The sequence below is a fragment of the Vicia villosa genome, unplaced genomic scaffold (genome assembly GCF_029867415.1).
Source record: "Vicia villosa cultivar HV-30 ecotype Madison, WI unplaced genomic scaffold, Vvil1.0 ctg.003395F_1_1, whole genome shotgun sequence".
In the NCBI taxonomy this organism is placed as follows: Eukaryota; Viridiplantae; Streptophyta; class Magnoliopsida; order Fabales; family Fabaceae; genus Vicia; species Vicia villosa.
In genome coordinates, this window is record NW_026706196.1 from 136,892 (window position 1) to 208,980 (window position 72,089).

Here is a 72,089-nt window from a genome sequence, read left to right on the forward strand (position 1 = left end):
AATTTGTAAAATTGTATAATTCTTAATCAATTTCTTAAAATAAATTTATATTTAGCGATACTATTGATAAGAAATAAGTAATATAGTTTAAATTTTAAATGTATTCTTAAAAAAAGAGCTTAACATATTTCTAGGCTGAGGTAGTAACATATTTGGTCCGCATGATTATTGATTCAAAAACCTTTATAATTAAAACAATTTATATTATAAAAATTAAATATTAATACAATTTATTTTAAATTTTAGTGGGATAAGATTTATTTATTGTTTTAAATATTAATAACATTATTGAATACATAAAATAAGACTTATTAATGATATATTGTATTTTAATTTTTGTGTTGAAACAAAGTAATAATAGCCGTTAGAAACTTACATACACAATTATGAGTATTAGAATTTAAAATTTTGTGATGACATTTAATTTAACAATATTGACTTATTGAGGTAAGATTTATAAACTATATAAATTTTTTTATTAAACGTTTGAAAACAAAAAGAAATTCAAACACAAAATCTTGGTAAGAAAACTCATTTTTAATTAAAAAAAAAAAAAGAACACTTACAAAGTGAAGTTAGATCATAGTTATATTTACAACCTTTAATTCAAACACGCTGAATAAAATTTAAATTTTTTAAAATGTTTGGTGTTGAAAAACAGATGTGGAAATGGCCAAAAGAATAAAATATTTTCGTAGACGTACATAAGTGGTAGGTGAAAAATTGAAAAATGAATTGTGGAGCTACCATTGCCCCACTAAAAAATATACAAATGATTATAAACTACTTTTTCACAAAAGTAGTTGCATATGTGAACAAATATTTTTTTATTTTGTAGTGGTGAAATTCAACTGTTTAATATAAAAATCAAAAATGTAATATCTCAATCGATACAAAGTATTCGAATAGAATCACAATCATGCTATTATTCTCGTGGCATGTTATTGATCGTTTGAATGGTAAATTTAGAATATGAAAATAGGAAACGATTACAAATGTGAGTAATGGCTGTATATTTTAGGAGTACTTTTCTCTATATGTATAAAAATCAAAAGTGTAATCCAAGAATATGCTATCTGCTCTTATAAATCATAAGAAAGCATCAAATCTTGTAGCTACAATTCCATTGGCATAGTTTTTCAATACTTAAGGAATACAAATGGGGTTAAAAGTATTGAGCTTGATTAGTCACATACATTACATTGGACTAAAAAAGAAAATCTTTTTTAAAAGTAGACTTTAAAAGAAGAAAAAAATATGTTTTTAAGATTGTGATAAATCAAAAAAGCAGAAGAAAAAAACATGTTTTTAAGATTGTGATAAATAAATAAAAAATTGTTGACGGAAGACATCAGAGTCGCAGGAGTGGTTCTACGAGTTGTAGCCAATAGCGGCCCTAGAATCTGTGATGGTGGCAATTGACGGTATTGTCAGAGCCGCAATAGTGGTAGTCTAACATTCGGGGCGGTCTGGTGTTCGACGACAAGGGTCTCAGTAGCGGCACGAGTCGCGACAAACAGTTTGGGTATGATTTAGTCGGTTCACGTGAATCACACATGGTTGTTTCGGCTCACAAATATGTTTGTTAATGGTTGTATTTTTGTCTTGTTAAGGACTTGTTAGGTTTCAACATTTATAAATATGTATCTCTATCATTCTTATCTTTACGGCCTTAAGAACTTTAAAGATGAAGAAAGAGATAAAGGTTAGGAATCCTATTGAAAAATTTAAAGAGCCAATGGTAGAAATTCTTTGGAGTACTTGAAATTTGGAAAACACTTGAAAATATCTAAAGGGGTTGAGAAACACTTCTAAACACTTTGAACTTGTGTGATTCATATATAGAGAGTTGTAGAGATTAATAAACACTAGGTAGAAAATAAAGTTTCTTATTGAGAACTTGGATGACTATTTTGTTGTCACTCTTTTATAATCTCTTGTAACAACTTTTGAAAGTATAGTGAATCAGCGAATTTCTCTCTAGTCTCCCCTAAGAATATATCGATTTGATCGAACTGGATAAATTTTTTTTTGTTTTTTTATCTTTTTCTTCTGACTTGTTGTAAATCTGCCTTCAACAAGTTATGAGATTATTGAGTCGCTTGAGTCCATTTATTTTATTTGTTTTAATATTGTCTGCTATTTCAAAATTATTAGTGTATTTAAAAGCTATCAACACTTGGATAATGTTACCTTCGAGAGCGACTTCCAAAGTGTGACTCAAGCTATCCAGTCCAACCATGATGGTATTTCCGAGTTTAGTTACATTATTTCTTCTATTAAGTCTTTGTTGATCTCTTTTCCTAACTTTGAGGTAAAGTTTGTAAAACGCCAAGCGAATTTGGTTGCTCATACATTAGCTAAGGCGGCCGATTCTTGGACTAGGCGGAGTTTATTTTACACAAATCCTCCTTGTATTGAATTCTTGTTGATTAATGATATGAGTTAAGTTTCTATTTGTAAAAAAAACTATCAACAAATTCACTAAACTTGTTTGAGTTTTCATAACAGTTTAAGGAAATTAAAATCAGTTGAAATGTTTTTTCTTTGCAGCCATCCAATAAAGCTGAAACGATATAGAGAATATTAGTTTGATTCCTACTCATGATGATACGTATAAAATTATTTAATGATAAAAATTTTACTCCTTAAAGATAAATGCGCATGATGATACATATAAAATTATTTAATGGTGAATATTTCACTCATTTAAGATAAATGAGTAGGATGTCGAATGTAGGTAGGGATGTCAATTGCATCTGTTAATGGGGATCCCTGTGGGGAATATCTGTGCGGAGATCCGAAGTTGGGGATTTTTTTCCCCGTGGGGATGGGGATGGAGGGAAAAATTCCCCCGATAACACTTTGGGGCGGGGATTGGAAAAGTATCCTCCGTCCCTGTGGATTCCCCGACTCCGACGATATATTTTAATTTATATATTTTATATATTATATAGTTATATAATTTTACATGAAAAATATTAATGTATTAGAAAATGAAGAGTCATTAGAAGTTATAGATTTGTCACACATAATCAACCACTTGCGTTGGACGACATCGGTATTGTTGTAGTAAATTAGTGTAAGCACGGTAGCAAGTTACGTTACTATTTATTTATTTATTTTTACATAAAAATTATTAGCAACATCGAGTTCTTTTGCTTTTTTTTATTTATTATTGATGCAAGATGTATTTTTATTTTTTTTAAAAATAAAGATGTAAATATATGCGTTTTAAAAAATACGGAAAAAAAATAACAAAATACTAGTGTCATATTTTTGATCAAAAAGTGTAGAAATTTTTTTAAGATTCGATCTCCGTGGATATCCGTGGGGATCTGTGGGGATGGGGATGGAGGGAAATATTCCCCCGTGGCGGGGATTGGGGATGGGGATGGGGACTAAATTTGGGGGCGGGGCGGGGAGCGGAGAAGCATCCTCCGAACAATATCTGCCCCGTTGACATCCCTAAATGTAGGAACTCGTGTCTCTATAATCAAATATTCTTTTATAGCTATTAACTAAATTGACTTAATAAAACTTGAGTTTATATCTCTTGATGACACTTTTCAATAAATGAGAATGATTTATTTCCATTTTAACCGCTATATAAACCTTATTTACATTAGTTGTTTAGGGTTTAAGATTCTATCATAAGAAGACTAATCTTCAAATTTATGAAAATTTCTTCACCCACCTCCTAACCTTCTTGCCGACCCCTGGTGAATTTACCACAATATCCCTTGTTTCGGAAGTTCATTTCCGAAAAGGTACTTTTTTCTAAAAAAAGGTGTTTTCGGAAATGTATCTCCGAAAACGTGTTTTTTTTAATATAAAATATTGATTTCGGAGATGCATCTCCGAAATAAAGTTACTTTTCAGAAAATGATGTGTTTTCGGAAGTTCATCTCCGAACGCACCCCCCTTGGAGGAATTGGGAAATGAACTTCCGAAATTATGTCTGGACAGAAGAAAAATGAAAAACAACAATGATTCGCTTTATTTAATCGGGTGAAGATTACAACGATAATATTACATAAAATTAAAGTTACATATTGTTGAACACGGGTAGGTGGGGATGAGTCAACATTTTGATAACGTCGTCCGCCGATCTTTGAAGTTTCGCGTCCAACTCGATCGGGCCTTTCGAAGAAAATCGGTCGAACGTTGTCCACAAAACCGCTAAATCTTCGTCGTTCTTGATCTCAAAAGGTGTGAACTTAATGCCTCTGTTGTCGTTAAGCGATGGCGAGCAGTACTCGAGCTTGACAACCTTTCGATTCTCGGGATAGTGCAAAAGCGTGTTGAGCGACGGTATCAACTCCGCAAACGGCGTGTCGCGCGAGAAGCGAAATTGGAACGGCATCGGGTAGCCGGTTTCAAAGTACACGAATGCTAGGTGGGGGTAGGTTTGTGTCATTTGTGTTTTGTGGTGTGAAGAGGATGAAGAAGAGTGTGTAGTATTTATAGACTTATTGGAGCATTGATAGCCCAACAAACCTTATCCTGCCTCAGGGAACTTTTCGGAAATGAACTTCCGAAAATAGGAGGCAGAGATGTATATTTCGGAAGTTCATTTCCGAAATTATGCAGAAACAGACATAAATTTTGCATTTTGTTGATTGCTTAGTGTGTTGTGTAAATTGAACAAATGGAAGGTACATTAAACATAAATTAGACAAAGATGACATAAAACATACTTATATTATATATGTATTGAATCAGTCCGATTTTACATGATAAACAACAATACATACAAAAATGGTCATTACAAACCAAAAACGATCCGGAACGAACTAAAATTCACCGAACCAATTGGTGGATCCTAAGTCCAAAATAGGCATGTTCTTCGACCGCTCTCTATTTTGCTCGCGCTCTTGGCTCATCATTTCTTCAAACTCCGCCATTCTTGAAACGAAAGGATCCGGCCAAGTCTCCGCCTCATTTGAACGATGTGCGGTCCATTGACAACAAGTAGCCGGTATAGGACACCCCGGTTTCAAAAACACTTGGACGAAGTGCCGCGATCGTAGATACCCGATGCATATGATCCGGCCCGACGAGTCCAATGGCGGTCGACTATGAAGTGGAAAGAAAGTCTCACTTAGTCCAAACCTCTTCGGAGTATGCATCCAAAATTTTCCTCCATGCCGCCATTATCCTATCAACCACAACACCGGCTTTGACAACTTTACCATTTTCATCCGGCCTATCTTTTGTCCCAACCGCGGGTTTCAACTTGCTTCTCACGTTACAAGTTAAGTGATACTGGCAAAGTAACGCGGTAGATGTCGGGAATACGGTATCGACCGCATTCATCAAAGTATTGTCCCGGTCGGTGACAATGACGTTTGGCATAACCTCTTGATCAACTAACAAAGACTTGCAAATTCCCAAGGCCCATGTAAAGTTGTCTTCTTTTTCACACTCCAAAAAAGCAAACCCGACCGAATAAGTCTTGTCCGTCGAGGTCACACCGACTATCTCTAGAAGAGGAAGCCTATATTTGTTTGTCTTGTACGTCGAATCCATGACTAGAACGGTTGGAAATGTGTTGAATAATTTGATACTTTCGGGATGAGTCCAAAAAATATCACGCACCGTAACTTTGTCTTCGGAAGTTCGGAAGCTTGAAACATAGTTGTTATCGCCTAATAGTTTCAAAAGTTGTTGCATTTTCGACCGAGGACCCATATTCAAAACTTTGAGATTGTGCCGTTCATTGTAAACTTGCTTGATATTTGAAACGCTATCCGGTTTCTTACGCTTCAAATCGGCAAGTATGTTGCAAGGCGCCACTTTGACTATCGTTAAGTCCGATATCACATTCCTCTCTTCGCGGGACAAACGACACGCCATTGGATGTCCGTGTAACTTGACATCCAAGACATGATTATGAATTCCACAAATTACGGTTAACCGCCACAAATCATCAACCCTCCGAGTAGCACGCAACTTAAAGGGACACCCGCACTTTCTCGACCTCGTGTCCTCGTGTTTTAGCACCCGGTTTGATTGTACATAACTCCCACCCCGTTCACAATTCAAAACAACGAAAGCTTTCCGCCTACTATTTCCGTTGTCCGACCTTAAAATAACAATTCCAAATCCATGTTTGCTAGCTTCCTTCTGAACCCAATCAATCAATTATTCGCGACTATCGAAGCTCCGATCATTTGTAAATTCTTGCCGAACATCAACCGCATTGATCATAGGATTAACGTCGATAACATGATCGTTATTAACGTTGACAACTACTGCGTCATTCTCTTGCACAACGTTGTCCGGATGCACCATACCTAACAAATGAAAAAATTATCAAAAGTTGGCCAAAACAGTTTTTTTTACTGCCAGGGCATATTTCGGAAGTTCATTTCCGAAATTTGTTAGGTAATATATTTCGGAAATGAACTTCCGAACCATATCAGTTTCAGCATAAATTTGTTCAATCAATGTAGTGAAATAGGGGATGAAATGAGTGATGTTTACCTGAAATTGTAGCTTTCTATGCTCCCTTTAACGTGATCAACGGTTTGAAACTTGATTTTAGGACGAAAAATGGATGGAGATTGATTGGGTTTTGGAGAGGGTTTGGAAAAATTTTGGAGAAAAATGATGAAATAGTGAAGGAGTGAAATTTGTATATGCAGAAATATTTTCGGAAATGAACTTCCGAAAATATTCACGGTTTTGAATTTTTTATGACTTCGGAGATGCATCTCCGAAAACACCAAAAAAGTGGTGTTTTCGGAGATGCATTTCCGAAGTAAAAAAAAAATTCAAAAAAAAAAAATAACTTCGGAAGTTCATTTCCGAAGCAGGGGTAGTTTTGGTTTTTCGCTGGGGGTGACCCCGTAGGGAGGTGGCTAAAGAAATTTTCAAATTTATCTACATCCCTACCATTTGAGTTGGCTTAATAGAACTTGAGTTTACATGTTTTAGGGACACTTTTCCATAAATAAAAGTGATTTATGTCTATCTTAACCATTCTATGAACCTTACATTAAAAAAGACTAATCTTCAAGTATGACGTTAGGTTATATTTGAAAGGGGAAAAGAAGTTACTTGTAGTTAAGTATAAGAGAAAATTGAGTATAAAGGCACTTAATTCCAACTTGTGAAAATATATTCCAATGATTTATTTCTTTGCTAAAAATACATCATATGTTGAAACTAGACACCAAAACCGACAAAACATGTACATAGGATTTCATAAAAATGGGTCCCAACTTTGAAATAAGAACATGATTAATTCCACTTTTAACAACTAATGTTACCACTTGGATCTCAATAGGGTTTGAAGAAGTAAAAATAATTTCATGGAAATGGTTAATAAGAACAATTCCAATATTTTTTCATTATTTAAAATGTTAAAATGTTGTCTTTCTTGTCTTAGATGTTATCACTTCATAGAGAAGTCTTCTTGTGGAAACAAGTTGGCATTTTCTTTTAGGGTATTTCCTCAAATTTTCTATTGCACCACTTGTAAAGGCAATTTTAAATGAGCATAAGCTTCTTTTTATATCTAAGTATAAACATATAGTCAATGGTTTCTTATAAAAAAAATGAAACTATACCAAAAAAAAAGTCAATATTATTATTATTATTATTATTATTATTATTATTATTATTATTATTATTATTATTATTATATGAATGTTCGCAATGCAGTTTGCATCGGTTTTAAGATAAAATTCATCTGATTTAAACATAAATTTATTTGCAGTTCGGTTTAATTTTAAATCACTAGTTAAAAATCCAACCTGCCCTACAATTTGATTTAGATTAATTTTTAGATATTCAAATGACAAATTATAATAATTAATTTATTAATATTATAAAAATACTGTATTTTGAAATAATATATAACATATTAAAAAATAAAATTATAAAATTAAAATAAATTATCATATTAAAAATAAATAAAATAATAAAAATAAATAAATAAATTAAACTAATAAATATAATAATAAAATAAATTAAATATCTATAACAATATATAAAAGGAATATATGATTTTAGACTGACCTATTTTCATTCCATTACTCTTAATAACTGCCTATTTCTACTTTATTTATTCTTCAATTTATTATTTTTTTAAAATTATAATAATTTATCTTACAAATAAAAATAAATATGTATAAAAATAGATGCATTTAAAATCTTAACCAAAGTCTATCCTATTGAACAGTTTTCATTAAAAAAATCCTTACACAGAAATATAATCTCTTTTTTACTATTTTCTCAATTTTTTGTATGTTAATTTATAAGTTTTATTTTAACACAACTAGATTCTTAAACATTTTTGAACTACTAATTAATAATTATACAGAAATATCAGATTTTGGGACGCATATTCGAACATACAACATCTCACTTTGCAGGACAAATATTCGAATATGCAACATCTCACTTTGCAGGACATGTTGTGCCATCTTATTCATTTCAGCCACTAAACTTTAAAATAAAAAAAAAACATGAATAAAAAATAAATGTATTTAGTCAAACACACTTTTAATAATTAAGACTAAGTATGAATTATGATGTGTCCATTACTTTTTGTTTCAAAGTGAGTACCCTCCATCTAATCATTATCAAAAATTTATTTTCAAAATTTATTAAAGATCAAACATATTGATTATTTCATAAATCTTAAAAAAAGAATTATTTAGCTTTAAATCTATCTTGACCTGTAGTAGTTTTATAGATAACAACAATAAAAAGTAAAATTTTGGAATCAGACTGCAAAAAAGGAAAATGCAAAAATCTGCAAAAGTTAAAAAGCCAATTCATACATCTTCTTCCTTTATGTTAGGATCCAAAAGTTTGAGAGTTCAGATGAAAAAGCAAAATTACAGATAAATTTACATGACACACTTCCCTAGACAGAACACATAACCTCACTTCACTCTCTCATTTACCATCAAAAGTTCAAATCATCCTCCTTTTGTTAATTTCACTTCAAATCAGAAAAGTTACAAAAAAAAAAAAAAAGCACTTACATAGTAAAAAGGACTAGTTAGAGTAAAACTGCTTTTTCCTTAGTTTCACAGTAAGATTATGTGTTAACCTCAGTTACTGCAAGAGAAGAAGATTCTTCACAAGACTGCAACAACAATTGAGTATAGTGAAACTCAATTTGTAGCCTATGATGAAGTGGAGTTGTTGATATTAATCCTTTCTTAACATCTGCTTGTAGTTCTCTAATAGGGATAGCTGCTAAGAAACTTTTTATGTATTCTTTGCATGCTTCTTTCCCTCGGCATACAACCTCGTCTTCGTCTTGTTCGTTTTTCGGTGATTCTTCTGTCTCTTCAACAGACTCCGACGACTCTTTGCTGTCGATTTGCTGAATCTGCCTGTCGTTGTTCTCTAATACATCTGCGACAGTTTGTTGGTCGACGGTTGTGGTTGCGTTTTCGTCTGATGGATGAGGGACGTCCGGCATTTTGTATATTGCGGTGTTTCTGTCGAATTTCAAGATATATGCTTGATTGCAGCCTTCGTAGAGCCTCTCGCCGAGAGTGTCGATGATGAAGTAAGCATCGGCTTCGACTTTAAGGATGAAGAAATGGTCGTTCCAGCTGATGATAAAAATTCGGGGTTCTGCGTTAGTGGCGGAGTCGTGATCGGTGTTACTTATCTCGTCCCAGATGTTATCGAAAGACATGGCTCCGTGTAGAAAGTCGAACCTTCCCTCGTCCATTCCTTCTGGTTGAAAGAAACCGATAAAAGACTTTTCAGGAACCACGGAAAGGGGGCGGATTTTGGCTTGGACGACTGTTTCGAGATCAAAATGCTTGTCGGGGAACCGTTCCCTATATGTTTGGTTTTCACATAAGTTTCTCCATTCTAATGAACCGTCTCGAATTAAGCTATCGAACTGGGACTTTATTGGCATGAGATCGCGGTTGTTTTGGAACCAATCGGCAATTACTGCAACCAGAGCTGTACAAGCACTCTCACCTGCTGCTCGTTCGCTTCGCTGGTCAATAGAAGCGAAGAAGACTTGTGTCTGAAGTTTCATGTGGCCGTCACGGCTCATAACTTCTTTTTGCTCCCAACTGCCAACCGCAAAATTGTCATCGCCAAATTCAGACACTGATGTTCGATTTGCGCCTGATTCGTCTTCGTTTTTCTGTGACTGGAATACAGTTTCAAACGTAAGTACTGATAAGCATAACAACAATGTGCAAATTCAATCATGAAAAACAATGAAAAGGAACAGGTTCTTACCCTATGTGAAATAGATTCATCAGAAGAACTAAGTTGCCGACGATCGAAATCAATGTCATCACCACCTTCTTCTCCGTACGCCTTCTTTAGCAATGGTTCTCCTTTAGTTTTAGGAGATCTGAAACTCAACTTTCTCTTCCTCCAAGGCAATAAGCTACGCCTTGAACTTTGCGCTACATAAGGCTCAGAGGACGAAACGGCCGACTCCTCTTTCGGCAAACTCCCAACGTCTGATTTGTGGTTGCTATAGTAAACCCAATCCTCATCATCACCCTTCACCCTCATGCTGGAATAAAACGACCCGCCAGCGTTTGCGAAGGCTAGTTTCCCGTAACTGAAAGACTTCCTCACAGTTGAATCCTCCTTTACCTCTTCCGAATGCGAATCCCCTTCCTCAAAATCATCAAGGGAGTCAGAGTCAAAAGGATAATTATACTCACCCTCCTCACTCCTGGCAGAGTAATTTCCCTCACTCCCTTCTTCCTCGCGGCTCGGTTTCCTTGATTTCCTCGTCGATACAAACTCGGTCAAAATCTTCACTTTCCTAAGACCAGCTTTAATGGTGGAAATCTCGTCTTTCTCCGACAAGCTAGCTTCTCCTGACTGAGACAAAGGTGATTGAACCGGCACTATTGACTTATGAACAAGCTCACTATTCTCTTGAGCCACTCTTAGCTCCACCAAGCTGATTGATATCTGCACATAATCAACAACATTTATGAAAAATTGATGACAAATACAAAAACAAACAACAAAAGAATATTCCATTGATTTAGTCTCTAAGATATATCACTATCATTAAAACTTTTTTTTACTAATCCAAAGGGACCAATCCCACGTTCCACTAGAAGGGGCCACTTAAAGTACGAGCAAAATTTATATGGATTGACCCAACACAGAGATTGTTAGTCCACTAGCAGAGGCTATTTAAAGTAAGAGCAAAATTCTATATGAACTGGCCCAAGATAGAGATTGTTAGCACATAGCGGGATTAGAACCTGAGACCTTAAAAAGAACCTAAGTCTTCACCATCAGGCCAATCACTCTCAAAACACAGGACAACTACTCTCAAAACTCAAGACTTCACCATCAGGCCAACCACTGAGGTCAACCGCTTTCAAAACTCAAGTCTTCGCCATAAGCCCAACCGCCTGGATTTTCACTCTATCATTAATCAAGTCTTCACCAACCGCCTCTAGGATTTCACTCTATCATTAATCAAGTCTCTAAATTTCATATACTTTAGGGGCTAAATTGGAAATAGAATTATACATCATAAATCATGACTAAATTAATGGTTTATCAAGTGTCAATTTCAAGTCACAAGAAAACCCATTCTTGTGCAAATTGGTGGCATAAAAAGATAAACAAAAGTAGGTCAAACCAAAATTGTAGATGAAAAGTTGTTGAGAACATACAGTGAGCGAAAGAGAAGGCTCAACAGAAGAACCACCAGGAAGTGTAAGCGGAATACTCAAATCAAAATCTTTCTGATCAACCACAGATGCAAACTCAGCTAGATTCAAAGAACCTGTTCCCACCACAGGAACCTTACTCTTTGACCTCTGATTCAAACCCTGCAACACAAAATCAATTCAAATCCAATTCATAAAAAAAAATCCAAAATTTATCACAAGTTAAAGATTCAATTTTTCATAGATTATAACGTTCTATGAATGAATAAAACAAAAGGGGTTAAAGAAAATACGTTGAAAACAGTGAAAGCGATCTCCCAAGGATGAAAGGCATTGTCTTTATTAGAAGAAAGACTAACGAAGCTATGAAACTCTTCATCCCACAAAACGACGCCGTTTTCATCTTCTTGAACACGGTTAGCCTGAGCCTCACCGGTGAAATTTCTCACAACGGCGTTCCTCCGAAGAGAGCTCAGAGCAAGTTTAGGACCCTTCCAACGAATTTCAACGGCGAATGTACTCTCCGGCGACAGATCGGTGCCGCGGAGAGTTCTGACGAGGAGTTTAACCTCGTACTTTTTCGAAACTGGAGGTGGCCATGGACGCCATTTCATCATCTTGACGACCATGTTAACGCGTTGTTGTGGTGGTGGTGGTTGAGAAAAGGGACAAGAAGAGGAAGAAGAAAAAGAAGAAGAAGAGAGGAAAGCGAGTTGGGAAGAGAAACAAAACAACTACGGATCTTACGAAAGGATTCGTGTGTGTCTTGTGTTTTTATACTAACGCCGTTTTATTGTAATTACCGTTTTCTCTTTCTTTTCTTTTTTGAATTTTCTTTATATAATATAATCTGCTTCGCTGTCATAAAAAAAAAAAAGAAATACAAACATTCATAAGTATTTGACCAAAAAAAGAAAAAAAACATTTATAATTTAAATAAATAAAGTTTAAATATGGGATTTGGATTTTGGATATATTTTTTGACATTTGGGATTTGGATGTCTGACTTTTATTTATTTATTTTTTAAAATTTATTTTCTCTCACATTTATTTCTATTTTAGATGTCATCTCTTATATTTTATCTCGTTTTAAAATATTTTTTTTGTCTAGAAGGTGAAAGATCCTTTATCCATAAATAAATTTAAAAAATATAATATAGTAGTCATTTATCATTATTTTTTTAAATATTAAAATTTAGATTTAATTATAATTTTGATCTTCTATGTAATTATAATAAGATTCATAAGTATTTGAACCAAAAAAATACATTAATAATTATAAAATAAATAAACAAATTTTAAATATGGGATTTGGTTTTTTTTTTTTTTACATTTGGGATTTAGATGTCTAATTTTTATTTTGTTTTCTTTCTTCTCACATTTTTTATTTTAAATGCCATCTCTCATATTTTATCTCAATTGTGTTTAAAAATATTTCTTTGTCTAGAAGGTAAAAGATCCTTATTCATAAATATGATGGAAAAAAAATTGTGTATGTAAAATAGTAGTTATTTTTTAATTAATTTTATTAAATATTTAAATTCAGATTTAATTATATTTTAGTTAACTTATTAAATTGATTTTTTATTTTAATTCAAATGATTTTTATTCTTTTACATTTTTTTAATTTAAAAATGATTGCATATTAATTTTTTGAATATTGTATTACTTGTAAACGTGACAAATGTGACAAATTATCATATTAAAATATTTGTAGAATTTGAAAGATAAAAAATATGAATATAAAAATGTAAAAGGAGATTAAAACTATTTAACTTTAAAATAGAGAGAATAGTTCAATTTTCTTTTTGCTAAATTACACTTTCAGTCTCTATTATGATATGCTCACGAAATTAGTGTTACTATTTTATTTTCAAATAATTTTAGTCTCTCTTTTTTATTTATGATAAAGAAAAACGTTGGTCTGAAAACTTTTTAATACATGGTAGTTAGTGGATGACATGTCTTGTGATAGTTGAATTATTGTGATTGTATTATCATTTTTTATTACTAGGATATTAAATAAATTAAATCAAAATTAATTAAAAATAACATAAATTTGATGTCTCATCTCCTCTTTAGAGTATTCATTTTGTTTCTTCGTTGACTTAGAAAATTTTAAAAAGCATTGTTTTTCCTTTCCTCTTCGTCGTGTATTCTTCAACCTCATTCTTCTATCCCTTTTATCCCTTCCTATATAACTTTGTATTCCACTCATACTCATTGTGAATGACTTTGAATCAGTGTCACTATCGAGTAATATATCTCATTATAGGAGGAGAAGGTTGCAATGTTATTGTGGGGTGGATTCTCCATTGGTGACTACGTGGACATTTGAGAATCTTAGTCGGAGGTTATATGGATGTGGGTTATACAAGGTACATGTTCAATTTATTTATTAAGTTTATATAGTATTTTCATCTTCTCCATCCACTACTACGGAAAAGCCATTTCAAAACGGTTGAAAAAGGGATACCACCACACCTTACCAGCCATTGTGATGTAGGGGTGGTTGTATGTATGATGTTATCTACCACGTTCCTGCAACCGTAATAATAAATTAGGTAGCATGCTACCTATCACAAAGTAGGGGTGGCAAAACGAGCGGTGGTCCGCCAGACCATCCCGCGCACCTGCCAATAAATGGTGGTTTGGGTTGGGATTTTGGGCTCGCCGTCCACCAAAGCCCGCCACCCGCCTAAGCTCCCTCCGCCAAAACCCGCCGCCCGCCAAAGTTCGCATCACCTATTTGTTAAGCTCGTCTCGCATTAAGTCCGCTATTTTTAGTTAATTCTAGTAATTCAAATTCTTGATGGTTTTATTTTATACATTTATTTGTAAATATATGCAATACTTTTTTAGGTAAAATTTATTTAAAAGATGCTTTATAAAAAAAAATCTCAAAAATAAGTGAAAAATTTAATTGAAAGGTAAAAAAAGACTATTAATCTATTAAAAAAAATAGGCCGGCAAGCCCGCCGCCCGCCAACCCGCCACCTTCGCAGAGCGAGCATGATTTTTATGCCCATTTTACTTGGCGGGCTTGCCCGTCCCGCTCGCTTTTTGGCAGGCATTAGGCGGGGCGGGCCGTTTTGCCACCCATATCACAAAGGTTACTTCAAACAATCGTTGTGATGTTCTTTAACGCATAACATTTAACAACGGTTGTTTTAAAACAACGGTTATAATATGACAAATTAAGTGATATTCTTCAACTCCTTATCCATATTTTTCTCTTTAACATTTAGAACTTGGTTTAATGCTCCTAATTATTCAACCTCTCCTTCCTTCACCTTTAGTTTATTTTACAAAATATTATTTACTTTGCAAACAAAATTAGAGGTGGAGAAAGGGGCAGTTGAAGAACTAGAAACATTAAACCAAGTTCTAACAATTAAAGAGCAAAATGCAAATAATGGATTGAAGAATTCTTGTCTAGCATTGAATGTGTAACTTGTTTTCTAATATAATTTTATCTATCATATTATATTTTTATATTACAATTTGAAAACTTATATATTTTGTCAGGGGTTGGAAAAACACTCAAACCACATAAGATACAATAAACTCATCTGTTAAACAAATATTAACAACAATATTCACCAACAACAAACCTTAAACAACATACAAGATATAACAAACAACTCTTATTAAAAACAAGAAAATCATCAAAACATAGCATAACTACATACAACATACAACTTTTATTAATAACAACAACAACATATCAACTCATAAAATATTTCAGAAACATACTTGTTATAATGGCATCCACAGTAAAAGGAGGACGAAGCTGAAGTGAGAATTGCAAACTTGTGTTAAATTTGAATGGATGTCATTCTAGGTCTTTCACACATGTTTGCAGTGCTCACTTTAGCTTCATCCTCGTTATTATTTTCATTCACCTTCCCTACCTACAAGTAAAAATAAGCAGAAAGTTCAAACATTATGAAACAAGCTATTGAAACCTAAACAATAATACATAAATAGATTTTTAAACATAAACTATTATGAAGACAAACCTGTAAGGTAACCATTTCTTAGGATTTTAAGAAACAAAGTTAACCCTTCTAAGAAGACGAGTTTGCTGCATCAGTTTGGGGTTTATATATGAGAGAAACGAGTGAGAAAGATGTCAGAGTTTTGTTTTGAGAGAGAGACTGGTGAAAGAGATGTTAGGGTTTTGTTTTGAGAGAGACACCTAATATACATTGAAGCGATAGATAATTTCACTTATATAAATATTTAAGACCTTTCACCCCGATTGATAATATGAACCGTGATAAAATGATTGAACCTTAGACCACGGTTGATTATATGAACCGTGGTAATATACAAGGTCAAGCCCATTTTGTCACGATAAATGAAAAATTGTTGGTGCTGAAATTCGAACCCTTTCACTCCATGTACATTTCACTGTTGTTAAATACGACCGTAGTGAAATATCTTTTAGTAAATACAAAAAAAAGTGAGAAAAAGAATTATTAACACGGTTAACAAGATGGTCGTTGTAATATGGTATTATGAAAGGTCTATTTGTAGTAGTGATCCCTAATTTCTAAGTAATACTTAGTGGGTTTCTTTTTAGTATTATTTAGTTACAAGAAAGGAAATGATGTTTTTTTACTCGTGCGATGAGCAGATGATATATCGTTTAAAGGAAGTGATTAATTCACTATTAAATAATGTTAATGATTTGAAGAAGAAGGATGATGTAGTGAAGAAGGTTGATGATGAACTAAAGAAGAAAACTAAGTTTTTAGTATATTTTATAATTTTTTTAGTCGATTTTAATCATCTTGCTTATCACAAAAATCTTTTTGAACTAATGTAGTTTTACTATAATGTGGGTCATTCTTATGTAGTTATAACTTAACTGTAATGTTGGTCATTTTGTTATTAAGAATTAATGTTATGAAATGAGTTTATTATTGTGTTTACATGTTAATATGTTATAATTGTGGTCACTCTATTTATGTGTGATAATTCATGTAAATTGTAGTTGTCTTGTAATTGTATTAAAACTTTTGCACAATTGGACTTATAGTTCAACCAAAGATTTGTCATGGTTGAATCTGTAAATTAAATAAAACTAAACAAGTAATTTTAAAACTCAACCTATAATTTTAGACTTGTAATTTTAAACTCTGGACTGTAATTTGAATAACATAAACCATTTTACTTATAACTATAATTTGAGACATATAACAAGAAATCATTCACTTATATAACAGGAAACCATTACACTTATGTGACAAAAACCATTCACTTATATAATAGAAAACGATTACACATATGTGTTGTCATAGGTTACATATACAAATGTGCTTACATATATAAATCATTACACATCTAAACTAACAAAAAATATGTGCTTACATATCCAAATTGTTAAACAAACGACTACAAACAAAAGAGGAGGGTGTGAATTGTTGAGAATCAAGTGTGAGTGTGGATAATAGTCCCACATTGGAAATGTGTGTGGTGACTTGAGCATATATAAGTGGGAGAACCCACTCACCTATCACCTTAAGGTTTTAGGTGGAGAAGTGGTGTCTCTCCCACAAAGGTGTGTTGCTCAAAGGAATGTCCCGGAATTATAAACAATGCTCCCGACTCGACCCTCCCCCGATGTTGCGCTAACAATGGTATCATGAGCCTTTGGTTCAAGAAAAAGGGACCGGCTAAAAAAAACTTGTAGTTGAAAGTCAACGGATACATGTAGTTGAAGAGAATCAACAGATACATGTAGTTGAAGTCAACAGATACAAGTGTATGTGGAAGAGGAGCTTCCACATGAGGGGGAGCATTGTGTAAGACTCACACTTGAGGGGGAGTGCTTCCACATGAGGGGGAGCATTGTGTAAGACTCACACTTGAGGGGGAGTGTTGAGAATCAAGTGTGAGTGTGGATAATAGTCCCACATTGGAAATGTGTGTGGTGACTTGAGCATATATAAGTGGGAGAACCCACTCACCTATCACCTTAAGGTTTTAGGTGGAGAAGTGGTGTCTCTCCCACAAAGGTGTGTTGCTCAAAGGAATGTCCCGGAATTATAAACAATGCTCCCGACTCGACCCTCCCCCGATGTTGCGCTAACATGAATTGTGATATTTGGTTTTTTTAAATCTTTTGCAAAATATTGATTTTAAGAAAAGTAAAAGACAAAAATATAAGAGTTAAAGTTTGAGAGACCACACTAGAAATTATGTTGGTTCGACCTTAAACCACCCAATCTACTCCAAATCCCAAGAGTTTGCTCTAGAGATTTTCACTATCAACAACAACTTGGGATTATACACAGGTTCAACCCAATAACCTTCCTTACATCAACCTTTTTTTACAAGTTTTGCAACGTATAAGTCAATTACAAATGCGTAAGAGTACTAAGAACTTGAATAAACAAAATAAACACAACAACGGAATTGCACAACTCTCAAAGTAAGTTTTTCACTCTCTCAATATTAAGACGATACGTAAAACTAAATTTTGAAGTTGAAAGAGTGAGATTGGAAAATATATAGTTCCACAAATTCATGCTTTAGAAGTGAGCACAAGCCTCTTTTATATAGGAAAATGTTTGCTCAAAAAGAACTATTATTTGGCCGAATCCTCTCTCAAATCAATTAGAGTATCACTCTAATCAATTAGACTGACACCCTGATTAATTAGACCTAGTAAAAAAGGAAAGATTTGTTGGAATAGTTCTCTAATTGATTAGCTAACCTCCTTAATCGATTATAGAGCAATCTTCATCCTATAATCAATTAGATATGACCTATAATCGACTATAAGCTGAATTCTATTTGTATAATCGATTAAATATCATCCATAATTGATATACATTTGCCAAAATTAATTTTAAAAAGTTTTTAAAAATAGATGAAGTTTTTCAAATCATCTTAAGTAAGTGTGTGCATTGCCTTAATTAATACTTTAAAAGCTATTATTGCATATTTACGCACTAATGATCCAACCTATAAAATATAAAGCGTTAATACCTTTTTTTTCCTACCATATGGAGATTTTTGAAAAATCTCTGTAAAAAAAGTTTAGATTCCCTCCCTGCCTTATGAGGATTCACCTATTTTGGTCCTTCAAAAAAACTCGGTCATTATAATCAATGACATAACTTTTTATTTTTAATTTGTAATAATAACGTGGATTGTCAAGTTAACATTTTTTTTCTAATTTTTAATTTATTTTTTAAAATTCACGTGACTATTTTTTTTTTTAAGTTCCAAATTTTGCCAGTAATAAAAGCTGAAATCAAGTTCCCTCACTCAGTTGGGAAAGCCAGCCACTAAACTAAGTAACTTTTTTTGTTGTTAAATTCATATATATATATATATATATATATATATATATATATATATATATATATATATATATATATATATATATATATATATATATATATATATATATATATATATATATATATATATATATATATATATATATATATATATATATATATATAATTTGTCTGCCATATATTTTAATTAGTTTTGTCTTATTTTATTTAAATGCGTCTAAATATTTATATAATAATATAATATTATTAAATATGAAATATAAAATAATTGAAATAAAAATGTTAGTAATATGTTTGTTTTTAATAATGGCGAAATCATGATATATCATATATACATTTCAAGGTCAGCCTAGTGGCAGGTGCCAGTACCATTTAAGTGAGTGGTCATGGATTCAAGTCCTTTTGCTAACACAAAAAAACGTCTATAAAAAAATAAAAAAGGTTTGTCATGTAACAGATTCTGATGATTCTGTTTTTTAAGGGGTCAAAACAGGGAAATCTTCATTAGGTGATGATTCTGTTTTTTAAGGGGTCAAAACAGGGAAATCTTCATTAGGTAGGGATGGAATCCAAACTTTTTTTTACAGGAATTTTTCAAAAATCGTCCATATGGCAGGGGACAAAATAGGTATTAACAAAAAAAGCACTTGATCATATGCATTCTTGCATAATTTTTTGTTCCTTTGGTATTGTACTTAGCAATTGATTCTCTTGCACAAAACATCAGAACCTTCGCCCTTTGTGGTTTACTTCAATCTTTTTCTTCTTTGATGATGATCATGATAATTTTGTTTTATTCTTTATCATAGTAAAAATATATTATACACGTTAAACATTCACATAAATTACACCCAAAGAACATTTTATTAAAGTTCCAAATTACCTAATAACAGAGTCAACTACATTTCCAAATTAACTCAAACAAATTCAAGATGCATGTGATTCTTGTGTTTGTGGTGCTTGTGATCATTGGGTTAGTACACTAGATGTCTCTTCAGTTGATGTTTTCTTTTGTTTCTTTGCATTATTGTAACTTTTGAGCAATTGTCGATTTGTTGATGTTTTCCCTTTGCACGTCATTAAATTGTACCAAAAATTCCACAACTTTTACACTTCACCGTTGTGAAATTCCTAGGTTGTACATTGCTAAAACATGATTCATCACTAGATTTGTTTCTCTTCTTCTTGGGTCTATCAAGAGTTGTTCTCACGATCGGTAGATTAATTGGTTCCCCATTAAATTTAGGCAAAAATTTTGGATTATTGGATTGTAGAACATTTCATAACTTGGTTAATGAGTTCTCAGACATAAAAAAAAAATTAAACACTAAAATAAAGTTAGTTAATGGAGTATATAAGTTGGTTAATACATTTTTAATTTAGTGTTACAACATGGTTGGTTAATAAAGTAGTGAACATGATTAATGAATTATAAGTAAAATAATTTAGCTAATTATATATATTTTTGTGGTTAATACAATTGTGAAGTTGGTTAATGACACAATCTTATATTTATATTGTAAAATAATTTTTTAAGAATAAATATTTTTTTTAAAATATTTTTTATAAAAATATTTTTTAATAAAATTATTGTTCACCTTATTTATTTAGTGTAAAAAAAAGGTAAACATAGCAATCCTGAAAATAAATATGAGATTGATTTTATGAGCACGTCAAAATTGTAACTTTTAACAGTTTTTCAATGGCAAGGGAGTAGTAGTTCGGTGAATTAGATAAAACAAGTGATCAAAACTTTTTCTAATAAAAATAAATTATACAAAAAACTGTAATTAAATCAAACTAAAAGTAAAAATATAAAATTATTTATAATATTGAATAAATTTTTTATGGAACTAATTAGTAGTAGTACAAGTAATTTAAAGTGGGTTGTGTAATAATAAGCCAATAGAGATGTTAATAAGAAAGGAAGTATTAATGACATTGCTTTCTATGTTAGGTATACAAAAGATAGTTTTGTTTTGTTATGGAACTTTGAGTGTCATTCTTAGTTTATCTCCACTTCGAGCTTCATTCACTACCTTTTCGAGTCTCGTTCTTTCTTCATGACTTTGTGTTTTTAATTTAAAGTTCATCTAAATTTAACTTATTTTAACATATCTGTTTAATGATAATATTTATTTAAGTTTTAACTTATTTTTGTTTAATAAAAATGATATGACAGTTATAATAATCCAACTTATACATTACACGTCATTCATGAATCGTCACATATTAAAAAAAATTGCACTTTAACATTTTTTTTATCAAAAATCAAAAAGGAGAATCCAATTTATTTAAAAATAAAAGAAAAATTCTATTTACACCAAATCCATACACTATACCGTATACATTGTTCACAAATACGTGAATAATATTTTCATATTATTTTGATTTTTTAATATATTTGTTCTCTAAAATTACTTTGATTAATGAAATATTAAAACTTAGTTAATATAATTTAAAAATTAATATATATATATATATATATATATATATATATATATATATATATATATATATATATATATATATATATATATATATATATATATATATATATACTAGTACCTTTACCCGTGCGATACACGGGAAAAATTATAGATAGATATTGCATTTTTATACAAAAAAATATAACTATAAAAATAATAAAAATTTTATTTAACAAATAGAAAAAAATTTAATTAATTAAATTAGTGAAAGATAAATATTTCAAATATAAATTGTATGTTTAAAAGTTCATCTTTTACAACATATGTTTTCTTAAAAAAATAAATTTAAATAATGAAGTATAGAAAATTATAAAATATTAACTTTACATTTTTTTTATGTTGATAATATAATAATATATTCAATAATAAATAATTTGGAAAGAAGAAGATTGACCATCAAGTTTTACTTATTTTGCATATTTGTAATATATATTATATGATATCAATTTTTCATTAGAGAGTAGAATTAAAAATTTATTTAGTTAGAGGATCATATTGAGATTTAGAATAAAAATATAAAATTAAAATTTATATAAAGGATTGGGATTAGGAATGAAAATATAACATTAAAATATTTAGATTGGAATAAGAAATGGAAATATTAAATATAGCATTAGAATATTGGTTGCAAAATTTTACATAATATAATTTATTATTATATGGAAAAGAAAATTCATAAATTTTTTATAAAATTGTCTTGTTTTGATGATATAAAAAAATAAATTAAAAAAATTAAAAGAATAGTGGATAATATTTGAGAATGTAATAAAATTATAGCCACTAATTAGGCACACGTGGAGAGGCAAAATAAAATAAATCACATTTAATTTTATTTTTTGTTATCAATGTTATTTAGATTTAATAATTATTTGCATTTAATACTTTTTTTATAGTAGTTAAAAATCGTTTACAGTGGAAAATAATTTCAAGAAAATTACTCTAAATAAAAAATTATTCAAAAACACAAAATTAATAACAAGACCTACAAATTTTTTTCAAATTATAAATGAATTTTATAACAATAAAAAATAAAGAATGAAAATAATATTTTATTAAAATTATTAAAAATATGAGGGTCCACAATAGCATAAGTCTATATTAAACACCTATTATTATTATTATTATTATTATTATTATTATTATTATTATTATTATTAAATATAAATTGTTTACTTTTTTAAGAAAAAAATTGTTTAAAACCTAAAAAATAATGTTATAAATATAAAAATAATTAGAGTTTACCGATATTGCACTACCAGTGTAAAATATTTTACACGGTCAGTACATTATAACCCAAACTGCTTTACATTCTCGGTATATTTCCATTAAATTCAAATAATTATGTGTTAGACCAAATTTTTGAATAAAATTATAAATAAACATATCAATATTAATGGAATGTATATAAGTATTTCATCAGTATTATTGTAATAAAAGGGTAATTTATTTATAAAAAAATTAAAAAAGGAAAGATAAAGTAAGAATTAAATGTTAGAGTAAAAAGGAAAACTTGCAAGAAAGGTGGTGGTATTTGGGCAAATAATGAGTTGAATGAAATTAAAGACCAATTAATAATATGATCAGATTTTTGTATGAAAAAAAGTGAAAAATTTGAACAATTAAATGCACTTAGACGGGATATTGGTGAAGTTAATGAAGAATTGAGAGGGAAATCTTGTTATCATAGTATTTTGTTTTAATATATTAAGGAGATTTTTTTCCCTTATGATTATTTAATATTTATTTTAAACATATAATATTTATAAATAAATAAAAATATAAAATTATTTAAATATCTCAATGCATTGGACCACAATATAGTTAATATTAAAGAAATTCACAAAAATTCACAGATTTATTAATTTTAATACACAGATAAAAGATTTATATAACACTGGTCAAATTATTATTTGATATTTCTTAAAGTAATTATATTATAATATGAATTATTGATCATTGTTGTTGAAGTAGTTATTTTCATTAAAAAAATCAAAATAGTAAAGTTAAAAGGAAAAACTAAACCTAAAGTATTAATATTATAATAAAAATGAAAGAAGGTCATTGTGTAATTTTTATTGCATGAATTATATAAAATTATATAAAGAAGTTAATATTAAAAGAAAAACCATCAAATGATCGAGTAGCATATCTTTCTAATTTGTGGAGAGATTTCTCAAGAATTATAGAAATCAAAATAAAAGTATAGAAAACAAAAGTAACCGTCCATATTAGTATTTGATGAGGTCTTTAAAGAAAAAGATTTAGTATTAAATGGGATGATTTCAATTCAGCTTCTCCCATAACATTAACAACACCTGAAAATGATATAAATCTTCTATTATAAGCATGAAATATTAAGATTGGTGAAGACTTAATGGAGGCAGAGAAGATAAATGAGTCAAAATCAAATCAATACACTACAATAATGTCATATCATAAGCAAATGAATTGGGGATAACAATCTTAAAATTTTCTAAAGGAAATGCTAGAGAAAAAGGAACTCGGTTTTTGAGCCATTCTTCCCTATGAGAATCTTGTGTTGACTTAATTTATTAATAACAAAGTGTTTCTCAATCCTAAGAGAGCCATCTCCTAACTCTTCCAGTCAACCAACCTATGTTAAATATTATATGGAATTTCCTGAATTTAGAAAATCATCAGCCAATAAGACTTTCATCTAATCCTACAACAAACTCTATCACAAATTCTAGCTTTAAATTTGAAGAAATTCTAGCTTTAAATTTGAAGAGCAAGTAAGTTCAAGAACTACCTGATGTACATGGTCCAATAACCGTTCACGCACAACTTCTAACGATATAATTTTCATAACTTCCTCGGTCGAGTTAATGTATCTCTTCCCATGGTCGTTCGACTGCCTGTTGAAAAAGAAATAGTTAAAAAGCTACACCCTTTAAGAAAACATGACAAAATGCATATCTTACAAAATAACATAGCAAATTGATCAATTCTATTACATAATTCCGCATATCTACTTCATATTTCCATGGTATATGCAGCAGAAATACTTATTCAATCAAAGTGCTAAAAAACTATACCAAGGTGCTAACTGCAGGTACATTTTCTAAAACTCCTTTGGCACCGAAAAATCATGACCAAAAGGACTATATGTTAATTCCAATACCAAGCTCTCTGTATCAAAAAACTATAAATAAGCGAAGTCTCATTTAACACAAACACAACCCGAAGCTGTTGGTTCAAAGTTGGAGAGGAATTCAAACCTAACCCGCGGAGAGGAATTTTCTCTTCCTCAATATCGCTAGTCCAAAGAAACCATTCTATTTGTACAGATGTGATGCATGAACAACACGTGCTCTCTTTATCGTATCCGGGCTAGCTTCAGATAGGCCAATATACATCACTTTTCTCTCTTTCACCAGTTTCATAAGTTCACTAACCTATAACCGAACAAACATGTTAACAATGAAGAATGATTAACTGTATCCTCATTAGACACAAATGTATCAACTCGGCATTGATAATATATATCAATGTACTCAACAACAAGACGTTTCAAGATAGCTTCGCAGCATGAGCGTACATACTCGGGCGAACCCTTGAAGCTGACACCAGTGAAACCAATACCATCTCCTATAGATATATCAATTTTTGTAGCTAGCTGGATCTTTTCTATAGGTAACTTCTTTAAAGCCTAGTCAACAAAATCAAGTTAGCATAAAGTGAATCAAAAACATGTTGAGCATGTGGTAATTAGTAGTATGTACCTTTCCAACCAAAATTTCGTTAGCAGCATCAATTCCATAAACATCAGTCGTATCAAAAAAAGTGATTCCTTGACTAATTGCATAGTGAATAATGCAAATTCCATCTTGTTCAGTAAGAGGATCATTATAGGCACCATTTAGTCTCATACAACTGAATCCCAGTTTGGAAACCTAAATTAATTAGTAGTAATTAATTATTATAGTATAGTATAGAGAAAAGAAACAATACTATATGAATGATACCTGGAAGCATTGGATTCTAAGGAAGACATGAGGAATGAGCTCAGTTTGAGTTGCCGCGGCCATTTTGTTTGATGAATGATTGTAGTCTCAGTTTCGATATGCAGTGCCAACCTCAGCCTTTTCAACTTCCATTTTGCATGATTCCTATGAATCAGATCAAAAACAAACATAACTCAGTATAAGATTCAAAACAATAAAGATAAGATTGTTGGAAAAGTAGAAATCTTATAATCCATGATTTTGATTTTAGGGTTTCTACGGGGGAAGGCAATGCTGAGAAAAACATGAGCATAACAATTCTAGATTCAGGACAACAAAAGGAAGAAGAGAGTCGGAAGAGAGAGAGAATATCGATAGAAAGGATTGAGAGTAGGGTTAACATTGAGTTGGAAAATTAAACAGTTTTCTTGGAAACAAATGAAACATTTAATAGTTGTACAATATGGAATAGAAATTTAAATCATCTGCCAATTTTTTTTTACTCTTTACCATTAATTAGTAAATTTAAAGAAACAATAAAAAAAATTATAAGCATGGTTAATTATAGAAACATTTCTTAAAATAGTAAACATATAAATAGCATAGGCTCTAAAAAATTGACAAATGGCAAATTTGCCATAAAACTCATTTTGCTTTATTATATTTTATGATATCAGACTTTGGTTAATATTATATATAAATTTGGTTAATACATTTCATAACTTGGTTAATGAGTTTTCAAACATAAAAAAAAATTAAATAAAATTAAATAGTAAAATAAAGTTAGTTAATGGAGGATATAAGTTGGTTAATACATCTATAATTTAGTGTCACAACATGGTTGGTTAATAAAGCAGTGAACATGATTAATGAATTATAAGTAAAATAATTGGTTGATTGCATACATTTTTGTGGCTAATACAATTGTGAAATTGGTTAATGACACAATCTTATATTTATGTTGTAAAATAAATTTTTAAAAATAAGTATTTTTTTAATTTTTTTTAAATATTTTTTTTTTAATAAAATTCATTGTTCACACTATTTATTTAGTGTAAAAAAAGAGTGTAAACATAGCAATACTGAAAATAAAATATCAGATTGATTTCGTGAGCACGTCAACATTGTAGTAACTATTAATTTACTAGCTCTCTCGTCATATCTCTTATTAGAAGAGAACCACAATAAAAGAAAAAATGAAAATCTTAAAATTGGAAACATGAGTCGTGGCTCCGTTCTGCCGGCGGGTCGCCACCGTTTAATGCGGTGATGAATCTGGTGATTAAGGAGTTGCAGGCTGTTTTTTGATCTCTGGGGTTTCTTTTGTTCTCTATTATCGTCTTTCGCTCTCGTTCTGGGTATCTTGTGTCAAGGGTTCTTTCCAGGTTCGCTCACTTCATCTTTGGTTTAAACTCCTGGTTTTAGGATCAGGGACCTTGGTGGAGGGAGTGGAAGTTGGGGCTTTTGTACCCAGCTGGGGCTTTCGGCGCCTCGTGTCAAGTTTCTGCTTGAGTATTTGGCTACCGAGTTGTTTTAGGTCAAGGGATTGTTAGTGGTCTGTTCTTTCTCTTATGGATAATCGTAGGGAGGAGGGTGGATAGATGTCAGGAAGAAAAATTTCAGGAATTGGGTTGCGAGATGGGATACTTTCCCTTTCAATGGCATGTCGAAGATTGCAAATCCGGGGAGTATTTCTTCCTTCTTCATTTCTGACTTCCCGGATACCACAAAAGCTTGTGATTTGTATGGTTTATTTGGCTGCATTGGCACGGTGGTAGAGGTTGCTATTTCTCCTAGGAGGAATAATTCTGGGAAGAGATTTGGTTTTGCGAGGTTCAGGGAAGTTGAAGACTCGAGGTTGATGGCGATATCCTTAGACAATGTTCATATCGGAGGGAGGAAGATTCACGCCAATGTGCCAAGGTTCGATCGCTTTGCACCCAAAGCCCATGGTAGTATGAGCGGCTTTAGGAACTTTAGGGATAAAGGTCCTGGGGTATCCGCTGGTAGGAATTGGATTCCGAAGTCATCGGGCATCAATGTTTCGAGGGGTCAACACAGGACTTTTGCAGATGTGGTGGGTAATAATAGGCAAGGGTTTGTAGAGGATATTAGGAAGAAGGTGACATTTTCCTCTTGCACGGTTGCTAAGCAGAAGTTAGCTAAGGCGTATGTAGGCAGAGTAAGTATCCCCGGATTCACTTACAGTCTGCAAACTAAGTTCGAGATGGAGGGGTATTACAATATTAAAGCTTCTCCAATGGGAGAATATCTTTGTTTGCTGGAGGAGAATGAGGAAGGCACAATTGAAAATTTCATTGCAGAGGGTGAACCGTGGTGGTTGAACTGTTTTGAAAAGGTCTTCAAATGGGAAGAGGGGGTGGTGGATGTATGCAGACCGGTTTGGATCATTTTCCGTGGTATCCCGATTCACGCGTGGAATACAAATCACTTCGCCTTGCTTGCCAATTCCTTGGGTACGTTTTTATCGGTGGATGATCGTACCGCTAGTGGCTTGTTTTTCGACTATGCCAGGGTGAGGGTTCTGTTAGCAGTGGATTTTCGTTTGCCCGATAAGATTGATATTCTGGTGGATGGAAAATCTTTTGGTGTCTGTGTTTCTGAGGAGACAAACGGTAAGGTTTTGAATGTTGTTTCTTCTGTCTTGGAACCCTCCGTTTCTATATCTTCCGAATCTGGAGATGCCATGTCTCGTTTTGCCGGTGAATCGGAAGATGAGATTGAAAAGTTCACGAGTTCCAGCGGCATGAAGAGTAGAGGGGCGGATGATGAAGTTAACGGCGGAGGTGCTGGGAACGCTCAGATGGTGTGTTATGGGGAGATGAAGGCGAGCGTCACGGCAGCTCATGGTAATTCTGCGTCAGCCAGTAGAGGCAGTAACAGGTCTAAGGAATCTCGCGTGTCGGAGAGCTTGATTTCGTCTTCAAATTCGCAGGGGATTGACTGTTCCGGTTCTTTTATTGTCGGAGGCTGCTCTTTGTCTGCTGATGGGCGAAATTTGGGAATTAAAACGAAGGGAGCGGAGGCGGTTATCGATTCTTCAGGTTTGGTCGGGAGTGGCGGTAAAAGGATGGTTTTGGCAGAAGCTGTAGTTGACACCCCAGCTGTTTGTCCCAGGCACGGGGCTGAGTTAATTCATGGTAGTTTAGATGTGCTGGATGGTGATGACAATGGTATGGTGCCTCAGTCTGTTTTTAATAAGTCTGGGGGTTCGGGAAAAGATGGGATCAAAGACATGGCTGAGAAGGCAGGAGCTTTTGACGACGCTGTAAAACGTATTAAATCCAGAAAGTTTGGGCGTAGTAAGAAGGTGAACTTCAAGAATTTATCCGACTGTGGGGGTTCTTTGCATAGGAAAACCTTGAGGAATCTGCCCAGGTTGAAAGGCAAGGACGCAGCCTCGGTCGTTTCAGTAGCGAAAATGAAAAGAAGTGCTATTTCAGCTTCAGCCAGGTTTTCTCAGGATGAAGGGGACTGTTTCAGGGGGCTGTTTGTTACGATAGCCTCAGTGGCAACAGCGATATTAGCAGGAACAATGGGAGGCAGTGGAGTTTTTTAGACAAGGAGGCCGGTACGAAAATTTGGAAAGCAATGGAAGGGTTGGGGTGGTATCTATGGGGGGAGATGACAAGGTCATTGAGAGAATTGAAGTGATGGAACAAGAGGCATCCTTGCGAAAAGAGGGTTTGAAGGAGCTTAACATTTTGTCTTTATGATTTTAGGTTCTCTAAATATTAGAGGGGGTGGAAATGCTCTTAAGAGAAGAAGAATTAGTTCTATGGTGATAAAGAGCAAAGTGGACATTTTTTTCATCCAAGAGACAAAGTTGACAAACATGCATGAATTTGTAGCGAAGAGTTTTTGGAATGATAAAGACATTGGATATTCGTTCTCTAATTCCGCGGGTAGATCGGGTGGTATGATTATTTTGTGGAGGGAGAAGGAGGTGGAAGTTATTTTGAGCTTTAAAGGGGAGGGGTATATGGGCGTGAAAGTTTTTAAGAATAACTCTTTTATCTATTTGGTTAATGTGTATTCCCCTTGCGACATTACGAAGAAGAGAATTTTGTGGCATAAGTTGTTGGTTTTAAAAGAAGAATTCAACGATGGGGAATGGATTATTGGAGGAGACTTCAATGCTATAAAGACAAGGGAAGAGAGGAAGGGTAGAGGAGTCTTGTCAAATGTTAATGAAGCTATTGAATTTGAGGTATTTATTGAAAAAAGTAAGTTGGTGGATGTTCCTTGCAAAGGAAAGAAATTTACTTGGTATAGCGGTGATGGTAAATCTATGAGTAGATTAGATAGATTTCTTGTTTCGGAGAAAGTGTTGGATGAATGGGGAGTGATTGGGCAAATGGTGGGAGAGAGGGATATTTCCGATCATTGTCCTATATGGCTTGAAGCGGACAACAAAGATTGGGGACCTAAACCATTCAAATTCAATAATGAGTGGTTTTCTCATGAAGCTTTTTATTCTTTTGCGGAGAAGGAGTGGAAAAGCTTGAAGGTGGAAGGTAGAGGGGACTACATCTTGAAACAAAAACTCTTTCTTCTTAAAGGGCGATTAAAATGGTGGAATAGAGAGATCTTTGGGAAAATCGACTTGGAAATTCAAAAAGAGGTGAGAGAGATTAATTGTGGGGATGATGTGTTGGAATTAGAGGGAGAGGATTTCAATCCGGATTCTTTGATTAGAAGGAAGGAAGCTACGAGTAGATTTTGGATGAAGTTGAGAATTAAAGAGAATATGTTAGTGCAAAAAGCAAACATGAAGTGGTTAAGGGAAGGAGATTCTAATAGTGGTTTTTTTCACAAAGTTATGAAGGAGAAAAGAAGGCACAACCATATAGGGCCCATTAACACGTTAGATGGGAGGTTGGATAAGGTCGATGACATCAAAGATTATGTGACTAACCACTTCTCAAAAAAGTTTGAAGACGAGGAAAGGTCGGCGGTGTTGGAAGGTATTAATTTTGACCGTATTAGTGAAGATGATAAGAAGTGGCTTGAAAGACCTTTCCAAGAGGAGGAGATTAATGAAGCTTTGAAGAGTTGCGGAAGTACTAAGAGCCCGGGTCCGGACGGATATTCTTTTCTATTCATCAAAAGATGTTGGAACTTTTTAAAAGAAGATTTCTTGAATTATTTTCAACACTTTTACGAGGGAAGAGAATTGTCGAAGGCGGTTACTTCTTCTTTTTTGGCGTTGATTCCAAAGTCCGTTAATCCGCTTTCTTTGGACGATTATAGACCGATTTGTTTGGTGGGGTGCATGTACAAATTCATGGCAAAGATGTTGGCGGGGAGATTGAAAGTGGTGTTGAATTCTATAGTTTCGCCTTGCCAAAGCGCTTTTGTTCCGGATAGGCATTTGCTAGATGGGGTATTGGTGGCAAATGAAGTTGTGGATTTTGCTAACAAAGAAGGTAAATCTTGTCTCCTTTTTAAAGTTGATTTTGAAAAGGCTTATGACAAAGTTTCTTGGAAATTTTTGAGGCATTTATTTTTGAAGATGGGTTTTGGTGGAAAATGGAGGAGTTGGATGGAGCTTTTGGTGTTCAATAGCGACATGTCGGTGGTGGTAAACGGGAGTCTAACTAGAGATTTCAAGGTTAGGAGGGGGCTAAGACAAGGTGATCCTTTATCGCCTTTTCTTTTTGTTTTGGTGGCGGAGGCGCTTACGAGATTGGTGCGGAAATCAATAGTGATTGGAGAATATGAAAATTTCGTGATTAATAGGGCTTGTAATGTGGATATTCTCCAATTTGCGGATGATACTCTCTTAGTAGGTGAAGGTTCGTGGAAGCATGTTAAGGCGGTAAAGATTGTTTTGAGAGCTTTTGAGTTGGTGTCGGGTCTTGGAATCAATTTCCACAAAAGCAAATTGATCGGGATTAATGTCACGCCTAATTTTTTGGAAGCGGCCTCTTTGTATCTCTCTTGCAAAATTGAAAGTAGTAACTTTTATTTTCTCGGCATACCCATTGGATTCAATCCTAGGAAGGAGGGGACTTGGAAACCACTTTTGGAAAAGATGAAGTTTCGGTTGTTAGGGTGGAAAAATCGGTTTTTGAATCTAGGTGGAAGAATAACGCTATTGAAGTCTATCTTGAGTTCTTTAGCTATCTTTACCATGTCTTTTTACAAGATGCCGGCTAAAGTGGTGAGTGATTTCTCTAAATTACAAAGCAATTTCTTATGGGGAGGGGTGAATGAGAATAGGAAAATTCATTGGGTGAGTTGGAGGGGTGTGACTTTGCCTTATTTAAAAGGGGGTTTAAATATAAAGGATATTAATGATTTTAATTTATCTCTTTTAAATAAGTGGAGATGGAGGATTGTTAATGGGGGGAGGCTTTGTGGTTGGATGTTTTGAAGGCTCGTTACGGTGACCTTAATATGCAAATTTTCGGTGGTGGAGATAATATCAAAAATCCTTTGTCTTCTCTTTGGTGGCGCGACTTGTTAAAGGTTGATAAAATATCTTCTTTTCTAAAAGACCCCTTTATAGAGAGTTGTTGTTTTATTGTGGGTAATGGATTTAACACACCTTTTTGGGAGGGGTGTTGGCTTAATAATGTTTGTTTATCGGATGTTTTCCCGGAACTTTATGCTATCACTTTGTTGAAATATGTGTCCGTAGCGGTGATGGGAGGGTGGTATGAGGGTTCTTGGAAATGGGGGGATATGGGCATTTCGGAGGAAGTGGCGGTAGAAATGGGGTTATTTTCTAAATTAGTGTCCTTACGGAATTTTTTAGAAACTTTTACGGGGTGTGTTTTGGAGAAAGACTCCGTGTGTTGGAATTTAGAGACGGATAAATGCTTCACGGTGTCATCTTGCTACAAACGGTACGCGTCCCGGCGAATCCCTTTCGGTCCTATTAATATGAATGATGGAGCGTTGGAAAAGATTTGAAAGTTGGAAATTCCCTTCAAGATCAAAGCCTTTGCTTGGAGACTTTTAGTGAATAGACTTCCAACAAAAGATCTATTAAAGGTTAGGGGTATTCATATGACCGCTTCGAATTTACTTTGTGTTTTTTGTGGATTACATTTGGAAGATAGAAACCATATTTTCTTTAAGTGTAATGTAATTAAGCTTGTTTGGAAAGATATTGGTGAGTGGGTGGATTTCTCGGGATGGAAGGAGGAAGATTGCATTCCGCTTTTTATGGAATGGTATGCTTTGGGTAGGAGGAAAAATATTAAAGAAGGCAAATTGGGGGTGTTATGGTTGGCTACTTGTTGGACAATTTGGTTGACTAGAAATGATTTTTGTTTTAATCAAGAGGTTTGGAATGTAAATGATATAGTTTGGAAAATCAAGATTTTGGTGTGGAGATGGTCTTCCTTTGGTGAAATTACTTATTCCAATTGTAACTTTTACGATTTTTGTAAAGACCCGTTGTCTTTTTTATCGTGATTGTAATTGGTTTGTAATATCCCTTTTGTCGGACTAGTTCCGATTTTGTGTATCAAGGTTGGAGAACCCTTAGTTCTCCCTTCAATATAATTCTTGCTTACAAAAAAAAAAAACATTGTAGTAACTTTTAACATTTTTTTAATGGCAACATATTAGTAGGTCGGTGAATTAAATAAAACAAGTGATCAAAACTTTTCTCATAAAAATAAATTATAAAAAAAATTGAAATTAAATCAAACTAAAAGTATATATATAAAATTATTTATAATATTGAATAAATTTTTTATAGAACTAATTAGTAGTAGTACAAGTAATTTAAAGTAGGTTGTGTAAAAATAAGCCAATAGAGATGTTAATAAGAAAGGAAGTATTAATGACATTGCTTTCTATGTTAGGTATACAAAAGATAGTATTGTTTTCTTATACTTTTAGTCAAAAAGTAGTTTTGTTTATTCAATTAAAAAAATGTTCATTGAAAATGTAAACTTAAATTGTAGAAACATTCTCATTAATTAGAATTATTTTGCTTTAATTAATTTTTAAAATTTTAAGTGAAAAAAAACTACCATTTAAAGAGAATAAAGAAAATTATGCTAATGCTCAATAAACTAAAAAAACAAAATTAATTTAATTGTTTTTTACTATATTTTATATCTTAAGTCCTATTACTCTAATTGATTAAAGAAACTGGATATATAGCTAAAATAAATTATTTTAGAAAATATATAACATCCTATGCTAGTATGCTATCTCACTTTCATTTCTTCTTCGAGGAAACAAAAGTTGCTTCTCAACAACGTTAATGTAAAAACAGTATTACTATTTTGAAATTTTACAATTATTACCACCATCGAGTATAGGATATTACTTCACTACTTTACGTCTAAACTTCATCAAGCATTGCGGTTGCCATTTCTATTGAGTTTCATTGAGTATTCTAATGTCTGTCTTGTAATATTTTAGTGTATAATGGTAATGTTTTTAATTATTCTTAAAGTTTTACTTAATTGAGAATGTTAACATTGTTAAACCGAATATTTTATAGTTTTAATTATATGAATTTATGGTATTTTTATATTTTGTCAATAACTCTTAACAAAAAAAACAATTAAGAATTAATATCGGTTTCGATTAGGGATGAAAAATAAATCCTTCTCCTCTGCATGTTTTCGCACATAAAATCTAGTAAAAATGGACATAATTTAATTGATAGCTGCATGTAAAATAAATTGATATTTCAACTATCCATCGTATAGCTTTGTTTTTTTTTCTTCTTATATAAACCATTGTATATTGAGGGCAAGTGTGAGTGGTTAAAGTTTTACATTGTCTATGAATGAGTAGAATGTCGGATTTATAAGAAAGATATGATTCATTTATCTAACAGCTTAAGATTTTGGGTTAAGATGTGACGTCCCCCTTTCTAGTGGTTTTGGAGCATTGGTCTCGTTGGTGGTTCGACTAGGTCGGGGAGTGGGAGCTGGATCTGGTGTAGGATCCTGTTATAGGATTTGGGAGACTCACACTTGTGGGCAGTGGCGGAGCCAGAAAAATTATAAAGCCCGGGCAAAATTTTAAAGACCACAAATTCAAATTGTATATAATATATAAATAATCATCGATCAAAATAAAAAAGACTCGTCATTTTGTCAACAAAAGTATAGTCAAAGTAAAAGAGATTAAATATAACCTTACAATAGCATGTTAAATAAAATCACGAGGCAAATGTCCTTTTCGAGATTTTTTTTGTGGTGAATGTTTGAATAATATCAATATCATCAAGTGATTTAAATATCTTCCACTCGGTGTAACATATCATCAAGTCATTGAACCACACATCGTTGATCTTATTGCGCAATTTAGACTTGATAAACTTCATTGCTGAAAAAGCTCTTTCAACGGATGTAGTCGACACCGACAATATCAAAGCTAACTCAATAAGTTTGTAAGCCAATAGAAATACCAAATGTTTTTCAGTTTGAAAAAGCTCTTTTTAATTTTAGAGTTAAATATGTTTTTGGTCCCTAGAAAAGTAAATAGCATATTTTGGTCCCTACAAAATTATTATGCATGTAGTTTTAATCGCTACTGTTAAACTAATTTGTATTTTTGAATGATTATTTTGCAAACATGTTTAGAGTTTTAAAAAGTTCCTTGAAAAAATAAACTCAAAATTTCATTTCTAAGTCGAAATTTTCATTAATTATATCATTATCTTTTGAATTTTAAAATTTTCATATTTAATTCTTTTCATTTTAAAAGATTCTAAAGTTTGATAAATAAATATTGTACAATATGAAGGATAGAAAAACACTTAGAAGGGGGGGGGGGGGGTTGAATAAGTGTGACTTCAAAAACTTGTAAGATATAAACAATTAACACAATTATTTTTATCCTGGTTCGTTGTTAACGAAACTACTCCAGTCCACCCCCTTAGAGTGATTTACCTCAACTGAGGATTTAATCCACTAATCCAACTGATTACAATGGTTATCCACTTAGAAAACTTCTAAGTCTTCTAGAGTATACAGATCACAACTTGATCACTCTAGGAATTCTTCTAGAGTCTACTGATCACAACTTGATCACTCTAGGAACCTTTTACAAACAATGTAAAATAATGTTTACAAGAGTAAGATTGCTTCTAATAAAGTTGTAATCACAACAGTGATATTTCTCTTAAGTTCTAAGCTTAACACTCACTAAATATTACAAGAGTTTGTGAGGTTGAAGATGAAGTTCGTGAGATTTGATTTTGACAGCGTTTCAGTATTATGCACAAGTGTTCTACTTTGCTTCTGATAAGAACTTCTATTTATAGGCGTTGAGAGGAAATGACCGTTGGGAGCATTTAATGCTTTGCGTGAATAGTACAACTCTGCATTTAATGTTTCACACTTTTGTCAACTACCTCGAGCCTTGCTTTTCCTGCTTTTACTAACTTTGCCTTTGGTAGCTTCTAACGTTCCTTTTGTCAGTCAGAGATTAGAAGTTTCAGCCTTTCATCTTGTACTTTCTTCTGGACTCAGATTTTGTATATAACAACGTTTGAATATCAGAGTCAACAGCTTGGTGCAGAGCATCTTCTTGTCTTCTTACTTTGAAGAGCTTGAGCGTGATACCAATCAGAACTTCAGTGCTTCTGACTTCGTTCTTCTGATGTTTTCATTTCATGTTTTGATTCTGCTTGATCATCTTCTGATGTCTTGCCAGAGCATGTTCTGATGAAGCCATCCCGAACCTTCTGAGTCAGTGCTTCTGAGCGCTGATTTGTGCATACTCTTTATATATTTCGTGAAATGGAAAATGCAAAGGATTAGAGTACCACATTATCTTATACAAAATTCATATATAATGTTATCATCAAAACACAGAATATTGATCAGAACAAATCTTGTTCTAACAATCTCCCCCTTTTTTATGATGACAAAAACATATATAATTGATATGAATTTGTATCTAGAATATCAGATGAACAAAGACAATTACACAGATATAGCAAAAGCATATAATCAGAGTGTGTGAATATGTCTCCCCCTGAGATTAACAATCTCCCCCTGAAATTAATACTAGAAGAATTTATAAATAAAAGACTTCCCTGAGTATTTTTCATTTCAGTTGAGACTTTCACGTAGAATAGAACTTCAGCATATTCAGAGTTTCTCTTCAGAGCTTCCATTGGACAGCTGCAGAGCTTTGAATTTTCCTTTGTAATCAACTGAATCATAACATACTTGATTGTATCAGAGCATTCTTAAAAAATGTATCAGAACATTCTTCTTGCTTCTGATCTTGAAGCTTCAGAGCGCTAAGCTTGCTTCAATTCTCTAAGAGCATGCTTCTTCTTAGAATTGCTTTTCCCCATGTATTTGCTTCTTACTTTGAGCTTTTCCAGAATGTCATATTCCTGCAAAAAAACTATCAAAGACAGAAAACTTGCAAATAATGTTAGGAAATGTTGAGACTTAATCCCAACAACTGATATTATAAACCAATTCAATTATCATGTTTCTCCCCCTTTTTGTCATAACATCAAAAAGCATAAAGATTCAGATGAACAAAACACACAGAGTGAAGAAAGAACATATAATATTTCATTAATAAACATCAGAAGATAAGGGTACAGAAGCAGATGCAAAAACAACAAAAAAAACAATCTAAGACACAAAGACAGACTACGACTGGTTAATCCTAGAAACTAAGACAGCCAAAAGGTTTTTAATCTCATTAGTGTCTTCAACTTGCTTCCTTGTAGCTTCCTTCTGATCCTGCATGAAGGATCTGAACTCAGCATTTGTATCCTCTTGCTTGTCCAGACGCAGAGCTAAGGTAGCTTGATTCTGTTGGATCTCTTTCAGCACAGAAGCAGAGGGACCAGCAGAAGCAGCATCAAAGCTGTTGTCCATAGCAGGAGGATTGGTTGCAGCATCAGCTTCAATCATAAGAACATCTCCTTGATTTTCCTCAACAAGAACTTCTGTAGCAGGATGTTCTAAGCCTTCAAGAATTGCAGCTATATTTTCTGGAGGTGTTGGAGTCACAGGTTCTGGAGGGTATTCAACTTCTGGATATACCATATTTGGTGCTTTTTCAGAGGGATGCTCCCTAAGCCAGTTGAATAAGAACTGAAAGTCTCCAGTCAGAACCTTGTATGGATGTGGCTCCCAAACAACAATTGCCAGAGGATTATCTTCTTCTGCAAGCTCATCAACAAACTCCTTCTCTTCAAGAGGTTTCCAGCTGGTGATGGGATGGTAGTATCTTCCATCATCATACTCTAGACGGAATCCAGAAGGACCAGAAGCAGCAGCTAGACACTCTTGCTGAAGCTCCAGAACATCAGACTGAATCTCCCTTATGAAAGCTCTCCAGAGCTTCCCAGCAGCTACATGATCCATCTTGGATTCATGAGCTACCTTCAAAGCATATAACCCTGTTTGTAACTGATACTTAAGTAATTCAAAACGCATATCAACAGAGGGTTCAGGAGGATTGCTTCTGAAATGGGTGATAGGGGAATCTGGGTTAAGAACAAAATATGGTGCAGGTTCTCTAGAACGCAGAACTGAGGTGGTAGAAGAGAAAAGGGAGGATGGAGAATCTGCTGTGGAGGTGGTTGAAAGGTCATTTAAAGGTGAGATAGCAGAAGGAATAGAGGTGGTTGAGAAAATGTTTTCAGATGGAATTTGTGGAAAGACAGCATTTAGAGGTTGGGGGTCAAGAATTGGTTCAAAATTAAATGGACGGTTTCTTTTAGTGGTGGTGGAAGAAGATGGAAGGTCAGAAGGAGGTGGCCTTTTTTGAGAGGGAAGATCAGAAGTAGACTGCAAGCTAGAGGAATCTTCATTGTCTATATCTTCTATGAGCTTCTGAAGTTGTTCAGAAGTTCTAGCTATTTTGAGAGACTTTGTTGATACACGTTCAGAATTAGTAACAGGTACAGAGTCAGAAATCACAATACCTGAAGGTTTCTTCTGCTTCTTAGCTTTCTTATCACCAGGACGTTCTTCTGTGACCTTTCTCTTCAGCTTCTGCTGTTTCTTCTTCTTATCCTTTTTCCTTAACTCATCCAAAGAAGGAAGAGTTCTTCCACGAATCCAAGCAGGATCAACAATTGTTTGAGCTTTAACACAAGATTTCAGATAACGTTTGATTGATTTTGATAATTCTTCCTTGTACATATGATAGAAACCAGCAACAGGTGTTCTTCTGGTCAGAATATCTGGAAACACCTTTGGAGGAGTAGTCACCTTCTCAATTAACTGCATTCTTCTCAAGGACTGAGCAGACAAAATACTCCCACGAATAGCAGTCAGATGTTGAGAATTGTCAGCTGCTCTCAGAGTATCTAACAGACCACTCTCAGTCAGAATATCTGATATCATTCTTCCAAAAGGTATAGTATTCTTCTTTAGCTTGGGATTTTTCAGACGTTCTTCTTCCCTTGATTCTTCAACATTAGCCTTCAGATGTTGGAACAGAATATGAGGTAGATTGACTCTCATACCTTTACCAATGCAGAACAAGGTGAATTTCTGATCCTGATTGAGGTAGGTTTCAGAGTTAGTTGATTTCCTATGATATAAAGATCCCAGAATGGTCTTTTCCCAAACTCTATATGAAGGCTTCAAATCTGTGGTGTAAGGAGAGCTTTTTCCAGAAGAAAACAACTCTGGATCAACCTTATCCCAATCAGTTCTACCAGGGATATCACAAGTGATTCCACCTATACCATCAAGACTGTACCATTTCCTTATCAGTTTCTCAGAGATAACCACTTCATGACCTAACACGAAGGAGATGATAGCAGTTGGAGTAACAGTGGCATGAATCCTGAATTCCTTAACCAAAGTAGGGTAAACTAGTCCAATTAAGCGTTCAAAAAAGTTTTCCCATCCTTGTACTAACATTCCAGTTTTGATTTTGAAATCATGAGCGAGAAGGTTTTCAAAATCCACCATAGTTTCACAGAGCACTTCCAGTTCTTCGTAAGGAAGAATCAAACAAGTCTTCAATGGAGTATTTGTATATTTCTTTTGTTGTTCTTGTTTTGTAGAAGAAACCTTGCGTTGAACATTTGATAAAGAAGCCATAGATTCACACTGAGATTACTGGGTTTCGTAACTAGGGTTTATGAAAAGAGAGAGAGAGAGAGAGAGAGAAAGAGAGACGAAGATGCATAAACAATGAACAATGAAGATGAATGGAAAGAGATGAAATGATATAGAGATGTGTTTATATAGGCACGGATTTGAAATGATATGCAATATGATTCTGAATGATAAAGATTACAGACAATGAATCAAATAGCATTTAATGTTGAATGACGTTAGGGTAAAACGTGATATTTGAAATGATTTGCACAGTTACCTAGGGCGGCATCTCATCAACTGCACGCATGCTTGTCCCTTCAGAATGAACACGTGTTCATCATCTGGAATAGCTGGTGATAGTTGTTTTGCTTTAAAAGAAATTCTGAATCAACTTAGACATATGAAATGTTAGCAATAACATAATCAGAATATCTAATTGATAAACAAGTTTAGAACTTCTGATAAGAAAATAAATAATCATTTCAAATCTAATCCATATATCAGATCTTCTCATCCTTTCATTCTGGGCATAAAACCATACTGATATTCTTCAGAATGAACTTAAACCTATCTTCAGCAAGGGGTTTTGTGAAGATATCAACCCACTGATGTTCTGTATCAACAAAGTTTAAAGAAAGAACACCCTTATGAACATAGTCCCTAATGAAGTGATGTTTGATCTCAATATGTTTAGCTTTGGAATGTAAGATAGGATTCTTAGATAAACATATAGCAGAAGTATTATCACAGAAGATAGGAATGTTACTCTCATATATCTGATAATCATCTAGCTGAATCTACATCCAGAGCATCTGTGTACTACATCCAACACCAGGAACATATTCTGCTTCTGTTTTAGAGAGGGCAATTGTGGCTTGCTTCTTGCTGTACCAAGATATCAAATGACTTCCTAGAAACTGACAGCTTCCAGAAGTACTTTTCCTTTCAACTCTATCTCCAGTGTAATCAGCATCACAAAATCCTACTAGGTTGTAATCTTCAAATCTTCTGTAGACTAAACCAACATTAGTAGTACCTTTCAGATACCTCAGAATTCTCTTAACAGCTGTTAAGTGAGATTCTCTAGGATCTGATTGGAATCTAGCACACAGACACACACTGAATAAAATATCAGGTATAAAAGCAGTAAGATATAGAAGAGATTCAATCATACCCCAGTAGAGCTTCTGATCTACCTTCGTACTTACCTCATCCTTACCTAAAACACACGTTGGATGCATAAGAGTTTTGCTTCTTTGCTTTCTGAAAGATTAAACTTCTTCAGAAGTTCTTTCACATACTTGGTCTGATGAACATAAGTTCCTTCAGAAGTTTGATTGATCTGGATCCCAAGGAAATACTTGAGTTCTCCCATCATGCTCATTTCAAACTCAGCCTGCATAGACTTATCAAACTCCTTTCCAAGTGTAGCATTAGATGTTCCAAATATGATATCATCAACATAAATTTGGCAAATTAAAATATCCTTTTTAAAGGTTTTACAGAAGAGTGTTGTATCCACTTGTCCTCTAGTGAAACCATTATCCAGAAGGAAAGAACTTAATCTTTCATACCAAGATCTTGGAGCTTGCTTCAAGCAATATAATGATTTCTTTAATTTGAAAACATGTTCTGGAGACTTAGAGTCTTCAAAACCAGGAGATTGGTGGACATATACTTCCTCATCTATATAACCATTTAAGAAGGAACTCTTAACATCCATCTGATACAGAGTGATGTTATGTTGAGTGGCAAAAGAAATTAGAGGACGAATAGATTCTAACCTGGCCATTGGTGCAAAGGTTTCTGTATAGTCAATGCCTTCTTGCTGACTATAGCCCTGAGCAACCAGTCTGGCTTTGTTTCTTACGACTTCTCCTTTTTCACTTAGCTTGTTTCTGAAGACCCACTTAGTTCCAATGATGTTAAATCCTTTTGGTCTTGGAACTAGATCCCAAACATCATTCCTTGTAAACTGATTAAGTTCTTCTTGCATGGCAATTATCCAGTCAGCATCCTCCAGAGCTTGATCAACAGAAGTTGGCTCAATCAGAGATACTAGACCAAATTGACATTCTGCATTGTTCTTAAGGAATGCTCTTGTTCTTATAGGATCGTCCTTCTTTCCAATGATAACATCTTTTGGATGAGCAGAGTTGATTCTAGAAGATCTTCTGGGTGTTGGCTCTTCAGATATTCTGAGATTCTCCAAAGAAGCAGCAACTTGATCTTCTGAAACTTTTCTTCTGGGTTCTTCTTGATCTGAGTTAGAGATTTCAATATCTGCAAAATTCTCAAACTTCTTTGGCTTTTTAAGACCAAGCTTATCATCAAATCTAACATTGATTGATTCTTCAACTACAAGAGTTTCAGTATTGTATACTCTATAGCCTTTTGAGCGTTCAGAATATCCAAGTAGAAAACACTTCTGAGCCTTAGAATCAAACTTATGCAGATGATCTTTAGTGTTCAGAATATAGCATACACATCCAAAAGGATGGAAATAGGAAATGTTGGGCTTTCTGTTCTTCCACAATTCATAAAGAGTCTTATTTAGAATAGGTTTTATAGAGATTCTATTCTGAATATAACATGCTGTGTTAATTGCTTCTGCCCAGAAATGCTTAGCCATATTGGTTTCATTGATCATGGTTCTGGCCATTTCTTGTAGAGTCCTATTCTTTCGCTCTACAACTCCATTTTGCTGTGGAGTTCTAGGGCAAGAGAAATCATGGGCAAATACCATTTTCTTTGAAATAAATCTCAAAGAATCTGTTCTCAAATTCGCCACCATGATCACTTCTGACCTTTATGATTTTGCATTCCTTCTCAGATTGAATCTGAGTGCATAAGTCAAAGAACACAGTATGAGACTCATCCTTTTGTTTCAAGAACTTTACCCACGTCCATCTGATATAGTCGTCTACGATGACTAATCCATATTTCTTCCCTCTGACAGATGCTGTTTTGACTAGGCCAAACAGATCAATGTGCAGAAGTTCTAGCGGCCTGGAGGAAGAGACAACATTCTTAGACTTGAATGCAGGTTTTGAAAACTTCCCTTTCTGACATGCTTCGCAATGAGCATCTGATTTGTATTTCAGATCAGGGAGTCCTATGACCAGATTAAGTTTGTTAATCTGAGAAATCTTTCTCAAACTAGCATGACCTAATCTTCTGTGCCAAACCCACTGCTATTTACTAACAAACATAAGGCAAGTAACCTTCTGATTCTTAAGATCTTGAAGATCAATCTTGTAAATGTTGTTCTTTCTCTTGCCTGTGAATAGGATAGAGCCATCCTTCTGACTAATAGCTTTGCAGGACTTTTGATTAAAGATAATGTCATAACCATTGTCACTTAATTGACTTATGGACAATAAGTTATGAGCTAATCCATATACTAAAAGTACATTAGTTATAGAGGGAGAGTTACCAATACAAATGGTTCCACAACAAATGATCTTGCCTTTTTGGTTCCCTTCAAACTTGACTTCTCCAGCAGATTTAAGCTTCAGGTCTTGGAACATAGACCTTTTTCCTGTCATGTGTCGCGAGCACCCAGGGTCCAGGTACCATGACATGTTTTCCTTTGTCTTTTTGGCTGCCAAGGATATCTGCAACAGGAATAATCTCTTCCTTAGGTACCCACAATTTCTTGGGTCCTCTTGGGTTATTTCTCCTCAAGTTATGATTGAACTGAGGGTTAGCATGAAGATTAACAGGAGGTACAACATGATATTCCCTATTCTTAATAGCATGATATTTTCTAGGATGTGCAACATACTTCTTGGTGTGTGTCAAATGAAAACTCTTAGAGTTAGATGTGAGCTTTATATCATGAGAATGGCCAAACTTGAATTGATCATACAGAGGTTTGTATGTGATTTTCATCTCATCAACCAGTTCAAGTTTATATGGGGTTTCACCCTCATAGCCTATACCAATTCTCTTGTTTCCACTAACTCCATATATCATAGAGGCAAGTTGACTTCTTCCAATACCTCTAGATAGAAACTTCCTGAAACTCAAGTCATATTCCTTAAGAATATTGTTCACACTTGGAATAGACTTTTCTGAACTAGAAGATGACTCAGCATCTTTAGATAGTTTTAAAACTTTTTCTTTAAGTTCAGCATTTTCTATTTCAAGCTTCTTAGTTTTAGATGCAAAGAGCTTTCTCAGCTTTTTGTATTTGATACTAAGTTTAGCCTTGATTTCCAAAATTTCAGTTAAGCTGGAAACTAGCTCATCTCTAGAAAGTTCAGAAAATACCTCTTTAGAGTCTGAGTCTGATGTAGATTCTGATTCATCATCAACAGTGGCCATCAGCGCTATGTTTGCCTGCTCATCTTGAGAGTCTGACTCTTGATCAGAAGAATCTGAATCATCCCAAGTAGCCATAAGGCCTTTCTTCTTTTCAAAATTTTTCTTGGGCTTTTCCCTCTGAAGCTTTGGACACTCATTCTTGTAATGTCCTGGCTCTTTGCATTCAAAGCACGTCACCTTCTTCTTGTCAGATCTTCTGTGTCCAGAAGATTCTCCTCTTTCAGGCCTTTTGGAACTTCTGAAGTTCTTGAACTTTCTTTGCTTACTCTTCCAGAGTTGATTTACTCTTCTGGAGATCATAGAGAGTTCATCTTCTTCTTCTTCTTCTTCTTCTTCTTCTTCTTCTGATTCTGACTCTTCAAAATCTTCTTCTTCAGCCTGAAAAGCGTTAGTGCATTTTTTATTATTAGATTTTAATGCAATGGACTTACCTTTCTTCTGAGGTTCATTTGCATCCAGCTCTATTTCATGACTCCTTAGGGCACTGATCAACTCTTCTAGAGACACTTCATTCAAGTTCTTAGCAATATTGAATGCAGTCACCATTGGGCCCCATCTTCTGGGCAAGCTTCTGATGATCTTCTTGACATGATCAGCCTTTGTATATCCCTTGTCAAGCACTCTTAATCCAGCACTCAGAGTCTGGAATCTTGAAAACATAGCTTCAATGTTTTCATCTTCCTCCATCTTGAAAGCTTCATACTTCTGGATTAAAGCAAGAGCCTTGTCTCCTTGACTTGGGCATTACCTTCATGAGTCATCTTCAATGATTCAAAGATGTCATGAGCAGTTTCTCTGTTTGTTATTTTCTCATATTCAGCATGAGAAATAGCATTCAGCAAAATAGTTCTAGACTTTTGATGATTCTTGAAGTCTTTCTTTTGAGCATCACTCATGGCTTGTCTAGACACCTTGACACCTTGAGCATTTACAGGATGTGTGAACCATCCAGCACTAGATCCCATAAGTCACCATCTTGACAAAGAAAGCAACTTTCGAGTCTATCTTTCCAGTACTCAAAGTTTTCACCATCAAAAACTGGTGGTCTATTATAGCCATTAAAACTATTGCTTCCATTACCATTGTTGTTTTGTTCAGGTGTAGGAGTAGACGAAGTTGTTTCAACCATATTGACTTTTTGTTTTTCTCCCTGAATCTTTTATCTAACACGGTTAAGTGCTTGCACCTAGAACCAGGCTCTGATACCAATTGAAGGATAGAAAAACACTTAGAAACGGGGGGGGGGGGGGGGGGGGGTTGAATAAGTGTGACTTCAAAAACTTGTAAGATAAAAACAATTAACACAATTATTTTTATCCTGGTTCGTTGTTAACTAAACTACTCTAGTCCACCCCCTTAGAGTGATTTACCTCAACTGAGGATTTAATCCACTAATCCAACTGATTACAATGGTTATCCACTTAGAAAACTTCTAAGTCTTCTAGAGTATACAGATCACAACTTGATCACTCTAGGAATTCTTCTAGAGTCTATTGATCACAACTTGATCACTCTAGGAACCTTTTACAAACAATGTAAAATAATGTTTACATGAGTAAGATTGCTTCTAATAAAGCTGTAATCACAACGGTGATATTTCTCTTAAGTTCTAAGCTTAACACTCACTAAATATTACAAGAGTTTGTGAGGTTGAAGATGAAGTTCGTGAGATTTGATTTTGACAACATTTCAGTATTATGCACAAGTGTTCTACTTTGCTTCTGATAAGAACTTCTATTTATAGGCGTTGAGAGGAAATGACCATTGGGAGCATTTAATGCTTTGCATGAATAGTACAACTCTACATTTAATGTTTCGCACTTTTGTCAACTACCTCGAGCCTTGCTTTTCCTGCTTTTACTGACTTTGCCTTTTGTAGCTTCTAACGTTCCTTTTGTCAGTCAGAGATTAGACGTTTCAGCCTTTCATCTTGTACTTTCTTCTAGACTCAGATTTTGTATATAACAACGTTTGAATATTAGAGTCAACAGCTTGGTGCAGAGCATCTTCTTGTCTTCTGACTTTGAAGAGCTTGAGTGTGATACCAATCAGAACTTCAGTGCTTCTGCTTCTGACTTCATTCTTCTGATGTTTTCATTTCATGTTCTGATTCTTCTTGATCATCTTCTGATGTCTTGCCAGAGCATGTTCTAATGAAGCCATCCAGAACCTTCTGAGTCAGTGCTTCTGAGCGCTGATTTATGCATACTCTTTACATATTTCATGAAATGGAAAATGCAAAGGATTAAAGTACCACATTATCTTATACAAAATTCATATATAATGTTATCATCAAAACACAGAATATTGATCAGAACAATTATTGTTCTAACACAATATTCTAAACATGTATAAACAAATTGCTCAAAAATTTAAAAATTAAAGAGTAATTAAACCGTTTTTATGATTTTAGAAAATAACATAGACTAAAACTTGACGCATAAAATTTTTAGAAGAATCAAGAAATTTTTTTAAAAACTAAAATTAAATGTTAGTTTATTTATAAGAACGAAGAATATATATGTCCCTTAATTTTTTTAATTTATTTTTTAAATATGAATATTAAAAAAAAAGGCCGGACCGAGCCCGGGCAATTGCCCAGCCTGGCCGAATGCTGGAACCGCCAGTGCTTGTGGGGGAGAATGTGAATGGAGCTTCCTACCAACAAGAAAGTTACACCATAAGTTTTCAACCTAGTTTTTGACATGTGAAATTTTTAGAGTGGTTTAGCTTCGAGTGGAATCTATTCTTCATAATAAAGTATATGATTGTCGGTGATGACAATGTGAAATTCTTGAAGTGGTTTATCTTCAAGTGAAATATATTCTTCATGAGAGAGTATGATAAAAAAAAGGTCCAACTTCCTGGAACATTGCTCTCGTTGGCTTGATTATGTGTCCTCTGGTTGAAAAGTTTTCCTTTTAAAATAAAAATTTAAATCTTTTAAAGGGGTGTGAAAATTTAAAATACAAAGGTATTTAGTAATCTTAACTTCTAAATTGATTGCCCAAGAGAGTTGGCAAACTCTTTGGACTCTAGAGCATACCTTATCTTAGTGTGATTTTGTTGGAGCACATCAGAACAAGTTGAAGATGGAAGAAGAGAGAGAAAATTGTAAGTAACTTTTACTCAATTGAAGACGGTTACAAGAATGAATCTACATTGTTCTCAATTACAAAGCAAACCTGCAATATATACTAAACCTATATTGGATCAAACTAGTTAAAGCCCAACTCAAGGCCCAAAACAAACTAAACACCTAACACACTCTGAATGTGAAATTACACTTCAACACCATCCCTTAATTCACTTTCAGAGCTAAAATCAACAACGTCAGTTTCATTTCTCAAATTGATGAAATGCTTAGTCTTGACAGCTTTCGTCAGAACATTCGCAAGTTGCTTCTAAGTGCTACAGTGCACAACTTCTAGCACTTCATTATGGACTTGATTCCTTAGAAAATATAACTTTGTGTCAATGTGCTTGATTCTCCCATGCACTGGGTTCTTAGCAAGACTTATAGCTGATTTATTGTCAGTCATCAACTTCACATGCTTCTTCACCTTAATCTTCAGATCATGTAACAAATTCATCATCCAAACAGCTTGACATGCAAACAAAGCACCTGCAATGTATTCAGATTCACAAGTTGACAAAGCAACAACAGGTTGCTTCTAGGAACACCAAGAAATGAGACTTCCTAGAAATTTGAAATTTTTTCTAGAAGTACTTCTTCTGTCAAATCTATCACCACACCAGCCAGAGTCTGAGTAACACATTAGTTCGGACTCACATTCATCTTCAGAAGGGAACACAACTCCATACTTCAGAGTCCCCTTAATATACCTCAAAATCCTAATAGCAGCTTGGTAATGTGACCACTTTGGTTTGTTCATAAATCCACTCACCATTCCAACTACATAACAAATGTCATGTATAGTATTATATAGATATCTCAGCGAACCTACCAACTGTTTAAAAGTTGTAGCATCTACATCATCACCCTCAGTATTAGAATCCAGCTCGTGATTCATTTCAGCAGGTGTGACTGCAAACTTACCATTTTTCCATTCAAGTTCATACTTTAGGTGATGCAAAATGATACCTTTTTCAGAGTACAAAACCTCTATCCCTAGAAAGTATACTAACTTTACTAGGTTAGTCATCTCAAATCCTTTCATCAGCGCATTCTTGTACTTGACTATCTCTCCAAAACAACTCCATGCCAACAATATGTCATCAACATAAAGACACACCAGAATCATATTGCCTCCAGAAGTATGTTAAACATAAACACCATATTTCATCTCACATTTTTGAAACCCATGCTTCTTGAAAAACGAATCAATCTTCAAGTTCCTCACTTTGGGAGCTTGCTTCAATCCATATAAGGCTTTATGCAACTTGTACACAATCCATTCCTGATTCTTTTTAACAAATCCAGGAGGTTGTGACACATAAACTTCTTCTTGTAAAGGACCGTCCAAAAATGCATATTTAACATCTAAGTGTATCATAGGCCAATTCCTAGCAGCAGCTATATCAATCACCAACCTAATTTTCTCATGTCTAACTACAGGTGCAAACACCTCAAAGTAATCTAGCCCAGGTTTCCGAATAAAACCTCTAGCTACTAACCTTGCTTTATTTTTACCAATTGATCCATCCGACTTCAACTTCTCCTTGAAAACCCATCTGACACTGATGGCTTTCTTCTCCTTTGGAAGATCAGTCAACTTCCAAGTCTTGTTTCTTTTTATAGCCTCAAGTTCTTCTTTCATGGCCTTCAGCTAGACTTTCTTCTTGAGTGCTTCTTCTATATTCACAGGTTCAGAGTCTACTAACATGGCTCACTGAATGACTTCGCCTTCAGAATCTATTTCAGTATCGCGTAACATGTCAAAATATGTAAATCTTCTGGGTATCTGTCTCATTCTTTGTGGTCTCTAAACTTGTTCTGAATCTTCTAAAGAACCTGGAATAGTGTCCGCTTATGGACCTCCTCCAGAAATACTTCCTTCAAAATTACCACCTTCAAAAGAATGACTGCTTCCAGAAGCATGATTACTTCTAGAAGTTTGACCCCTAGAGTCTTTACCATTATATTCTGGACCACCTTCAGAGTCTTGATCACTTCGAGAGTATGGATCACTTCCAAAGTCTCCGTCAAAGTTACTTTCAGAGTCGCCTTCAGACTTTAATTCACCTTTAGAATCAGAATCATCTTCAGTTTCTGACTCATCTTCTAAAACAACTTCCTAAATTCCTTCAAAATCACCTCCAACACCAAAGGTAGGATTATACGTATTCCAATCCCAAGTTTCTGACTCTTTTACTATGACATCTCTGTTGAATTCCACCTTCTTAGATATTGGACAATAAATCTTATAAGCACTTGTACTATGGTACCCCACCAGCATCATTACTTTACTTTTATCATCCAACTTCTTTCTCTTAGCATCTGGAACATGTTTATAGCAAACAAAAGCAAATACCCTAAGATGACTCACACATTTCTTATCTCCAGTCCACTTCTCAATAGGAATAACTTCCTCTAGTTTCTTAGTTGGACACCTGTTGAGCACATACGTTACAGTGGCAACAACTTCTCCCCATATTGAGTGAGGTAGCTTCTTCTCCTTCAGCATGCTCCTTGTAATATCAAGCAAAGTACGATTTCTTATTTTCACAAGACCATTGTGTTGTAGCCTATACGGAGCAGACACTTCATGATCAACTCCATTTTCTTCACATAACTGTCTGTACTCTATAGAGTTATACTCGCCTGCACCATCAGTTCTGAGAATCTTCAGTTTTTGACCACTCTGTCTTTCTGCCTTCACCTTGAACTTCTGAAACTCAGTAAACACCTTATGCTTAAACTTGATGAGTTCTACCCATATCATTCTTGTGAACTCATCCACAAACGATACAAAATACTTGCTTCCTCCAAGTGAAGGTTCTGGGAATGGCCCACACACATCAGAATTCACAATTCCTAAAGCATGCTTTGCTCTTGGAACCACTTCTAATGAAAATGGAAAACTAGGTTGCTTACCTTTCATGCATATCGTACATGACTTCTTAGGATTCACAATCTTTGGAATGCCATGTACCAGCTTCTTAGAACTCAGATGCCCTAAGCTTATGAAGTTTAGATGCCCCACTCTCTTATGCCACAACTCACTATCACCTTCAGCGTCTTCTGCACTAAGGCATTTAATTTCACCTATCTCCACATTCACCTTGAATGTTTTGTTGCTTCCCTACTCAGATTGCATAATCAGCTTCTGATCAGAATCATACAACTTCAAGAGATTGTCCTTCATAGTAATCGAGAAACCTTTCTCAATTAGCTGACCTACAGACATTAAATTGCTCTTCATCCCAAGAACATACCAAACATCTTTGATCAGAACCATTTTATCATTATTCACTTTGATTCTAGAATTTCCCATTCCTTTGGCATTAAGGAACTTATCATCAGTACATCTAATCTTTGTCCTCTTTCTAGAGTCAAAGTCTATCAGCCATTGTTTATTTCCAGTTATGTGATTTAATCACCCAGTATCCATATACCACCATTCTGAAAATTCACTATTGTCAAAATCAGAAGCCAAAAATATCAAAGGTTCATCATCAGACTCTCGGGCTATATTTGCTTCTTCTGATTTCTTTCCTTTATTTGACCAACACTCAAAAACATAATGGCCTAAATTCTTATAGCGGTAGCATTAAATCTTCTTCTTCTCAAGCTTCTCCCTTCCCTTATGATGTTTCTTCTCATCAAATTTGGACAATTTTGACTTTTGAGAACCACCATGTCTCTTCTTATCTTCTTGTAGCGGTGAAAAATTGAGACTGAGGCAATTGGATTGACCCGGCTCATATTTTAGTGAAAGTCGCCACCACGCTTTATTATTTCCAAAGGAAATGGGAAAAAGAGCGAAATAAAACCCAAAGAAGTTTTTACATCAAAACTAATAAAACAGACATAGATCTTAGGTTCGAGGGTCCCTAATCAAAACTACTAAAAAGTTGCAGAATATAAATTGATCTTCATTTTGGCCTTTGGAGCATAAAAATTGGTTGCTTAGTGAAGAAGTTATAAGTTTCCAAAGTTGAGCATTAAACATGTAATTTCTTCATGAAAAGTCAAAACCCTAATCTTTGACTTTTGAATCTTTGATTGATTTTCTTGATTAATCTTGATCAAATGACTTCAATAATCATATATTCATGATTTTGATCTTTGGAAGTCCATAGTTAACCAAATTTCTCAAAAGTAAAAGTTGATCTTAGACAGTTGACTTTTTCCAATTGAATTGCATTCTTCCAAATACTAATTGAATCAAGCTATTCTAGCCAAATGGATGATATAAGTGGATTATGATGAAGCATTTGAGATCTTGAATCATGTTTTTAGCCATAATACCATGATTTGACCAAAAGTCAACTTCTTCATAGAACTAGGTTAAAACCCTAATTGTGTACCAGATGAACTATAAAGTTGTTGATCTTGAATTGAACCACACTTGGGCTTGGATATTGATGAGGGAAATCATTTGAGCATGTGAGAAGGCTTGAGTCACCTTGTGAGATTCAAAAACCTAATGTTCCTGAGCTCCTTGACCAATCACCTACCTTGTGAAACAAGTAACAAGCAAACACAATACTTTTGTATATTTTGGGTTAGAAAATGATGCATGAATGATGATAATGATGAACATACAATTTGAGATTTAGTGCAAATGAGGTGGGATCTTAGGATCAAAAATTGTGGTATGACACTTTTGAACAAGAAGGCTTCCGACTCTTCCTACCAGAAGATTCCTTCAGAGCTGCTCCACGTCTCTCTCAGAGATGCTCTAAATTATACACAACTCTTGTGCTTCTAATCTGCTTTTCAGCTTTTCAATTCTCATAATTCTCAGATCCTTAGAATGTTCAATAGCTACAACAATGTAATCGAACGAAGGAGCAAGTGATCTCAGCATGTTCTCAATAATCACTTGTTCTGAAAGTGTTTCTCCACTAGCTTTCATCTCATTAGTGATCAGAATCACTCTGGAGATGTACTCAAGTACCTTCTCATTGTTCTTCATGTTGAGATTCTCATACTGCTTACGTAGAGACTGAAGCTTCTTCCCTGGTGAGTCACCGCCATAGCACCATACCAGCGTGTCCCATGCAGCCTTCGTCGTTGTCAAATCAGAGATCTTCTTAAACATATTCACATCTACGCACTAATGGATGTAGAACAACATTTTCTGATCTTTTTTCATTTCTTGTTGCGTGTTTCTTTGCGCTTTCGTTGCATCCGCAACAACAAGTGTGCAACCTTCATTGACGAGATCAAATACATCTTGAGCGCCAAACAACACACACATCTGAATCATCCACTAATTCCAATTATTTCCATCAAGCACCGGAAGTTTTGTATTCAAAGCACCATTTGCACCGTTCATCTTCAAAACTACGCAAGAAATCACTCAGATCTCACTAAACACTCGTGTTTCCCTATCCCTCGAAATCAAGAAATGTGACTCCAATACAATTTCGATCTTTGATTAACTATGAATATAATGAATCCGAAATCAAAACAATCACACACCTCACATATACTCGTGTTTCCCTTCCCGTGGATCTGAATCGGAGCTCTAGATACCAATTGTTAGAGCACAGCGAAACAAGATTAAGATGGAAAAAGAGAGAGAAAATTGTAACTAACTTTTACTCTATTGAAAACGGTTAGAAGAATGATTTTACACTGTTCTCAATTACAAAGCAAAATTGCAATATATACTAAACCCATATTTGTCAAAACTAGTTAAAGCCCAACTTAAGGTCCAAACAAACTAAACAACTAACACACTCTGAATGTACAATTACACTTCAACAGATTTCACTGAAGGAGGTTGTGTCTAGATCGAAAGTTATTGTGGATTTTTGGTTCTTACTTAATATTAAATGTTCTCAATGCTATCAAAGGTCTAAAGGCAAATTGCTTAAAAAGAGTGATGTTAATTCCGGGTTGTTTCATGCTTATGTAAAGAGTAAGAGTAGGAGGAATAATATGTTAGCCCTTAATTTGGATGATGGTTGGGTAGATGGGATTATTGAGATCGTCAAGAGATAATGAATTTCTTCTCTAATCAATTTAAGGAACCTCTAGTAAATCGTTTGCGGTTAGAGGAAGTTAGTTTTTAATCCCTCTCTAGAGAGGATATTGCTACTCTTAGTTTTTCTTTCCTTTTTACTTGAGATTTATAGGTGATCTCCCTTTGGGAATCGGGGATCTCCACCTTGTTTAATCTGACCATGTTGGATAAGCTGAGATTAAGGCTTATTTCAGGCTCTTCTTGTTTCTAATGTCATATTCGTTATATATGATGCTCATATCTCTTCTTCACCTTTAAATGGTAGGATTAAGTGGTAGGACAATAGGTCTATGTTATTCTTTACCCTGATGAAAAGGGTTGTCTCTCCTAGATTTCAAAGCCAATGACACTTCTAATTAGCTTGTAGCCCATCATAGAAAGAGAGTGGAAAGTGGCATGCACGCCTCCTTTTGGAATGATCTACAGGTCAGGTCCACTCCCTTATATGGTAGGTTCCTTTGCCTTTCTAAGCACAAGGAAAAGAAAGTTTAAACCTAAAAGTCTCACTCCTACTCCTTGTAGTCTTCAACTAGCAAGAGGCAAGTTATGGAACGCTAGATTGAGTGTTATCCTTCATGAATGTAAGGCAAGAGGTACGTCAAGAACTAGTTCAACTTCCTTCCCTTTTCGTGAGATATTTTCTCTTAGAGATTTCTAAAATTCTAAAATCCTTTTTTCAAATCCCAACAAAGCTCATTTATAGGCTCGTTTAATATTAGAGTTAACCTAAGATCTTGGATCACGGGCCTCTTGATTACTCATTGATATGGCCCGCAAGAATAAGGAATATTATCTTTCTTGTCCAATAGTACACGTAATATGTTGGTACACACCACATGCAGGAGACAACATGTCTCACAATAGATTTGTTGTGCATGGTGACGCCTTAATGAGTGCCAAATTTATGTAAAATACATAGGCACTTATTAACTTATGTTACTCGCAATTAATATAAATACCCCCGATTTGTATATAAAAAGTGATAGAACACCTGTTTCGACTTTTCTAGTATGAATTAACTAAAAATAGGGGAAAAAGGATTGGAAAACCACAAATCATCACACAAAGACCAAGCTAAAGCAAAACCTTAAAAATCAAGGCTCGCTAGGCTAGGACATAGACGCGCTAAGCGAGCTTAGGAGGCCCAGTAGCACTTCCATGTTAAATTACTTAATGGTGAAGTAAGGGTTTGTAAGTTACGCATATAGGTGGTACACCTATTGAGTAAAGGCGACTAAGGCCACCTGTCAGAAAGCTAACATTGATTAATCCAAAAGAAAGCATACTCGCTAGGCATAAAGGTAGTGCACCTAACGAGGACCCTAAATCCATGCTTATAAATAGAAGTCTCTAGTTCAGTTCAAAATGAGTTTCGGTGGAGTGAGGTGATACAAAATTGGAGTAGATTCACCTTGGTCTACAATATAAGAATGAGAGAGAGAGAGATTGAAGGCGGAAGCGTTGTTCAAGTGACAGGGCAGATAAATTTCCAAGCTTAACTTTGCAGAATTACTAGTATAACTACGATGAGTAAACGTAGCTAAATTTTATTTGTTGGGGGCTACATGTAGTCATTATATTCATATATTTAATGACGTAGTTGTCGTGGACTAGTGCTAGTTTTTAAAGACATCACATAGTTTTATTATTTTAAGTATTATTACTAACTTATTAACATCTATAATTAGTTATATTATTACTAGCTTATGCAACGTAAGGTTTCTGCACAACAATTGTTATTTGATCATAAAATCAGAATAATTGCACACAAAAATCTTAGTAACAACGAGAAAAAGAAACAAATAGCCAATAGGCTATATTTAGAAGAGTCGTTTGTCTAAAAAACAAAGAACCATTGCTGAAGTCGACAACAACAATAACAAGCCACAATAGTCGCAGACGTCTATATCACTTAGCTAGAACATAAAGGAATGTCAGACCGAGTGAAATAGAAATGGACTTATTACAAATTATGTATGCTAACCCTTTTTACAGTTCTAGATCATGCAGACCCATACACACACCTCACAAAGTTCTATGAAATTGTTGGTATGCTATGAGCTTCAGAAAATAAGGAAGAAGTGGTATTCCTGATTATTTCCATGTTCTATGATTCACAACACAAATAAGTGGTATCTAGATCAATCTACATCGAAGATGACAAACTAGAACATGTTGGAGGAAAAGTTTTTAAACAATTTTTTCCTCACAACAAGTTCATCGTCTCAGTATTTTCCCAAGATGCAACGAAAACTCTCTATGAAGCGTGTGAAATATACAATTCCATGCTGAGACGATGTCAAAACCATGATTTTGACAAACTCACACAAATACATATTTTCATAAATGGACTCCAACGACAACACAAGTTGTTACTATATGCTATTGTTGGAGGTTCTCTCATTTCTAAAAGTGCAGAAGATACAACACCAATCATTAAGCGAATGAAGTTGAATAATCATCGTGGATAACACAATAAAAACCTTTCATAGAGGTAGAATGGTATCATAGAACTAGACACCGATGGTGTTATTCTTACTCAAAACAAGTTGTTAACCTAGGCGGTGGATGAACTAACCAAACAACTATTAAAGCTACCACAACAACTGAAAGAGATGCATGAAGTACCTCAACAATGGCATATTTCATTTTGTGAACACTGTAGAGAAGGCCATCAGACCGAATTTTTCCCCCTGCTGATGAAAAAGTAAATTATATAGGAAACCAAAGTCCTGTGCAATATCAAACAACTACTTCCCTCAGATCAACAATTTTAATCAATGATGGATATTTGAGGCTCATCCTTCCAACAACCTACCTTTTCAACATTACTCACAAGCACCTCCTCAATAAGACAAAACAAAAAAGTTAGTGGATACACTCTATCGGTTTATGTAGGTGTCTATGTCCAGTCACAAAACATTGAATACTCCCTTAAAAACCATGACACACAGGTGGACCAATTTTCCAAGCAGTTGTCCGATCTCCCTAGTCACACATTTAATGCAAAAATAAACTTGTGCAAAAATTTGTAAAGATGTTTACAAAACTTCAAAAGCAATAAGAAAGAAAAATAAATCTATGCAAAAATTTGTAAATTAAAGTAAAGTGTAGAAATTCAGTAATTACAAAGGTTTTATATGAGCTTAGAGTCATAAACCTAGGCTTAATTTTGCATTAAGGGGCCTTAAACATGAAGACAAACAGTTGAGAAGTGCATGAGTCACAAAAGAAAATGTTAGAATTTTAGAATTCTTGACTATGCCTGGGCCACTACAACCTGGTCGTAATTCTCCTAGGAAATTTGTATTGGAGGAGTGTTTGGGGCTATTATGGCCATAACAGCCATTGCAGTCTGATCGTAAAATCCTCGGGTTTTTACTATGGGGGACGCTCCTCCGTGCAGTCTTTTCGCAATCTCTTTCTGGTTTTGCTCCAATTTGTTATATCTTGACCTTGTACTTCTAAAATGTGAGGGCAAAGGTGAGTTTTCACGATGTCAAAACTTGTAACTCAAGTATGGGTATACCTACAAGTCAACGTGTTAAAGATGGAAACAAGAAGAAACATCAAAAATGGTGAATTTGGAAATAAGACATGTATAGGTTGACCTACTCTGGGTATAGGTCGACTCACAGGTCCAAAAGCTGACATTCTTGACAAAGTTGGAAAGCTCAGGTCGACTCATGCATCCTTCAGGTCGACGCATGAAACTTTGTGGGAGCCTCGGGTTAGCTCAGGTCGACCCTCAGGTCGACTCACTCTGGGTTGCTTGTTGGAGCAGCATGCGTTGACGCATAGCCCTGTTCAGGTCGACGCATGGCATTTTGGGGAAGCCTCGGGATGCCTCAGGTCAACCTTGAGGTCGACTCATGAATATCTTCAGGTCGATGCACACTTTCCATAGGTCGATGCATCAGTTCTTTTTTCTCCATTTTTCTACTCCCAGACTTAGCTCAGGTCGACCCTCTCAGATGCGTAGGTCGACCTATCGCTAAATAAACCTATTTTTTGCTGATTTCAAGTTTGCCTTGGTGTGTGATGACATATAAAACATTCTTTGATCATTTCATTGGAAACTAACAAGAAGTGAAAATAGACACAAAGCTCTCATCTTCTTCAACCTTTCACTCATCGATTGATAATCACACATAACAATCTTTATCAATCAAGGTGAGGAACATGCGTTGATAAGGTTCGACGGTAGATTCGGTTCTTGTTCGAGTTGAGAGTTTGTGGGTTTTTCTTGAATAAAACCTTAGGATTTTGTCCTCCAAGATCAAGTGTGATTTGGGGGTTTTTGATGATTGCTTCGTTTCACAAATATTTAGCCGTGCTTAAGGGTTTAAGGGATAGGTAATTCGCTCAACAAGCTAGCAACAACCGGAGGATAGAGAAGGAAAAATCAGGGTCGAAGTCTTGAGATTGAGTCATCCGAGGAGAGGGTTTGAGAATCGATTTGGATTTTCAACAAGGCATCTATAACCGGAGGTTCAACAAAGATCGTCGACAATCACTTGGTTCATCTCTAATCAAGGGGAGAGAAGATTTTAATTTCAATTTTACTGCATAATTGTAGTTGGTGATTGGTAACTTCTTCTCTTGTGAAAAATTTGCATTCAATACAATTTATCCTAATTCTATTTAGAGGTAGAGGAAGACATATCCTACGCGAGGACGACAAGGGGAACTGCCTAAACAAATCTCTTGTCCTTTTTTCGTTATTGCAATTTACTTTCATTTTGTGGGTGGCAATTTTTGTATTTGTGTAGTCTTGAAAGTTGGTGACAATTTGCTCACCAAGTGTTTGACAAAATACCAAACACAAACCATTGCCACTATTTCTAACAAACGGTTAATTGTGAGTAATTACGACTATTGTGTTATGTGACTAGTTGATAATTTCGTCAAGTGCTATATTCAATTTCATTGATTTTTCATTGGTTTATGTATATCTGGCTTCCAATAACTAAAGTCGTTCTAGACGATATTTTTCTTTCCGGGGCACTAAAGTTTTAAATTTCAAAGTGTTTTTGAAAACAAGGGATCTATTCACCCCCTCTCTAGATCCACCTTATCGTCTAACATAAAACATCTTAAATATATAGAAAGACATAAATGTGAAAGTAAATTGAACAAACATAGAAGGAAACCACTTGAAATAACAATTAAATCAGACACTTTAAAACGGTAACATTACTACATTTCAAATCCCCCATACGTAAATCATTATTGTCCTCAAGCATTTTAGCTCTCATTCAAAATCTATGGTTTATCTATCCTAAGTTTAAATCCTTCGTTACTTCTTTAATTAAAAGGTTCTTATAGAAATAATATAGTCTCCTTCAAAGATTAAAATTTTGCCATATACTTAAGTATAAACCTCCACACCTACTGCTTTTCCTTTTAAACACAAGTGGGGTCTTTAAGCCATTTCATATAATTCTACACAAGATTTTGATAAATGTGGTGCAGTTCTTGATTTGAGAACTTTTTCTTATATTCTTAACTTAGGAATCTCTTAACTTTTGAGAAGGACAATTTGATTAGGATTATCCGAGTTACTTCGATTAACCGTCCTTAATTCATTGCTCATATGTATATTTTTCTATTTTTCTAGACATTGGGGATCCACTCACTGTTTGGTTGAATAATTGGGTGAGGGTTACCTAACTTAATAGACACAATTGACTTTTATTGGCCTTATTCGTTCATTTTGTTTTTATTTTTATTCTCAACTCAACAACATATAAAACACTTATCAACGTTATGTAAGACCCATCATGTGGAATACTTAGAAAATTTGTATAATAGTAGAGGTTACAAGTCAAGTTAAGCTAAATTAGAATCTAATTAGGAGGCTCTGAGCGTTAAGATAAAAATGAATTACCAAATTATATTTTAAGTAAACATTGTCCCCATACTTAAACTAAACATTGTCCCCAATATTTTAAGTAAAAAGTACAAGAGAGAGTAAAGGGAAACTCACATAACCAAGAAGAAGGATGGAAGTGTCTCTATAATATAAGCAAATTATATTTGGCCTCGGTATCTTGTTCTTCCTCGTTAACAACTGACTTTGCTTGAGCTCTTCAGCTTCTCTCCTTTCACGCCACTCCTGATCGGTTAGTTGACACACATTTGGATTTTTGGTAGGAGGGGTCGATGTGTCACAAAAGGTTTCTTCCATGGGCTCATATGCAAGTGGTATATCTTGATATTTTGATAAATCTTTAGGGTGCAAAATCCCATGTGAGTATAGCCAATCATCGTGGTTGGTGACCACAGTTCTTCTTGGGCTAGGCAACTTAATTGACTCTTTAATTTTGACTAAAAGCTTGTATGAATCGTCGGAGTGGACAATCATCTTCAATGTTGCTAGCACATACAAATCAATCCTAGTGCTACCTTAAATTTTCGTTAGGTCACTCATGGTGAGCTCGAACCCCAAGAACTCAACAATAACAAAAACAACAACAATTAAGCTTTATCCCACTAGGTGGGGCCGACTACACAGATCAACATTCTCCATAATGTTCTATCAATGACCATACTTCTATCCAAATCATTAATCTCGAGATCTTTCTTAATAACTTCTCTTATAGTCTTTCTGGGTTTACCTCTTCCTCGAATTATTTGTCTTCTCTCCATCAAGTCTAATCTCCTTACTACATAATCTACATGTCTTCTCTCTACATACCCAAACCACCTAAGTTTATTTTCCACCATCTTCTCTACTTTATGCGCTACCACGAAACTCTCTCTAATATTCATTTTTAATTTTATCTTGTCGAGTCTTACCACACATCCACCGCAACATCCTGATCTTTGTTACACATACTTTATTCTCGTGTTGACTTTAACCACCCAATATTTTGTCCCATACTAACCCAAAAAATTCAACGATGGCAAAAATTAATCCCCCAACCACATGTTTCCAATATCAGCCCTAAACACCTTATCTAGGTGTATGTAGGGATGGCAGACAGACTCAAACTCGTAGGATCCACCCGCAACCGAACTCGAGTCAACGGGTGAAAACTCGAGTTGACTGGGTTTGGGTTTGAGTTCGAGTGTCACCTGATATTTCAGATGTGGGTTTGGATAGTGTGAAATCCACACCCGAAAACCGAAATCACACCGCTTAGACATGAAATTACATAAGTGTCCTTAAACTTGATGGAAAGTTGTAGACTTCAATTTAAATTTAAATGTAATGTTAATAAGTTAAAGACCTTAATTTTAATTGTAATGTTACCAAACTTGATGGAAAGTTGTAGACTTTAATTTTAATTTCAATGTTGATAGAAAATTGTAATGTTGATGTTGGAAAGTTGTAGTAAAATTGAAGAAAAATCGTAATGCTGCTATTGAAAAGTTATAGGAAAATTGATGGAAAATTTCAATGTTACTGTTGTATTTTATGTATTTTGCTGCGGGTTTGGATTCGAGTGTGAGCGTGGGTGCTATGATTCGAGTGTGGGCGTGGGTGCTATTTTGCCACCTGAATAGCCTTTAAATTTGGGTTCGGATTCGGATAGTAATTTCGAGTGCGAATTTGAGTAGTGTGAAACCCGCACCCGACCCTACCCGTTGCCATCCTTAAGTGTATGGACAGAAAACTTGCAGAATTGACAACTTCCCCTTTAAATGTGCAAATCAATTACACCAAATTTCTTTTACATACTGTCACTTTGTTGAATTCAAGCATAAAACCTTTGATTAGGCTATAAAATACTCTAACCATTTAATTCAAACACATACTCTAACCTTTTAATTCAAACACATAGTTAACTCCTAATTAAATTTCATCATTCATCAACTTTTTTGGGTCCCCTAGTACTCTTTAATTAGCATCATCAACTATAACCATATAATCCACAGCTAAGTTTTATGTCCATGTAAATCAACCACTTTATATACACAGTCAACTTAAGAAACCAATTAATAAACAATAACTATAACTGAAAATTGTTAGACTTTGTTACACACATGAATTTTCTTTTCTTTGGAAAATGATACAAGAAACGATGCCATATTTGACTTCATGTACACCACACAGGTCCACTAGTAATGGCATGTGGATATCATTGCTTCAAACTTGGTCCATGACCCTTCCTTTTGTATCTTTTTCTTCATCAAGTAAATAAATATTTATTTACAACACAACCGTTGGATTTTAAAATCATATGTTTCATCAATTTCCTTTTTTCAAAGATAATAACATAAAGACAGCATTATCTTCGTTGGACACCTTTACTTTACAGGTTGGCTTCTATTTTATATATTCTTGTTTTAGAACGTTTTTTAAAAGAGCATTTAGATGCGAATTTGCTTGTAACTAGTGGTGGATTCAAAAGCTTCCTTTTGTAGAACTATGAAATGGTCATAAGAATCCGTCAAAAAAAGGAATGGAATAGCTGGTTATTAGATTTTTCGCATAAATATTTTCAATGCCAACATTAGTTTTAGAAAAATATAAATGCCTAGTTGGACACAGAAAAGTATAAAACATGATTTTTTTAGAAATTTATAATGGAACTTTAATAAAATTTTAAAGTCACGTAATGGATCTAAAAAGATCTTATAAATTTTATATAATTTTTGTCATATAAAATTTTAAAGTCACGTAATGGATCAAAAAATCTTATTTTAAAATCTAATGATTCAAATTCATTCTCATGTTCTCATATGATGTGTCATATATATATATATATATATATATATATATATATATATATATATATATATATATATATATATATGAGAAATGAAAGGAATAAATATTAACCATTGGATTCATCAAGAGAGAGAAATTAATAGTCACATTAATGTATTAACATTCTCTCTCTTGATGAATCTAATGGTTGATATTTGTTTCTCTCATCTCTCATTATAAAATGCTCTCACTTGATATGCTTCTATATATATATATATATATATATATATATATATATATATATATATATATATATATATATATATATATATATATATATATATATATATATATATATATATATATATATATATATATATATATATATAGGCAAGATTCGTTGATACCTGATGTAAGTATAAATGACTTACACCAAATCTTAACCGTTAATAAGAATAAATTAAACGGTCATATAAGTAGCCTATTTTTTAGGAAAAAGAAATGGTAATCTATTTTCTTATTTTTTTAATTTTCATATATATATATATATATATATATATATATATATATATATGAAAATGAATTATTAGATTTTAAAATAAATGGTGGAGATTAAGTGTCATTTTTTTCTCTCTCCACCATCATTTGTTTTAATAATGGAGGAGAGAGAAAAAAATGACAAGTAAAGTCTATCTCCCACTTGGGTGTCTTTTGGCCTACATCCCTAATGAGAGCTCTTTATAAGCTTGTTAGGAATGTGTTGATTGTTGGGAAGAATAGGATCATGGATGACCTTATTTCCTGGAATCGGTTGCCTTTTTTTACATGGTAAATTGTTAGTTGATGAGGTGGTGGCAGTTAATGAGTTGATGGATCTTGCTAAGAAAGCCAAAAAATCTTATCTTATTGCTAAAGTCGAATTTGAAAAAATGTAAGATTCAGTTAGTTAGAGCTTCTTGGATTATATGTTTTTTCAGATTTGTGTTTAATGTTAAGCGAAGATCCTTGATGTATGCTTGTGTGTTCTCTAGTGATCTTGCGGTATTGGTCAATCATTGTCAAACTCAAGAAATTAACATCCAAAAGGGGTTGAAGCAAGGAGGCCCCCTAACCCATTTTCTGTTCATGCTAGTGATGTAAATCCTTAATAGATTATTTTCTAGGGAATATAATTTTTATCTTTATATAGGTTAAATGTGGGTTTTTCTAATTTAGTTGTTTCCCATTCTCTAGTTTGTGGAAGCATCATTACTTGTGTATGGGGGATATGGTTGTGTTTTTGAACTCAGTCCGTAATGTTATCAACATCTTCTTATTGTATTTCTTTAAGATGCATACCAAAGTTTGGAAGAGCATAGTTAAGATTCATAGAAGGTCTCGTTTATGAGTGTCATACCCCAATTTTTGACCCTAAGAATCCTCAATCATTTTTGCATCCATACAACACATCAAGATCACAATCTTGAAATGGACCCTTGACTTTGTGCTCATCTTGCCTTTGAGGGATTACCAAGCACCCATGTTTGTTTATCTTGTGAATATTTCTTTTTTATGTTATACTAATCAAAATACAAAAGATATCTTGTTTCTTTCAAATCTTTGTACATTGTAGGTGTGGAGCCAAGTGCATTCATCTCCTCTCCTAAAATTAGGGTTTTCAGGATCGACTCTCAATCAACTGGTCACCCATGGAAGCTTAATGGATTAAAATTCAAAGGAACATTCCCAACATCAAAGTGTGATGTCTTGAGCATATTTCAATTTCCTTTTATAAGTTTATCTCAAGATCATGTGGCTAAATTCATCAAGAAACTCCATAGGTTCATGTGTTTATTTCCATGCCTTCTTTAACAAGTTTCATCAAATTGTGAGTCTCATCATCAAGAGAGATTCAAGATAACATCATTTCAAGGTCCTATGTACCTCCTAATGCCTTATAATGCAAGCAAAATTCAAGAGATTCAAAGTTGGTTCAATAAGTTTAACCTAATTTGGCAAGTCCTTGATTCCAAGATCAAAAGGGCATAACTGTCTCAATTTTCAATATTTTTGAGTGCTTATTTTTGCAAATGATTCTCTTCGACATCACAATAACTTCTCTTCACAAGTCAAGATATAATTTTGTGAAGAAGGTCATCAAATATGTGAAGACAGTATAGGTCCTCCTTTGAAAGTCCATAGAATTTTGTGTTGACTTAAAAGGATCATAAATTACACAATGTTTATCATTTTGAACCCACTCTTTTTGCATATTAATCTTGAGTGAGTCTACTTAATTTCACCTTTGAAGTTCAAGAGCTAGTTTTGATTAGAAAGTCATGAAAGATTGCAAAAGATTATAGGTTACCTATGGAGTTTTCAAGATTTTTTCACCAACTTCCCAAGATCATAAATTGATCATTTCTTAACATTTTCGAGTGCTTATTTTTGCTATGAACTCTTATTGATATCTACCTCATTTCATGTTCAAGGACCAAGAGCTAAATCATTGAGGAAGTCATTGGAATTATGCAAGACATTATAGGTCATTCTGAAGTTACATACTTATAAATTTTCTAAGTTTAAAAATCAAGTTATTTTTCCAAATTTCAAAGAAGCATAACTTTTTGCTCAATTTAAAAAATCAATACTTTCTTTGCACATTGTAAAGCTTGAGGTAAGATCTTTCAATTGCAAAAAGAATCATGCCATAAAGCTCCTTACATTATGAATTATGCATTGATGAACAATGGATTTTTAAGCTGAAAAATCCATCATGATCAGGTTGCAATTTCACTTAGAACTTGTTTAAATGGGAAAATTAAGACTCAATGTTAATCTAAACATTTTTAGTAAGCTCCCAGAAGGTGATTACTGCCTTGAAACACATCATTTGGATGAGTTTTGATGGATTGCAAGTCACACTTCATCCGTGTGAAGGGTGCACACGATTTGGATTAAAAGCTTATCATTCACCACACCTCAACATTCTATTTCATTCCATCTATAAATAGGGACCTCCTCTCATTCATTTGGCAAGCTTTGATAGGCAAAGAAGCTCTGCAGAACTCACCCTTCAATCTCTAAAATTAAAAAACCAATTTCATATTTCCAAAACTTTCAACTCCCAATTTTTGATTCACAAACCTTTATTGATCTTCACTGAAGCTAAAGCAGTTGAAACTAGAGCAAATCATGCCCTAATCTACTCAAATCAAGTCAAATTTCAGAGCTCTTTCACCTTACTTCAAACAGGTAGTTTGAGACATCCATTTGCTTCATTCTTGACACCATAATGTAGCTTTTAACTTGGTGATACTTTCTGGATGTTTAATTTTGATGAACAGATGCATTAACAATTTGTATTTTCAAAAATCATTCTCAAACTTCTTTTGATTTTTTCCAAAATGACTGAGCTGTGGTTTGAATAAATGCTTCGCGAGGATATAGTTGAGATCATCTTGATGAGACGATTTCAATGATATTACCATGAACGTCTAATTTTATAGTTGGATTAATTCACGATTTCTGCAGAAATATTTTGGAATTTTTGGGCTTAAGGTTGAAGATGACCTACGTGTCATCTTCAACCAATGAAAATGTGCCAAATGAAATGTTTTCATTGGTTTGATTTCTTTTAGCTTTATGCATGTGAATTGACTGAGGTTTACCATGAGCGCGTGCCTTAGAGCCATTGGAAAAATTAGGAAATGATCCTATGATGGTCTTTAACCTATGGTGATCTTTGGTTTGAATTTATTTGATGTTTAAATGTTTGAATTGAATTTTGGTTCTCGTTTTCATTTTTAAAATCATTTTAAATTTCCTTTTAATTTGATGCTTGATGATCCATTTGATGATAGTTGGTGACCCGCCTTTTCCTTTCTCTCCATCTTTTTATTTATTTATTTATTTGTGGATGTAAGTCTTGATGAATCCATTGTATGGAGGTTATGGTTCTACCATTCCTTTACTGAATCATTAAAGATGAAGCCCCATAATGATTTAGAGAAATTCATTTAGACTTGTGGTTTTTTGATTGATTAATTCCACCTCTTCATCTCAATCTCATTCTTCTTTGACTTTTGATCTTGACTTTGTATGGATCATTTTGTTTGTTGTTTTGCATATGTTTCAAGTTTTAGGAGAATGATTTTCTATATAATTTCTTTAACTTTTTCTTAAACACATAAATGTCTATTGCCCGGCCTCATATAGGTTCAACTTCTATATAAGTTCACTTACGATGGCTTAACATAGCGTTAAATTTGTCTTGTATCAGAAAATGATCATTAGTTGCACAAACTTATGTTTGGAAGTCCAAGTATGGTTGATTATTTGACTAATAGCCTAATACATATGAAAGTTGTTGTTAGGAGGTTTTGATTTTAGAAATTCTCTAATGAGTCTTCATAAATTTTGACCTAAGTTCATTATTCAACCATCATTGATCATTTTTTATAACAAGTAACCATTAACCACTAATTTCTAACTTTATCTTTGTGTTTCTTTTATTATTTTATGCTTTATTTTATCTTATGCTTTATTTTCATATTTAGCATTCATTCTCATCTTTTGTTTATGTTATTTTCCTTTTGTCCATTTGGACATTTACTTATGCTTGTACTTTCCTTTGTCCATATGGACTTTTATTTTGGTCTTAAGACATTAATAACCAACTTGAACATTAAAAGACATAATTCTCTATATGGACTATGGTGACTATCATATGCTCCGGGATATTGGACCTCTAGAATTAGAGTTGGGACTTTGACCTTGGAATTTTCATATGGGACTTATTATATTGATACCTCTAGACCCTGTTTTACCTCATTTTTATTTCTGTCAGAAGTCCTTGGAATTTACTCCAAGGCATCTGGGAATTTTATATGTATGCATGGTTATTTTGTTCAAGTACTTTGCTTGCTTTGTTGTTGATTTAAATCTAAAGGAAGGGAACGCTTATGTTGACAAGTGTCAAGTGTTGGCTTCTTGATTGGTTAGATTGTTCTTTTCCTAAGCTTTTACTTTATGCTTTACGATATCCCTTCATCTCCTCCCATCTTCTTAAATTTTTAAGAATTTCTCCCTCCTTTTCAAAATCTTCTTATGTGTGCAAACTTTTTAACCCTTTTGGTAATAAAATTTCTTTCAAACCTTCTGCCACTTGATGTTTCTTTTAAAATCTTTTCTAAAGGATTAGGCATGAGTAATTATCATAGTTGAGATGTAATTCCCCATCCCCTTGATGTTGATCAATATAGTTGATTCTTCTTCACTTGAAAGAGCTAGTGACATACTTGTTGATTTCTATCCAAGTTGGAGACCTTCTTTAACTTGTGATGCAAATAATTCACTTGTTCTCATGTTCAAGTATGGTTAGCTAATTTTTCTTTCCTAAGATGACAAAGTGTCTCTTCATTTTAAACTAAACCTTTTGTTTTCTTTTTAGCAGAACTACAATTGCTCTGACTTCTCCATTATATTGAGGAGGTATGTAGGCACAAGATGCGATGTTTTTCCGAGCATATTTAAAAAAATAAATAAATCTTTCTTTTGCACATAAACTCTTTTACACAGATTTTCAAAAAGGTTCCTATGGAGTACCACATATGTGAGGGGTGCTAACACATTCCCCTTGCATAATCAACCTCCGTACCTAAGATCTCTGATTTGTTTTATTAGTTTTGATTTTAAAAAATTCTTTGGGTTTTATTTCGCTCTTTTCTCATTTCCTTTGGAAACAATAAAGCGCGGTGACAACTTTCACTAAAATAATGAGTCAAGTCATTTAATGGCTTTGGTCTCAATTTTTCACCGCTACAATGAGGGTAAAATGGGGGTTCGAAGATAGCTTGGGTTAGGTTGTTTAAGGTGTGTAAGCATAAGCTGCAAGGTGGTATTGGGGTTTAGGATCTTATGTTGGTTTATCTAGCCTTTTTGTCCAAGTGGAGCTGGTAGCTTATCTCGGGTTCCTCTAGCCTCTAGAATGATATTATGTCATATCAATACAAAACCCAACTCTTTTCCTCCCTTTTGAGTTGTAGAGCTGCTGGCTTTTACTTAGCTTCCTCATGGTGGAAAAGTTTCTTTGTCTTGGGGTCTAATCTGACAAATTTGTCTAATTGGTTCTTGGATAACCTAAGTATGAAAATGGGTTCTAGGACTGTTACGCCCTTCTAGAAGGATACTTATATTGGTAATAATCCTTTGTGTCAAATTCCCAAGGCTTATTATTAGCTATTCTAATCAGCAAGAGTAGTTTGTTGGGCAAGTTGGTTGCTTTCCCTTGCCAACTTTTTCTTCACTAGATCCCCACTAGTTATAGCCTATTTAAGAGTATGGTAATAATGGATCCCGATGATGTTTTTTGTCTGATGTGTATAGGGTATTGAGAGTCGGTTACTTATTTGTTTATGATTTATGAGTATTGCGTGTCTGTTTTCTATAAGGTTTTTAGGTGGTTGAGGATGTGCTTTATTCTTCTTAGGGATCTCACCTATGTATTATTTTTAGTTACTTTGTTGGGAGATAGGCTTAGAGTTAGCGGCAAGTTGTCTATGATCTGACATGTTATGGTATGACATATAAGGAATTCTTGGAGACATATCAGTTTTTCAAGTGCATTTGTATATCAATGCGAAGAATGTAGAGGATAATAGTATTTTCCTAACTTGAAAATTGTATCTTAGCAGGCATGCAAGTAACACTTATGTTTTTTTTTCTAACTAGCTCGAAAATCCTATCATTTGTTAGTACCAATAGACGGTGAAATGACTCTGACTTGGCGGTGGAGAATTGTTGGGGTTATGTTTATGGATGATTTTTTTTGTTGATGGTGGCTCTTTTGGATATACCATCAAGATATCCAAAGATTAACGTCAAAATGAACTTTCATATAACATTAATTTTGATGTAATTCAATGACATAGTCAATAATTATAGATTAATCTCAAACTTTATAAATATGATCTATATGATAGAATGTTTCAATCCGTCGGTTGATTTTAAAAATGTTTAACATGTATATTAACTTTATAAATATGATATATATATATATATATATATATATATATATATATATATATATATATATATATATATATATATATATATATATATATATATATATATATATATATATATATATATATATATATATAATTTTCTTTTAAAAAAGTCATGTAATTTAACATACTAAATATTAAGTTTAATTACACTTTTGGTCTCCTATTTTACATGATTCACAAAGTTAGTCCTCTTATTTTAAATTTAAACAATTTTGATTTTCCTTTTATACTTTTGAACTTAAAATTAACGATGTTTTTTATTTTTTAAATGACAAATCATCGTATCTAAACATATTATTGAACTTTGTAGATATAAATGTAAGCTAAAAAATAAAAAATCTCATCGATTTTCTATGAAAAACATAAGAGGAGAGACTAAAACTGTTTGAATTTAAAATAGAAGAATCAAAACTGTTTGAATTTAAAATAGAGAAATTGATTTCGTGAATCAAGAAAAATCAGAACTCTAAAATGATAATTTAAATATTAAAATAGCAATATCTTATCGGTCAATTGGCTGTTAATCTATTTCTAGATATGTTAAACTACTTATTTAAAAATATTAATAAGATGATTATAAAATAAAAAATTTAATTTAAAATATACATATAATACCAAATATATGCTTTAAATGTTTTTAATTAAGTTAGGTATAGGCATGCAAAAACTGCTAAAGTCAAAAGTTTCCCGTTAAATTTCATTTGGTTTAGATTATGATAATCTTTCTCAAGACTATCTGCACCCTTTGACTATAGGAAGATCTTAACTGCTTTGTGGACTGACAAAGAATATGTGCATAAAAGATAAACTTGTTATATCAAACACCTATTTTGATGTATTAGCTAGCTATTTATTCAATGAATGCATGATTAACCCACTATAAAGTGTGAAATATGCACCACATACGTAGGATATCTCTAAGTGTCACCTTAGTCAGGGCAGATAGGGCCTTATGTTGGAGATTAGTTTCCACCGAATATTACAAAGAGTCAGAACAAAAATTTTACATCTTGTTTTTATTAATTCTGTATTTTTGTTTTTATTAATTTTGTTTAAAAATTTTGTCATTGATTTTGTCCAAAAATTTCACACCTTATTTTTATTAATTTTGCCCTTAATTTTGTCTAAAAATTATTAATTTTGCTTCTGGTATTGTCTAAAATTAATTATTAAATGATAAGTATACAACGAAAGGAAGGGTTGAGCCCGGACGCGTATCCGGACACACTATGGTGTAGATCCTCCCATGTCTTATATTGAATTGCACTTAGCAAATGTTATAATTAGTTTGATGATTTATTATACCAAATATATATTCAATATATAGATTAAAATTATAATCACACATTAATAAATAAAAATATGGATATAAATTATAAATTATGATCTACGAATTGTTGATCCATCAAAGATTATAGAATGCTCTCACTTGATATGCTATATATATATATATATATATATATATATATATATATATATATATATATATATATATATATATATATATATATATATATATATATATATATATATATATATATTATGATAACCTATTAAGATTTTCAAGTACTAAAATGAGTTACTTAACACCCACTCATTTTGAGCTCATATCAATTAATTAAACATATAATTTATTATCCGTTTAAAAATTTAATTGATCTTATTATTTAATTTGATCACAAATCAATTAAAGTCTCTAATTGATAAATAAATTGTTAAGCTTCAAGCTTTCTCTATAATGAGAAGTATAAAGAAGAAGAAGAAGAGGGAGAGAAGATAGAATGTTTATTACTCATCATCATAAACTCTACAAGCTGAGTTTGCATTCTATATATACAACACTATGCTATAATTGAATGTAACAACCTAACTAACTGAAAAACTGAAAAACAGTTAGGTTGATTGTATGCATGGAGTAGCATGGTAACTATCATGTGGCTCCTCTATCTTAACAGCCCCCCTCAAGCTGGAGTGAATATCAATCATTCCAAGCTTGGACTGAAGATTGATGAAAGGACCCGGATGCAAAGACTTAGTGAGAATGTCAGCAACTTGTTCTTTTGAAGATATTGGCATGAGGTGAACTGTTTATGCGAGGACTTTGTCACGCACAACATGTCAATCAATCTCAATATGCTTAGTTCTTTCATGAAACACTGGATTAGCAGCTATATGCATGGCTGATTTGTTGTCACAATAAAGGGTGAAAGGAAGTTGATATGGAATATTGAAGTCAGCAAGGAGAGAAACGAGCCAAATGCCTTCGCAAGTGGCTTGTGCTAAGGCACGATACTCAGCCTCTGAGGATGATCGAGACACCACCAATTGTTTCTTACTTTTCCAACTAATGAGAGATTTTCCCAGGAAGAAGCATAATCCTGTAGTCGATCTTCTTGAATCCGGGCAAGCTCCCCAGTCAGAGTCAGAAAAACCTGTGAGACAAAGAGTGCTAGAGGCACTGAAGAATAAACCTTGGCCAGGGTTATTTTTGAGGAAACGTAGAATGTGTAAGCCTGCCAGCATGTGTTGATCAGTGGGAGCATTCAGGAATTGGCTGAGTTTGCTTACCGCATAAGCAATATCGGGCCTAGAATGAGTGAGGTATAGGAGTCGACCTATGAGTCTTCTGTATGCAGTAGGGTCTGATATAGGTACTCCCAATGTTGAGTGAAGTTGCAAGTGAGGCTGCATAGGGGTATTGCAAGGTTTGGCACCAAGTAATCCCGCATCATTAATCAAATCTAGGGTGTATTTCCTCTGACATAGAGAGATGCCTTGGACAGTTCTGGCAACCTCAAAGCCTAAAAAATATTTAAGGACTCCTAGATCTTTGATGCTAAACTTCTTATGGAGCAAGCATTTGAGTTGTGTGATCTCTGCAGGATCAGTGCCACAAAGAACTAAATCATCTACATACACTAAGACCACAGTGAAACCAGATAGTGAAGTCTTGGTGAAGAGTGAATAATCAGCTTTGGACTGGATAAATTTGCTTGCAAGGAGAGTATCAGTGAGTTTAGTATTCCATTAGCGACTGGCTTGCTTTAAACCATATAAGGATCTTTGAAGCTTGCACACCAAATCAGGAGTAGGGATGGAAAGACCTGGGGGAGGCTTCATATAAACCTCTTCATTGAGATCACCATGGAGGAATGCTGTGTTGACATCTAGTTGAAACAAGGGCCAGTTGTTAATAGCAGCAATAGCCATGAGCATTCTAATGGTGGTCATTTTTACCATAGGACTGAAAGTATCCATGTAATCCAAGCCTTCAGTTTGTGTGAAGCCCTTTGCCACCAAACGGGCTTTGTACCTCTCAACTGTGCCATTAGCATGCAGTTTGAGTTTGAAAACCCACTTACAACCAATAGATTTCTTGTGAGGTGATAAAGGCACAAGAGTCCAAGTATTGGTAGAGGATAATG

The 72,089-nt window shown here is 33.8% G+C and overlaps 1 protein-coding gene and 1 pseudogene across 1 annotated transcript; both read right to left on the bottom strand.

Annotated features, from left to right (window-relative positions):
* Positions 1-8,768: 8,768 nt before the first annotated feature.
* Positions 8,769-12,410, bottom strand: LOC131640925 (uncharacterized). The gene is made up of 4 exons (XM_058911281.1): positions 11,945-12,410; positions 11,655-11,813; positions 10,237-10,932; positions 8,769-10,144 (listed from the first exon to the last, which is right to left on the bottom strand). Exons 1-4 carry the CDS (start codon positions 12,278-12,280, stop codon positions 9,059-9,061), a joined length of 2,277 nt encoding a protein of 758 aa, XP_058767264.1. The 5' UTR covers positions 12,281-12,410; the 3' UTR covers positions 8,769-9,058.
* A 12,099-nt stretch (positions 12,411-24,509) lies between these two features.
* LOC131640924 (probable aldo-keto reductase 1) lies at positions 24,510-25,508 on the bottom strand (annotated as a pseudogene).
* Between the last annotated feature and the right edge of the window lie 46,581 nt (positions 25,509-72,089).

Bases quoted from the DNA above. Each gene is read 5' to 3' on its own strand.
- LOC131640925 (XM_058911281.1), bottom strand. From the start codon at position 12,280: ATGGTCGTCAAGATGATGAAATGGCGTCCATGGCCACCTCCAGTTTCG. The intron at 11,814-11,944 runs GTATTTTCTTTA...TTTGTGTTGCAG, and splicing joins TCGCTTTCACTGTTTTCAAC to GGTTTGAATCAGAGGTCAAA. The intron at 10,933-11,654 runs GTATGTTCTCAA...GATTATGTGCAG, and splicing joins AGCCTTCTCTTTCGCTCACT to ATATCAATCAGCTTGGTGGA.